The sequence below is a fragment of the Papaver somniferum genome, chromosome 3, assembly GCF_003573695.1.
Source record: "Papaver somniferum cultivar HN1 chromosome 3, ASM357369v1, whole genome shotgun sequence".
Classification (NCBI taxonomy): Eukaryota; Viridiplantae; Streptophyta; class Magnoliopsida; order Ranunculales; family Papaveraceae; genus Papaver; species Papaver somniferum.
The window spans coordinates 59,119,282-59,191,370 of record NC_039360.1 but is presented as its reverse complement, the minus strand read 5'-3'; the positions used below and the strand labels follow the sequence as shown (position 1 = coordinate 59,191,370).

The following is a 72,089-nucleotide window of genomic DNA, read 5'->3' as shown; positions in this document are numbered from 1 at the left end:
TTTCTCATTGGTGTTTGTGGGAAATTCTCGTAAGAATGAAAACTACTCAAAACTGGTTTGTTCCAACTGTAGAAGCCAGTTTTTACATCCCAGAAATCTTCACAGAGCTGAGTCTTAATGGCCACATGTGAAACAATCTTAAGAGAAATGTCATAATTTCTGTTTCGGAAAAGAAAATTAAGAGGTAGAAGAATAAGGAATGAAGAGAAAAGGTATAAGCTATTCAAATCACATACAGCACCAGCTAAACAAAAATGAGAAAGATAAGGTGGTAAATGACCTTCCAATAGAACCGCAACCAATTTTCGTCCATACTCAAGTTGGAGCGCTCCATTTCATTCCACTCGTGGGACAGCATATGAGCCAAATCAATCTCTCCATATTCTAGTACCATGTATACATATCCATCATCCTTGATTTTCCCATCCTTGATACTCATGGTGCCATTCAATACTTCCTTGAGCAAAATCTTATCTGTCACCTAAGAAAGAAGGTCGATATCAAGAGAAATGCAAATGAAATTATGAAAGCATGGAGAGAAACAGAATAAGAAATTAACATGTTATCCTTGAGTTGGACTTGTCTGTTACTTGTATGAAGTCACAATTTTGATTAGCCATCTAATGATGTACTCAGACATTTGTACAGAAATCTCATTTCATAAATACTTACACAGACAGTAATGAGCATGATGTATCATGTAACCACAGGCAAATGACCCTTCCTACAAACATTAGACAAGCTATTGCTAATTTGCTACAGATCCATCAAACAGTTTACAGTAAAACCTCGATCAGTTAATTAGGTTGGGACTGCAAAATTAACAAGTTATTAATTTGTTGAAATACTAATTCAACTAAGAAAACCTATTCCAGACTGTAAAATAATAATGTTTTAGCTAAGTTATTGATTTAACGCGAATTAGTTTATCAAAGTTTTACTGTAGTGCAGACACCTAGGATTTCTAAGCAAGACAAATCTACTGTGGAGTAGATTGTTTCATTATTTAATACTAACAGTTTTTTAAGGTAATCATTAATAGTTACTTGGGTGGATAATTTCGTTCAAAAAGTGCACTACCTTATTACCACGGTATACTGTAGAGAATTAGAAAACCAAGCAACTAAATAATTTAGAAATACCCCTAAATGGTGCTTACAACTCCATCCCCAAAATATTCAAAAGTCTGAACCATGAAGTTAGTAAATCATATATCTATATTCAACAAAAAAGTTAGTCCCATCCAGAAATTCTCCGCGTATCCAAATACAACACAATGCTATAGTGTTTCAAAAGTCTCACTAGTTGATCCTCTTTATCATAAAACTATTTCAGTATCCAGAAACTTATTCCTTATCTTTGCTATGTATTAATTTACATGAGAATCTATAGATTCTCACTGCTGTTAACTAAGAACACGGAAAAGAAAGAAACCCTCAGATTGCCTAATTTTCTAATTTGACTAAACAAATCTATATCACAATCTGAGCATATCAAGCTACCTCGCCCTAACTTACGATTGGTAGATATTGTGTGCTCCAATTGCCCATTAAGTAAAAGATATATATAGAATTTATGAAACATTGACGGTGGAAAAGCAATAAAACTTGGTATGAGTAAGTCATACATTATATGGGTTTAATTTTTTTTCTACTTTTCCCAAATTTTCCAATACACCAAACACCATGGAAAGAACCACTCACACATAACTATACAACATAAAGAAGTTATAAAAAAAATTTGGTAACAAATGGGTATTACCTCATAATCAATCAGTTGTATAATGTTCTTCCTCCCCTTCAGCTTGTTTAGATATTCGATTTCCTGACAAAACCCAAAAGCAGTAGAGTAATCACGACCTTTTAGCTTAATCTTCTTTAGAGCATAGATGGTACAATCTGATGTAATGACCTTGTGAACCTCACTGCTTCCTCCACTACCAATCTTCCCCAGCTTCTGATACAGTGTCCCATTAACTTTAAAGAACACATCTGGATTATAACCTTTCTTTCGAGGAGCTGATGAACCTTTGTTACTTAAGGATTTAGAAGGCTTATCAGGATTAGATGACTCCAGTCTAGCATCTGAATATGAGCTTTTCGTTTGAGGAGCTTGTGATTGTACATCGGTGATATCAGCAGAAGACACTTTCCCTTTGATGAAACTATCATGGACAATAGAAGAATCCATTGCATGGTCATCAACTCCATCCTTCAAACCATCACTCCCCACAAGCGCACAGCCTTGCTGACCCTTAGAATTATGATGAACTAAAGAAGTTTCCACAGCAGAGATAGATGCTTGGGTTGGCTGGTCAGCTAACACTGCACTGGCAGATTGAGATGTAGAACATGGTGGGTGCACTGAAAATCCAAGATTTTTAGCTTGAGGGTTTGTATCTACATTTTTGATTTCCATATGAGAAGTGTTACCACGGCATTGAGCTTCGTATGTTGTAGAACTAAGCATGGGTGCAGATCTCGAATGGACAGATGTTGTAGTCGCACATGATGACTCGACAACTGAAGATTGAACAATCGGATTCTTCCCAACAAACTCCGCAAATTGGTGTTGCTGATCCTGTACCAGCATGCTCCTCTTGGCTAACAACGAAGAAATCCCACTAGTTGACCTCTCGAGAATTCCTAACTTCTGCGAATGTTGCTCGTTCGTATTGTAATTGTGATCTGCTGACATCTCGACATGACTATTCACATCGTAATCCATTTCTGTGAATGCAACAGAACTCATGTGAGACGACAAGTAGTCCATTTCAGTGGCCATAATACGCTCATCGGCCCCTGGAACAAAAGAAAGAGATGGAAAAACATTATGCAGCCAAAGCTGCTTAACAAACTAATTATTGCAAGTTTCTAATGCAAATAACTTACTCTTTTCATCCAAATAAAACTGAACCTTCTTATTCTGACATTCAAACGTTGAGATGTTCTGCTGTACATTATTGTTAATATCAGCAACATTATCATTAGGATCTGAACTTGTAAATGTCCCCGTAACGGGAGGTGGGTTGGTCGATGATTCATAAGGATTTCGCTGATGAATTAACTCCTCAGCTGCAGTACTAGACTGTCTTAATGATGCCAAGTCTTGTGATTTGTCAGTCTCTTCTGTAAATCCAGCAATAGAATCAATGGGTCTTGATTTTTGCCTCTGTGGAAGAAAAATACGTCTAGGTTGAATACTACTTGACTGCATTGTACCTGAAAATGTCTCATCCAAATGAGATACTGGTAGAAAAACCACTTAACTTGACAAACCATTTATACCTAGTCACCACTCACTAAACAATTTACAACCCTAAAACATTAGACACAGGATTATACCCACCCTAGAAAATTTCACAGTTATTCACACTAACAAAATTCAAAAACCCCCCAAATTCAAATTTAATTAGGTTAAAATTTCCAAAAAAAAAAATGAGAAAAATAACTTATTAAAACCCTAACTAGACAAAAATAACTTACAGAGAGGTCTGTGGCGCTTGAGAGCAGCCTGAACATCCCGTAGATAATCCTGGGAATTATTGGAAGAAGAAGTGATGGAAGAGCGAGAAGTATGAGTATCAGCCAGATTCTTATTATCTTTAGATGGCGAAGAAGAAGTTAGGGCTGTTGGAAGGTTAGCCTCCCTCTCCATGATCAGATCTCAAAGGCATTTCTGAACCCCCTACCTAAAACAAAACTAAAACTGATAAAAACAAGATGTTTTAGCAATCAGAGTTAATTTGTTGTTGAAGTTTTCTCCATCAATCACTGATATTCAGCTGATTGTGGGGTTTTTTTTGTGAAGAAGGGGGGGAATTTTGTAGATTTGGGGAGAGGGCTTGTGAAGGGACTAGGGTGTGTCTCATTTAGGAGAGAGAATTGATAAAATGATTTTTTGAATTGGAGAGAAGGGACTTCTTTTTGCCGCTCAGCGATTCGTCTCGCACTTCGAATATAACGGTGTATGGGTTTTTTCTCCAAATACCGAGAATATCCTTGCTGTCGGATGTTGTCTTTCTGGAATCCTAGGCCTATAGCCAACGGTTAGAGCAGAGCATCTCCACCGGTGGGTATAAAAATTCTCGAAGGAAAGTCTTAACTTTGATCCGGTGTTTGGAAACTACTTATACCGTGTTTGGATACAATTGAAGTAAATTTTGATACACAATTAGAAGCAAAAAAGTTAACTTTTTATGAAGCAAAAATATTTCATTTACGATTTCCGATTTTATATCCAAACATGCTACTAAAAAGTTATTTTTCAACTTCTAAAAGTAAAAAGAATAATTTGGATATATAAAATAAAATAACTTTTAAGATCTACTTACAAATCAATTAGTGCACTTTGAAAAAGGCTAAATATTTTTATCGGGGGAAATAACTCCAAAGGCACGAACCTGTTAGGCTTACAATTCATTTTTTATTTTTATCAGATATCTAAAAAATATCTGCTATACTTGATTCTTTATTTAGGCACAACTTTTATTCTTTATTTATTTAATAACTTGGTTAATAAAAATATCTATACTTAAGAAAGAAAAAAATTATTTAGTGTTTGGGTCGTAGATTTTGGTATGTCTTAGTGTTTGGATTCTAAATTTGTCCAATTTAGGTCCTGTTTGGTATAGTTTTCAAAAACAGTTTTCTGTTTTTAAAAACAGAGAAAACAGAAAACAGGAGAAAACGCGTTTGGTAAGGACATTTTCAGAAAATGTTTTCTATCTGTTTTCTGTTTTTAAAAACAAAAAAAATGAAAACAACAAATTATTGTTTTCTGTGTTTTCTCTTTTTTTCTTTTCTTTATTCTTTTCTTCTTTTCAGAACAAAGTAAGAGATGGGGAATGACTGCAAGTGAGTCATGGCTAATATCACTATCTCTTAGACGAATCTTTACATTTGATCTGATTTAGTTGGTTTTCCTTGTTTTCAAAAACAGTTTACCAAACAATTTTTAGAAAATGAAAATAAGGAAAAAATGATATGTTTTTAAAACAGTGGAAAACTATTTTTCAAAACTGTTTTTCAAACAGGCCCTTAGTATTTGGGTCGTTGACCCATTAGTCAACCATATTTTCTAGTCAAACAGTTAAGATAGTTAGCAGCCGTTAGTCTTATATTTACATTCCATCTGAATGTTCGATGATGAAAATCATTTAGCGAGGGTCAACTACCACGAACAGTGAGCAAGGTCTTAATGCTCAAAACCTTCTCTAAGTTCTCTGATCTTAAAAGAAAATATCATATTAAATTGAATTGAATTCCAAGATGGATTAGAGATGAGTATGGGAAGATACGATGGAATTCCTTTTGAGGTAGGTCTAAAGTAAGTGATAAATATGTAGCTTTGAACTGCTATTCGATCTGGATTTTACGTTGACGCTATGAAGTTTTATTGCTGAAGTTTAATGATTTTTGAGGTTATTGTGGTTTTGGACGAGGATTTGATGAATGTTTGGGTTATTTTAATGGAGTTGGAACTTCAGGTTGGTTTTTCTATTCGTCGGTAGTAATGGGTTGTGTTTACTGATTTAATTCCTAGAAAGGACTAATCTGAGATTAGATCCCATCTTATGTAATGTACACTTCCTTTTATAAATAATAAAAGTCTTTTTATCAAAAAAAAAAAAAAAAAAGTTTACTGATTTAATTGTTTTCTTGTGCACTGGATGCACTAGGAGCAAAAAAGTTTGGTTATTAAAGACGCTGCACCGAGATCTCATTATAACAAACTTTTGTTTTTGATGATCAATTTTTAATAATTCAAATGGTGTAGTTGCAGGAAATCCTACACTACACTCTTCATGTGATTTCATTATTAATCAACTTATTTTAGGTTTATATTCTTAATTTTATTGATTAATCTTTGGATGTTCTTACAAGAAAAGATAAAGAACTCAAGAATGATCTCTGCTCTAAACTTTCTCTCTCCTATTTACTTGTTTCTTACCCAAAAAAGATCTCCCCTCTTTACAATTCGAACGACTATTTATAAGGAGATACATAGTGGATGACAACTAATCTGTCCCTTATTTTCGGGTATGGTTTGCGACATTCTCGCAACCTTACAGATGTTAATTTTGCAAACTCTCTAATTTTCGCAGGGTTATCATATCTTTCTCGTGATCTTAGCTGACGTCATTTATTTCATCATTTCTGAAATTGTTCTGCGACGCTGTTGTATTGTGTCACTGATAATTTCGCTGAAACATTGTCATTGCGAGATTCTGATCCTACATCTTGCCTCTTCTCATATCTTCTATACAAAGTAGAGAATGATGTGAGAAATGCCGCAGTTGTTCATCTTTTCATATTCTACATTTATCACACGTATTCTCTCTTCCATTTATTTCTTGACACGTCTTCTGTAACCGCTGCTTTTCAACCGCTCACGTCTTTTCGTCTTAATGGTGTTTATTTCTTCGAGTAAAAAATCTCCTTTATATACTCTTATTCCCCCCTTTTTCCACTTTTCTTTTTACTTTCTCTTCTATTTTTATTCTCTCATCTCTGAAACTCTGTTATTCTTCTGCAAATTCTGCTGCTGTAATTTTTTCTTCCTTCAATCCTTTTACTTTATATACATTCCCATACTCTATATTCAAACATGGCTCCAAGTGGTCATAGATATGAGAAGAATTTACAAGACGTCCAAAAAGATCTTGCTGATAAAGGTTCCACACTCTCCACCATTCCTGGTGAGAATGCCAAATCAATTCTTTCTGTCAAGCTTTTCTCTGATCAATATTGTGATGATCAATCAATCATAATTTCGCTAGGTCAGATTCTCACAGGTCTCCCTATTCCTCTTTATAACCCCGATCTTCCTTTATTTTATGAAATTCTCGCTCATTCGGGATTTTCGCGAGCCATCTTCCAACTGAGTGGGGACTGCATCCGTCTGATGCTAGAGTTCGCTAATCGTGGTGCTGGTAGAGGATCTCTGTATTCCAAAGAACTTAGGGATCCTAAATTCGCAAACCTAGAGATAGTTGCTGAGAAGTATACAGTAGCGAATTTCTTTGAGAACTATGAACTTATCTCCATGAAGAAAGAGAATACTCGTTGGGATATTCGCTTAAAAAGGAAAGATAATATTGATGAAGCCAAAATTCTTATGCAAGATATTGATTGGCATTCTGGTAAAAACACAACTCCTCGCCAATCCAAAGATGATAAATGGTGTGTTTTTCCTTTAATGCTAAAAGGACCCTACATTGCTGGGTCAAATATTCTTCCTGCGAATCTCGTTGCTTATCAACCTTGGGTTTTCTCTTGGCCTGAGAAGGAGAAAGAGGTATGTTTTTCCCCTTTAACTCATTTTATATTTCTTTATTGATTTTTTCTATTCTGTTCGCTAACTCTTACGACATTTTGCAGATCCAAAAACTGAAAGATAGTTATAACAGGACTGGGAAATCTAGTACTCTGTTAGCTCTTCGCTCATACACAGATGAGGTAAGAAATTTTCTCTTATGATTTTAAATAGTATTGTTACTTCCATGCTTCCATTTCTTATTTCTGTCTGTGTGTGAAGATTATTGCTGAAGTAGAACAAGAAATTGATTATTAGACAATTAGAAATTGATTATTGTGTCACTGATAATAATGAAAATAGACAATTAGAAATTGATTCTTCCTCGTATAAGAACGAAATTTCTAGTCTTCAGCAAGCTAATAATCAGCTTTACGGTATGTTACTTTTCTCTTTTCTCTTTATTCATTCATCCTGTTGTTTTATCTTATTTAAACGATCCTTTTTGCAGACATTTATGGTCTTTCTGATGAAGCTACCCTTCTTCGTTCATTTCCTAATGTCTTGGATAATGATACCCTTCTTGAGCGTCTTAACAATTCCTTAAATAGCTTCTCAAATGATATAATTTCTTCTCTTTCTCTAAATGAGCTTAGATCTAAATTTCGCCTCTTAGAAATTGATCATAGATCTAGTTTAGGCTTAGCCGATCGATTTAAGCGTCTCCTTCTTGATTCTAAAGAGAAAACCAATGAGTTAAGAACCAAAATTAGTGGTCTCGTAGATGATAAGGATCGCATCTCTGATCAAGGTGCTAAGGCTCTGGCGAGGTTCCAAGAGGCTCTTCTTGAAGTTCAACTTGAACGAGATGAAGCTAACCGCAAGAATATCGAACTCTGCGAAAGGGAAAATCAAATTCGTTCTCGTATTCTTATAAGTAGTGAGGATGGATTTGTTTGGGCTGCGAAAATCTTAGATGATGCTAGAAAAGACTTAGGTGTAAATGTTAGTCTTCAAGTTGAGCATACAGCCTTGCTTAGAGATATGATTTCTGACAGAGAAGGTTACTAACTGCTCTTCTTTACTAATTTTTTGTTTCTTATGAATTCTCATCAAGTTAATAATTGATTGTCTTTTGCTCGCAGATTCTGAAAATAGATATCGCGAAAATATTGAGGAACTCGAGGCTGAAAAGGTGGAACTCGCAAAGAATCTTTCTTCTCGCAACGACAAATATTCTAGATTAAAAAATCAAATCAAGATCACTGTTGCGAATTTTCAGAATGATGCTATGCATTTTCGCAATCAAACTATCCAAATGGTTTGTGATGATCATAATATCCCACATTCTGATTATCCTTGTCTTTTGGAAGAAATCCCACAAAATACTCCCAGTTTGATTATCTTTGATAGCGAAGCTAAAGATGAAGAATCTGACAGTGATGGAAGTTCTGATGGTGATGAAGATTCTGACGCAGACGAAGAAGGGAATAAGTCTAATGAAGATAATGAAGGATTAACCAAGAAGTAGTATTTATTTCTTTCTTTGATTCTTTGTAATACTTGTACATTTATTTCTTCCTTCTGTATACTTGTGTTTCTTTCATTTTTACCTGCATTAAAACAATTCTTCTTTGCAATACAGTTAATCAATATAATCATTAATTCTTGAATCCTTGAGTAAATCTATCATATGGAAGCAAATAACATTTTCTAATTTCATACATTCCCATACTTGCCTCTGTTATTTGAATCCAAATGAGAGATTTCATAAAAAAAATTCTTATTGTATAACTTCGCAATCCTGTGCGAAGTAAATTTTGTTTCTTTTCAAAATTTCATTCCTGTGTGGTCTTATTTTGCCTTCCTAATTAAAGGTCTTATTATGCCACCTCTTATCATTGCGACAAAATCGCAGGACGTCCTTGCACTTTCATGCAAAACCCCATTGATCTTGCCTTAACTTTTTCTTTTGTATTATGGCCTCTTCAGGAATGTTGCGACAATATGACAAGCCTAAATGTTCTTGCGAAAATAAAGCCCCATGACATTGCCGTCTTGCGACGAAATCGCAGGATGTCTTCGCACTTTCATGCGAAAACCCATTGATCTCATCTTATCTTTTTCTTTTGTATTATTTCCTCTTCAGGATTGTTGCACAAATATGACAAGCCTTAATATCCTTGCGAATAAAAAGTCTCATGACATTTGCGTCTTAAGACACTTATCAGCTCTCTAATGGAGGGTGCCGCCCTTATCTCCCCCCTGGTTTCCCCTTCAAGGAGGCGTACTTCTACCATACAAGGTTAGCTCCTCCCATCCAGTCTTAACAACAATCAGTTGTTTTCGCAGCCTCTTATCCATTTTACCTATAGGGCTTATGGTTACGAGACTGAACCCTTAGTGGGGTTTTCTTCAGGACGAGTGCAGTATAAGCCAAGACTTGTCAAGAATGGCAAGGTACGCTTCAAACGTCCCTGGCACTCTTGACTCAACCGTGTACCTCGGCGCCTTGATCAGATCTGCACTCCTTGGGAGAGTCCTTATTACCTTAGTCGCCCAACCCAAGTCACATGCTTAAGCTGAGAATCCAAGGTGTCTCTCCCGGATGGGTTTCATTGACCCCAAATCTCCATGACTCAGGTTCAGGTGGTGGTGTAGCCTTTCCCTAAGCCATGCAACAGGTACCCCCTTATATGACGTACTTTAGGTCTTACATTTGCCTCTTGCGAAATTGTATTCACGAACTAGGGTGTACGCCATAAAGGTTCGCCTCTTTCTCTTTTGTCATTCTTCTCTGATTATTTTCTGTAAAATTCATTATCTCTGCGAAAGTCTCGCAAATCATTATATTGTATTTGAATTCGCAATCTTAATTTTGTTGTTCAATCAAATGTATTTTTGAGAATTTTAATTATTGCGAGAGTATCGCAACAACTTAATCATTCATACACTTCTTGTTTTTATTACCTTTGCCATCCTCTGCTTCTTTATTATTTTCTGCTACTGCTTCCTTGGTAGTGGTACGTTCATCATTTTTATTCTGAGCTAGCATTAATTTCGCAACATCTCTTCTCCTTTCCTTTCGATTGTATCCACCATCAACCTCTCACTTCTTTGTACATCTTTGATTTTGTGTCGCCAGTTTTCCTTCTTGTTTGCTCTTCCTTCGCAAGATTCTATCTCAGTTTTGTAACATCTCTTTCCTTCGACCCAATCTCCCTTTATGATTCCTACACCATTAGGGTGAGGGAATTTGATGCACTGGTGGAAAGTTGAAGCTACACCTAGAACCCCATGTAGCCAAGGTCGACCAATTAACGCATTGTAGGGTGATTCTACATCAACTACACAGAATGAGATTTCAGAAGATATTCCCTTCAATGGAATTCGCATAGTAACCTCCCCTTTAAACTTGTTAGCAGTACCATTAAAACCATATATCTTATATGTTGATGGTATAAGATCATCATCTCTTCCACCCATGGTTTTATAAGTATGATAAAATAAGATGTTCGCAGAGCTTCCAGTATCGACTAGAATTCTATTGATTTCCCATGAATCTTCAGCTTCATCATCTTCATCTTCTCTCGGTTTTGGATTAATTTCTAATTTTATTACCAATGGATTGTCATGCACCTCTTCTCCTTCGGGAATTTCTTCTGCAGTAAAAGAAATGATCTGTTTCTGCCATTCCTCTAGTGGCGAGATTTTCGCAATATTCATAATTTCTCTTCCATCATTATCTCTTGCGAACACTCTACTCAAAACATTATCATGAAAATCTTCAATTGTCTTATATGAATGTACGATAGAGTGACAGAATAGATTTTTTGCTTTTGCACCAACTTCTATGAAGAATGTTTCTTTCTTTTTCATCGTATTCACTTTGTGATGTTCTGGTGGTGGTGGTAATGGTTGAGATTGCGGATGCCCTACCAGAAAGTCGTTTAGTTTTCCTTGATCTATCATTCTCAAAATAATTCTTTTTACATTTCTGCAATCATTTGTGGTATGTCCATGAAAATGATGATAAGAACAAAATTCATGACTCCTGTGGTTTGGAGGTGGTTCCGTTCCCATGTTCCACGGTGTTGGTATATTTTCCATCAAGATTATATCTTCCCATATCTTATCCACACTCGTATTTAGAGGTGGCATCTTGATTTCTTCCCATATTACCTTGTGACTTCCTTGTCCTTTATTATAGTTTTGTCTTTGACCTCCATAAGTTTCTTGCGGTTGATCGAGCCTTTGAATCTTGTTATTTCCTCCACGATTGTAGAAATTTATTTCTCTTTCATACTCTTCTTGATCTCGGCTCCCCATAGCTACCAATTTCTGTTGATTGTTACTTGTCACCTTCTCTTGTTGTACTTGCGAAGTATTCACCACTGTGTTTATTAGCTTGGGTAATAAGCTTGCATTCGCTGTTTGTGAACTGTTGTTCGCAACTGGATATGATTCCATTTCATTTTGCCTTTCCTCTAGAGCAATGTATTCTTCTTGAAGTTCTCGCAATTCAGTCATTGTAATCGTATTCTTGACTCTGAAAATTTGGACATACAATAGGTTTGTTGCAAACATAGCATTGATAAATGATAATATGAGATATCTCTCATCTACACGGCCAGCCATTTCGCTACACATAGTTCTCCATCTTTTAGTCAAGTGTTTCAAACTTCCACCAATCTTTTGTTTTAATCCAAACACATCTTCTATACCAGGTCGTGAGGAATTATTACTTATATATGCTCCAAAGAATGTAGTCTGCAAATGATTGAAAGAGGTTATTGTATTCTTTGGTAAACCTTCAAACCATTTTAACGCTTCCCCTGTTAAGCTGGATGCGAAATATTTGCACAATATCGCATCATGATTTTCCCATTGTAACATGCACCTCACATAGGCTTTAATGTGCTGAATTGCACAAGTTGTTCCATCAAAAATGCTGGTTAATTCGGGAAAATTGCATTTCGGTGGTATTCCTCCTAATTGTACTTCCCTTGTAAATGGAGTTTTCACAGCTTCTTCTATTGCTTCATCCAATTGTCTTCTACCTACTTCTGCTCTGTTATTTAGCATTCCTCTCATTTCTTCTAATTCTTTCAAGATTTTTTATTTACACCTGAATCTTGATCCATTGGTCTCTTTAATTTTGCTTCTCTTCTTCTGCGTTCACGTCTATCTTCTCTTGCGAAATTTTGCATATCTTCTTCATTATCCTCATCTCGTCTTCTTTTGTGATTCTCTTCCTCATCTCTATCTTGAATTCGCAAATGATGATGTCTTTCATTTTCCCCTCCATAATTTTGTTCATTTCTCATCAATTCAATTCGCTGTCTTTCAGCCATTCTTTTTACTCTATCATACTCCTCATTGAGATTATCGTTATTTTGGTTTTGTGTACGTCTTCTTTCTCGATTGTCATGATTTTTCTGGCGAATTGTCTCCTAAAGCTCTTGTTCTTCCATTTCCGCTCTCAATCTTTCACGTTCGCAGATTAAACGTGCTTGTTCAGCATAATGTCTTTCAATTTCTTCTTCAATTGTCTGTTGATTTCTTTGAGTTTCTCTCACATGTAAAATTCTTCTTTCTTCCTCTTGATTTCCTTCAATTTGCCCATCATCAAAAGTTTCATTTTGTGGAATGTAACGATCATCAGTTCTTTCTCTATTTTCACGATATTCTTCATTAGAATTTGATATTTCTTCTTGAATGTTGTTTCCAGCATTGATTGTGGGTGAATTTCGCCTCATTACTCTTCTAGTCGATCTTGAATATGATTTTGTAATACTTCTCGATCTTCTATTCTGTAGTCTTATATTCTCCATCCTTAATTCGTGATTTTGCCTTGTTAAATTCGCATGTTCTTCTGCCTCAGCTCTTCTTTATTCATGTATTCTTCGTCTCAATGTTTCTAATGCTCCAATTTCCTCACCTCCATGAATTATTTCTTCATCCGCTTCTTTATTTCTCTCTTCCTGTCTATAATTTCTGTTTTGTTGCTCTTCTTCTATCTCTTCTGCTGAATTTGATCGCCAAGTGTGTATGCTCACCCTGTCATAATCTGCATTCCTCTCTTGAACTAGTGTTTGTTGAATTGGCGGTTGAATTTGATTTTCTCTATTATTTCTTATTCTAGTATATTCTCCCATTTCACTTCTTTCTCTTCCAGCAATTTTTTTGCTTCTTCTAATAGTAGTCGGTTGTTCGGATGTATTTCTTCTTCTAGCCATTTCTTCAATGTTAACAGTATTGCAAGAAATTATGAAAAATTCCTAATCAATCACTTTAAATTTTCACAAATCTCAATATCAATCTTTAGCTTTTTCTAGAATAATCTTCAACTCCTCCCTGTTTCTAGCGCCATTATGTAGTTGCAGGAAATCCTACACTACACTCTTCATGTGATTTCATTATTAATCAACTCATTTTTTAGGTTTATATTCTTAATTTTATTGATTAATCTTTGGATGTTCTTACAAGAAAAGATAAAGAACTCAAGAATGATCTCTGCTCTAAACTTTCTCTCTCCTATTTACTTGTTTCTTACCCAAAAAAGATCCCCCCCCCCCCCCCCGCCTCTTTACAATTCGAACGACTATTTATAAGGAGATACATAGTGGATGACAGCTAATCTGTCCCTTATTTTCGGGTATGGTTTGCGACATTCTCGCAATCTTACAAATGTTAATTTCGCAGACTCTCTAATTTTCGCAGGGTTATCATATCTTTCTCGTGATCTTAGCTGACGTCATTTATTTTATCATTTCTGAAATTGTTCTGCGAAGCTGTTGTATTGTGTCACTGATAATTTCGCTGAAACATTGTCATTGCGAGATTTTGATCCTACAAATGGAACAACATCTGTAGATTTGTTAGCAGTGTACTTTGAGAATTTAGATGTTGGATGTTAGAATGGTCCTCTGGAACTATGGTTGTATATAATTAGGTATCTCATTTTGTACAAATAAAGGAAGAATAATTAGGAAATTTAGATTTATATAATTTTAGAATTTCCCCGAAGTTGTTTGCTGAAATGCCCGAGAACTTTCAAGTTGAATTTAGGTGATGGCAAACAGGTAAATAATAACACTAACAGATGATATAACTCTCCTAACTGTTTGACTAGATAATATGGTTGACTAACGGGTCAACGACCTAAACACTAAGTTGGACAAACTTAAGACCCAAACACTGAGGCATACCAAAATCCACGACCCAAACACTAACAGGGTGTTAGTCCTCAAGGGAGTTGGGGGAGTTGGGTGTAATTGTGTTTTTTCCCGTTAGTCGTGAGGGAGTTCGAGGGAGTCTCTCAAAATCCCCGTTAGTCGTGGGAGAGTTTAGAAGAGTCTCCCAAACTCCCTAAAAAACCCCGTTAGTCGTAGGGGAGTTTGAAAGAAACTCTTAAACTCCCTGTTAGTGGTAAAAATTATAATGATAGGGAGTTTGTTTTTTTTGGGGAGTTCTAGGGAGTTTATAGTGTATTTTTGCCTCACTCCAAATCTCTCAAAAAAGTAGAGATTTTGGGAGAGTCTCTCAAACTCCCTACACTCAACACACCAAACTCTCTCAACTCCCTATACTCTCTTACACTCCCTCAAAATCCCCAAGATTCAAAATACATTAAACTCCCTCCAACTCACTCGTGGACTAATCCCCTGTAAATAACTCAAAAGAAAAAGTTTAAGGGAAAAGCCATTTTTACTAAAGGGAAAGCTGGCTTTGGTCTTACATATTTGGATTTGGATGATAAGCTTTACCCGTCAAATATCAAACCAACAAGTTAACGAGAATGTTCACGTAATCTTAATAAAGAATGTTTCTCTAATTCGAGAAAGTATTATCATTTTTAAAGTTGTTGAATAAGAGAGGACACCCAGTACACCACCAACATTTTCGTTCATGGATCTATATGGACAAACTCCTTAGACGATCTCAAAAATCAATATCCACAAATAACCTAGAATGGCCTCTTTCAAGAACCAAATTCTACAAGGTTGATTAACATACTGCTTTTACTTTAATTATAAAAGAAATAATTATGCGTCAATAAAAATTAAGCAAATACATCGAGATTTTGTTAAAGAGGAAACTACATTCTTGTAGAAAAACTCTGGGACCTAGTCCAGACTGAAGATACACTGGTTTAAGCTATTACACCTCTTGCCTACTATCAGACTTCGGATTAGATGTAGCAGACTCAAAGTTTCTCTGCTTCAGTAGTATTTAGGTATCTGAAAACTCTTCGCAGAACCCCAAATTTCCTTTAGAAGTTTCCCTTGTAAATCTTCTAGCAGAATGCAAGTTCTTTTTAGAAGATATTCCACAGTCCTTCGTGAAGATTAGTGTTATCCTGAATTGATAAAAGTATTGATTTTTTGAATTGAAGAGAAGGGACTTCTTTTTGCCGCTCAGCGATTCATCTCACACTTCGAGTATAACGGTGTATGGGTTTTTTCTTCAAATACCGTGAATATCCTTGTTGTCGGATGTTGTATTTCTAGAATCATAGGCCTCTAGCCAACGGTTAGAGCAGAGCATCTCCACCGGTGGGTATAAAAAATCTCAAAGGAAAATCTAAACTTTCATCCGGTGTTTGGAAACCACTTATAACGTGTTTGGATACCATTTCTGAATGTAAATTTGGATACACAATTTCAGAATAATTTCTAGAAGAAAATAAAAATAACTTTTTATGAAGTAAAAACATTTCGTTTCCGATTTCTGATTTTGTATCCAAACATGCTACTAAAAAGTTATTTTTCAACTTCTAAAAGTAAAAAAATTAATTTGGATATGTAAAATGAAATAAAAATATTTTTTTCCAAAAGATCAATTTATTGATTAATCAAAAGAATATAGCCAAAGTATACAACCAAAGAAATTAGAAAGAACAAAAAATGTCAAATTGGACTACATGTCCCAGGCCTATAAATAAAGAACTATAAATGAAATACATGTCTTCAGCCCATTAGGGAATGTGCACTAGGTATCTAGAATCCCTTTTAATGGAACCTGTAATAGGTTGTACCAGGAAATTATAATATGTACATAGAAGTTGGCCTGTCATTGAAAGTCATTACCTGCCCCTTATTAAGATATCCACTTTTTTTGCAAACAAATCAGCAGAGAAGTTTACTTCTCTGTAAACATGATTAAAGTGGATGTTGTTGATCTTCCTGCAGATGAACTTCCATCTGTTCCAAACACACCAAGGTAGTTTAGTGAATGCAGTTATTGCAGCTCTAGAATCAGAGTTGATAATTACTTTTGTTTTAGCTTTGATGACTGCCCATTCCAAAGAAGCAATAACCCCCGTCACTTCTGCAATGAAATTTGTGGTAATACCAAGACCTCCACTTTCAGCTGTGACATAGTTCCCTGCACTGTCTCTTTCCACAAAACCATAACCAACGTATTCAGGATTACCTTTAAAAGCTCCATCACAGCATAGGAGTATAGTATCAGGTTCAGGCAGAAAGAATGAACATTCAATGGCTCTGGGAGCTCTTTCTTTTCTGCAACCAATATGAAAAAAATTTAGAATTTGCAGATCATAGGAAGTATTATTCATGACTCCTTTAAGCCTTATTTCACAATCACAGATCATTCTAGAGATTCTTTGGATGGCTTTTTGGCTGTCAGGATTTATATTCTCAAAACATCACTTATTTCTTGTGAACCAGATATCCACCATAATGTTGAAAGTAGCAATGTACCATATTTCTTGAACTACTGGGATTTTCCTTCTGCAAAAATTAATCACATCATCAAAGGATTTGGGATTTTTAAAGGCAAAAACACCTCCAATCCACTTTCATAATATTTTTCCATAGTCACAATCCCATAATATATGATGAGTAGAATCTTGATTATTAGAACACAAGTAACATCTTGAAGCCAGCTGCATACCTCTCTTATTCATCTTTTCATCATTGTTGCAGGCACCTCTAATGATTTTCCATACATTACTGGCAGTGGAGGGATGTACACAAGATTTCCATATTTTCTTATACCAATTCAGTCATGGCTGCTTTTTGCTTACTATGTTGATTGCACTATGTACTGAGAAAATGTCATCCTGAGTTGCAGTCCATACTAATTTGTCTTGATTATATGAAAGAATAGGCAAGTCTTCAATAGAAAAAAAAAAGATAATAACGCTTCTGGAATAGCCCAAGAATTATCAACAATTAAGTCTTCAACCTTCATGTGAATGTGTTGTTGTATAAATTCATTTTCAGGGAAGTTTTTGATGATGCTCGACTCAAGAATACAAGTGTCATGCCAGAGGGATATATTACTTCCATTTCCAACTAACCATCTGGTATTCTCCTCAAAATCCTGAATTACCCATGTAATCCCAGGCCAAATGGATGATTGTTTATAGTATGTAATCCATCTGCCATGTTTATCTTTATATTTTGCTAAGAAAAAGTTTGCCCAATCTTCATTTGCTGTAAGAATTCTCCATAGCAATTTCATCAGTAATGCCTTATTAATATCTTCAAATCTTCTAATTCTCAATCCTCCTTCTTCAAGAGGAGAACAAACTTTGTCCCAAGAAATAGTTATGAATTTTCTTTCTTATGCATTACCACTCCATAAGAAGTTTCTAACATTTCTTTCACAAGCTTCATTTACTTTCTTTGGCCATTTATATATGGACATATTGTAAATAGGGATATTACTTAAAACAAATTTACTTAGAGTAATCCTAGATTGAAAATTTAAAAATCTTCCTATCCAAGAGGCTAATCTTTTTTGTAGCATTTCAACAAAAGACCCAAGCGTTCAGCTTTAATTTTTCTTTGGACAAGCATGACTCCTAAGTACTTATCAGGGAAACATGATAGATTCATATTCATGGATTCAGCAATCTGTAATTGTCTAGTATAGGAAGTACCATCAACAAAGCATTTGCTCTTAGCACCACTAACAAGTTGGCCTGAAGCAGCTTGATATTCAAGTAGTAGATTCTTAAGATGATATAAGGACTTTTTACCACCATTGCAAAAAATAAAGATATCATCTGCAAAGAATAAGTGGGAAGGAAAGATACCTTTTCTGATTACTAAAGGCTGAATTTTTTGTTCTTGGATAAATTGAAGTATTCTTTTACTAAGTACATCAGCATCTATAATATACAAGATGGGTGAAAGTGGACCACCTTGCTTGACACCCCTCCCAACTCCAAAGTATCCAAAATGACCTCCATTCAACATAATTGATATTTTTGTGGTTTTTAGAAGAACCCAAATCCAATTACAAAACCTTCCAGAGAATCCATATTTCTTTAAGGCAGCTAATAAAAAATCTCAGCTGAGAGTGTCATAGGCCTGTGAAATGTCCAATTTTAATCCCACATTTCCTCCTCTTTTTTTGATTACTCATTTCATTTACTAATTCAGATGCCAATAATACATGTTCATGAATGTTCCTCCCTTTTATGAAGGCACATTGTTGAGGAGAAATTAGCTTATGAATAACTTCATTCATTCTTGTAGTGAGGATCTTTGTGATAATCTTGAAACAAAAATTACTAAGACCAATAGGTCTGAATTGATTTACCTTCTTTGCACCTTTAATCTTAGGAAGTAGAGTCAAGAAATTTGAATTTAAAACTGCAAGGATCTCTTGATTGAACCAATAATATTGAATAACAGCTGTTAGATCTTTTCAAATAATTTCCCAAGCCACTCTGTAAAAAACTCCTGTGAATCCATCTGGACCAGGCGCACCATCTTGGTTCAGATCAAATACAACTTTTTTGATTTCTTCAGCTGTAGGAATTAGTTCCAAAAATCTATTATCTTCATTAGTTATTAAAGGAACTGCCTCGCGAAAATCTTCAGATATTTGGACTGGTTGAGCTGTGAATTTTGACTGAAAGTAATTGATAAGAAAAGTAGCAATGCCTGATTGATTAGTAATAATATTACCTGCATCATCTTCAACTTCAGTTATGGAATTTTTTGCTTGCCTAATCTTGATAGTAGCATGAAAAAAATTTGGTATTAGCATCACCATACTGGATCCAGTTGATTCTTGCCTTTTGACTTAAAAAAGTCAAAATGCAATTAGTGCACTTTGAAAAAGGCTAAATATTTTTACCGGGGGAAATAACTCCAAAGGCACACTTAAAATTCATTTTTATTTTTATCAGATATCTTAAAAAAAAAAAGTTTAAGGGAAAAGCCACTTTTACTAAAGAGAAAGCTGACTTTGGTCTAACATATTTGGGTGATAAGCTTTCCTCGTCAAATATCAATCCAACAAGTTAATGAGAATGAACACGTAATCTTATTAGAGAATGTTTCTCTAATTCGAGATAGTATTATCATTTTTTAAGTTGCTGAACAAAAGAGGATACCCAGTACACCACCAACATTTTCGTTCATGGATCTATATGGACAAACTCTTTAGACGATCTCAAAAATCAATATCCACAGATAACCTAGAATGGCTTCTTTCAAGAACCAAATTCTGCTTTTACTTTAATTATAAAAAAAAAATAATGTGGCAATAAAAATTAAGCAAATATACCGGGAACCAAAGCTGACTTTGGCAATAAAAAATTAATTTGTTAAAGAGGAAACTACATTCTTGTAGAAAAACTCCGGGACCTAGTCCAGACTGAAGACAAACTGGTTTAAGCTATTACACCTCTTGCCTACTATCAGACTTCGGATTAGATATAGCAGAGACAAAGTATACCCTCAAAGTTTCTCTGCTTCAGTAATATTTAAGTATCTGAAAACTCTTTGCAGAACCCCAAATTACCTTTAGAAGTTTCCCTTCTAAATATTCTAGCAGAATGCAAGTTCTTTTTAGAAGATGTTCCACGGTCCTTCATGAAGATTAGTGTTATCCTGCCTCCAACAACACAACTGCTTAATTTCCTTCACGTGTGTTTCAATCAAGGTAATGGAAATCTTTGCTTCGAGGGTGTTAGAGAACTGCTCGGTTGAACCCGCCAAGCGTTGGTATGTCAAGGTTGGTTGTCATATTTTAGTATCAAAACTCATAAGTCGCTTGATTAGATCACTAGAGCCAACTTCGTTAGGTTAGACTAGGAAGTCTAAAGATGTGAAGAATATAAGTATTACTCTGAAGACCTAAAGAATCCGAAGATGTATCGACAATAACGATAACATCATCCTTCCAATTGAGGTTATTGATACATGACATGACTTGTTTCCATTTCTATATTGTTGCTTTTAAGTCGTTTGTGATTAAAAACATAACATGTGAAGTTATATATATATAAATATAATATTAGAGATATTGACCTTCTTATTATGATCAAAGTGTCAAGGAACAATATATCAATAGTTATGAATTCTTTTTATTTGTATATTGAATTACGAAGTATAACGCTTTTGAACTTCGTAATTACGACATCGACATAATCTTTGTAACTTATTACTAGATTGTGTAGTGAACATATGTTTGATTTCATGCCTAGAAAAATTTAATTACATGCGTTTAAGGAAGTAGACGTACGAACTTGTTTCATAGTTGAAAAGAAATCAATAGGATTGAAGGTCCGGGTTTCATTGAAGATCTTAAGGTTGAACCGATCCTAGTATATATAGGAAATCAAGGTAGAATCGATCCTAACTTATGTTGTGAGTCAAGGTAGAACCAATATTTGCCTATATTTGGATTCAAGGTAGATCTGATCCTAACTTATGTTAGGAGTCAAGGTATAACCGGTCCCAATAGGAAAAACTTATTTCCATGGTCATGTACACTGAAGGGGTTGTATGATTTTGGAAATTGGGTTTGCAAAATAGGAAAGTTCAAGATGTGACATAATGTAATGACCCGACCCTCCACCGATATTGTCCCCACTTAGCCACTGCGGTTATCCGGCAGTGTGGGGTTTTCACGGGCATCACTGCGATCATCCAGCAACAACTTCCCAGGAGGTCACACATCCCTGGATTACTCCCGCCCAAGCACGCTTAAGGAGTTTAATTGATTTTAAACATAAGAGTGTTGGTCGTACTCAACATATATCTCTGATTGACTTCTTGAGATTGAAAGATCGGTTACCAAAAAGATTAGTCTTTTACTGTTTGGAAGACAATCCAAAGGAGTTGAGTGCTTGAAGTCTTCACAAGAGTGAAGCAACTTAAGATAGTGGACTCTATCTTAGGATTCACATGCGCTTTCCAGATTGGTCGTAGGTGCAGATACTGAGGAAACTAGGTAACTAGGGGTAGTTTACTTGGTCTCAACTATACGAAGTTGGTAGTGGTTTTTTTATAACGGCATGATCATGAGAGTATTCAAAAATGGACTAGGTCCCGTTTTTTTTTTGCATTTGCGGTTTCCTCGTTAACAATTTTTTTGTGTGTCTTTACTTTTACGTTCCGCAATTAAAATTATTGTTTAGCTATAATTAAAAGTAAATACACTATGTGTTAATCCCAAACACTTGGGTTGATCCCTATAGTTTTAAGGTTCAGTTCAGACTTGTACCATATATCAATTGTATACCTTGTGATTGATGTCTTCTTGATAGTCTCTGTCTATATCATATCACGCAAGGTATCAGACTTATAGGTTGACATCGAAAAGATTGTGGTGTACTTGGTACCCTCGTCATTTCAGAGGGAACTCTAAAGGAAAAAGAGTTATCATATCAATTTTCCACTATTAAGGTTTAATATATTTAAAACTTATAAAGATACCTAACTGATTCTACATTACAAAATCTATCTAGGAAAATCATAGATCGTAATCTTGTGAAACTAAAAGGTCAGAGACGAAGAGTTTTTTGTAATTTCTATCAATGTTATTGTTAGATCACTGCTCGGTCGAACTCGCAAGCGTTGCTATCTCAAGATTGTTTGTCAAGTTTAGGTGACCAAAACTATAAGTCTTGATTTCTAGTCTACTTATAGCTATGTCTCGGATTAGGATAAAATATGTAGTTGAGATTTAGACTTCACGACGTTCATCGATTGAATATTAAGATTTACTGAGGAGAGCTTAGAGGAACTTCGTCAACAAAAGGTACGTGGAGACTAAAACTTATCTATCACTCAGAAGTCTATTTTATTTTATCTCATAATAAGACTAAGTCGTATAGCTATATAGACTTTTACATTATACACATTTAATATTTCGAGTCGAGTTTAACTCGCTTAAATATTTCTCGAAATATGTGTTGGAAGCTATTTCTTTAGCTACGTTCATCATTATTCTTGATGAGTTTAGTTGGAAACAATTTATTTGTTGGAAACTAAATAATAAGTCAAAAGATGATCATGTGAAAATTTCCTTGAAACATCTTACATGATTTGTGTGAGACAGTCATTTGATGTCGACTCGGAATGTTTCATACTGATCATTCGATCACTTGAAAATTATTTATAAGCTAAGAGTTTGTGTGAGACAGATATTGTCATCTTCTAAGGATGTTTCAATGACTGAAATGGGAGTTTAGAACAATTAACCTTTGTCTGGATATAACACTGTATGCATACCAGTATGCAAACTGTTGTGGTATGATTCAGGTCCGGAAACCAAATTTGTATACCAGTATGTGATTAAAGATTTTTCGTGGTTGTAGTAGTGAAGGTTCAAACTCTCGGATTTGTGAAGGATAATTTTTTTTTAGACTTAATAAAAATAAATAAATAATTTTATATGCACAATATTAACAAAATATGGGAGAGAATTTTTACCGGGGATCAGGATTCCACCATTCACCAAAATTTATGTGATTCAATAACAATTCTTATCATGCAATTCTAGACAATATAACTCCAATCAAAGGAAATTATGATTCTAATCATTGCCTAAATTAGATTTTGAAAACATCCACTGTTAATCGCGAGCATGAAGTATCAAAAGCAATTTACTAAGCATACTCCATCAAGAGAAAACACAATTGATTAATAAAAATCATTTACTCCATTTTTATTCGGTGCAATTAATCATAAAAGAGTTGCATAAATAAATTTAAATAAATTTTACCACATAACTTTTGGAAGAATGGCTTCCTCCGTAACCCCTGGGATTGGGTTTAGCTACTCATGATGAAAAACCTCTCAAATTGATTCATTGATACTCAAAAGTTGTTTACAATCAAGAGAAAATGGAGAAAAACGGTTTACAACAGTGTTTGCGACACATATAGAGCGTTCAAAAAGAACGATACAACAGAGGTGTTGTTGTTCCGAAGTCGGGGAAAGGAATTGAGTATTGTCGCAATTAAACGACACTAATCAACGACTGTCCCTGAGGGTATTATGTTCTTCGTGTTCTTCCTTGCACCAGCAGCAAGCTTTTCTCCTGCGTGACTTTCTTTCGATTCTTCTCGGCTACTAAACTCTCCCAAAGACTCTCCAACTCTTCTAAACTCTTTAGCCTTGTATTTATAGTGTTTTAGAACAAAAATATCCGACCATAACACCGTATAATCTCCCATTAATCCCGTCATTGCTCGCTGCCCATATTTAACAATAATTTCCATTTTTGGCTTCTACACACGTAAACTTTGATCCTGCATGCTCTAGTTAACCTTCCCCACGCCTCCGAAGTCATCGAACTCCTCCAAAACACTCCATGCATGGCAAACACAAAATCAAACTCGTGTTACAGGACACGTAGCTTTGTTTTGAGCTCGTGACTCAAACCAGGATTTCCAGCCAATTCCGATCGAATCCGATGCCCACAATGTCTTCCCTATCTCATATCACAACTTCCCACCAAATTTCAGCGATTGAATCGCACTAAAACACCTTCATTTTCTCGATCACAAATCTGCCAGTTTTGAATATATTTTTCCCGCCAAAAAGCTGTTTTTGAATTTAAAGAGAAGATGGATGCCCCTTAACCAGAGCTTGGGTGCGAATATGAATTGGGTGGAAATAATAATTTTTGGGTGGAAATAGTAATTTTTATGGGTTCCTCCGGGACATTTCTGGGATGCTTCCGGTGCATTTCTGGGGTGCCTACGATACATTTCTCCGGGGTGTAAAACACTGCTTTTTGAGCCCATTTCGCCGCAAGGGCTTATTTCTCTAAAAATTCCTACAAAGACATAAAAGAACACAATAAATACAAAATTGAGCACTAACAATACATACAATAGAGACACATTAGACACATAAATGCGTCTATCAACACCCCCAAACTTATTATTTGCTAGTCCTCGAGCAAATTTATTATAGAAAGGAAAATCATTTGAACCCCTAGGTGGCCCTAGTGGCGGAGTGATGTCTCCGGAGGATTTACCAGAGGTGTACCCACAAAACCTTTACTCCATACCCTAGCTATCTACGCAAAACCTTGGAAAGCACTAAAGAAGCTCCTTGGTTGGCATACAATTATTGACTCTAAGAGGAAGAACCCTGATGCGAAATTCCAACTGTTGTACACGAGTTTGCACTCAAGCATACTAAAATTCATATAAGTGACAGAGCTCTACTAAGATAGTTTCACGATGGACATCATACTCGAAGTCTGACTAATCACATGAAAAGATTAAGAAGATGGAAAAAGAAAAATGTAGATGGTTGAAAAGCGAACGGTGTTTCCCATATCTGTCTGAAGGCCTCTGCCAAGATGAACCTAACCTAAATGACTGAGATACCGGTCTGACTAATATTAACACACTGGCATATACAAGGGAACCAGTGGTTAATAATCCTAACTCGAGGTCAACACAACTGGCATATACAAGGGTACCAGTGGTCGACTTTATTAAACACACATTTATTTAAGAACTAACAACATGATTGGACCTTGTGGACCGAAGCGCATGTTTCTTGTCAGCAGATTACATGGTGATTCCCATGGATCCTGCATTCCACGCTTTTTTAGGTGACGGAGACAGGGAGAACACACATATTGCTATCCAAGTGTTAGTATTTATTCCGATTGGTCTACTGGTCTGGTCTAATTTTTTTTTTCTTTTTTTTGAAAAGGTAACTCAGTCACTCTATTTCACCCTAGCAAAGGTAACAACTTGAATCGTGTGCCCCACCAAATCACTTGAAATAAAAGAAAACTAAAAATAGAAAGTGAAAAGGACTCGACGAGATATGGCGAAACTATCATGTTAATTCTAACGCCTGAGCTCTGTGCTTTTATGAATAGACTCTATAGATGTTTCCATCTAGTCAGATTGGTTCCTCAACTCCTAAAACAAAAATGTTTCCATCCACTTAGATTGGTTAGTGTTATCCTTAATAGGCGTAAATTTCTAGGCTCTGGAGTTTATTTATTGCAACTAAAAAGTTTCTCCCATACCCCCAAACTTAAAATTAACATTGTCCTCAATGTTCTAAAGATGAAATTAAAAGCATGAACAAGGAGAGACAGTTACTATTTGAAGCAAAAGAGTGAAGGAAGGATATTACCGGGTTGCATGAGATTGGGTTACCTCCCAAGAAGTGCTAAGTTTATAGTCTTCAGCCAGACTAAGAAAGGTTTAATCACCTCGAATCATATAGCAATAGCCGAAATAATTGTGGGTTATCGAAACCAAATAGAGCTATCACAAGTAAAAGGAATCTGCAACAAGCCAAGAAAATGAACATGTACTGCATACCCTTATCTAGTTTCCTGATTAAGATACCTATGTCCCATTGTGTTTCAGGTTCAGGTTATATGAAAGGATCTTGATAGAATATTTTCATTGGATGCACTTCCTCATAGCTAAGATCCAACAGTTCAGGTTTAAAAGTCTGGAAAAACTCAATTAAAAATAATAACAACCTGAATAACTGGGGATCCTTAAAGTCAATCAGATTTGACTTACACAGCTGACCACAAAGATAGTGGTGGTCTTCCTTAAACAGATGTGTCGACCCTAATCTCCTAAAGTAATTAGGTTTAGTCTCAAAACTTAATAATTGACACATCTGAAATTTATATGTTCCCACAATTGGTAGAAATTTTTTGGTGGGAAAACAAAGTCAATCTTGGTATTATTGCCTGGGCTAACCTCATCAACCAGAGGATGGGTTTCTAACAATTGAGACTCGTGTTGAATATTATTAAATTCGAGAAAACGAGTACGAAGATAGTCTTGTAAGATGGTTGAGGCATTGATGTCAAGTCCCACGTGAGGGATTTTTGTAAGAGTTAAAGAACATAGAGAATGATAATCACCCCCAAACTTAGAGTTTTCGGCGTCTCTAGGTAGACTGGTCATAATCTCCCTAATTTCTAGGTCAAAGTGGGCGATTGATTTTTCTAAGTCAGGTTCATCCCCGCTAATCTCTACGAGTTCATCTAAGACTATTGTTTCTAAATCGTTTGACTCGAAAACAGTACTCTCAAGATAAACTGGTTCCTCTAAACCATCATTGGTTTCGTAATCATCGTCTAAAACGGGGGTATTTCTAGTCAAATCCTCGTCCTTTTGAATAGGTAAATAATTATTAAAATTATTTGGATTTGAACTAGAAATATCATTATAATCATCATCACCATCCTCCTCCTCATCATCATCACAATATAATTTTTGATATTCACGAATTCTCAAGCTTTGTTCCCAACTACATGGTCTATGTTTATAATATTTCTCATAGATCGTTAGAGGTGATTCCTCAATAACAGTTGGAGTATCCATATATCGCTGCCCACGCATATATTCACCAAGAGTCATTTCCGAAGACGTCTCTTGATAACGAGAATTTCTAGACATATATTCTCGTAACGTCATCTCAGGTGGCGTCTCCTGAAAAGAATTCATCACCGAGGAAACACAAACTACAGAGGAATTCTACACAATCACAAACAAGGCTGACTCGACCAAATCAAACCTATAAATTCTAGCAAACAAAAAGCATGATGGCTCCACTTAGATTGTTTCTAGACCAGCTTCTATCTTTCGAAAGGGAATTCGTTGCAATTTGAGCAAACCCCTCTGGAATCAATCCGAGTCAAAGTAAGTTGAATAGAGACGAGGGAAGCTTAGTAGATCTTTGATACCCAAGGCCTCACCGCATTAGAAGGCGGCGCAGTCACATTCAACTCACAGAAACCATCATGAACTTTGAAGTGTGCTTAAAGAGCAACCAATATTTTTCGAACGAGTTTCTTATTAAGCTCGTTACCCTATAGGTCTCGTTCTAGTCAAAATTTTAGGCTTAGGATCGCGTTTGGTTTCGTTTTCCTAAGGCAGGCAAGAAGAGAACGGTGATGAAATTCGAACCCTTATCTTGTATTGGCCAGGCCTTGCCCTTTACTAGGAATTTAAAACAGCCGTATTCAAGTCCTCAGCATATATTCACCTTAAGGCAAACAGTAAACCCGCTTGCAGGAGATTCACGGGTGTTTAGAAGTTTACCTCCCGTACCAGACGGGCGAAGAACCGTTGTAATCGACTCGGGCCACTGACTCCGGTGTCAGTATGCGAACCCGAGGGGCCGAGACGATATAGTAATCGTCGTCCTTCCCTGCAAACAGTTTGTATTTAATTTAATTTTTTATTTTTTTTGTCTAGAATTGCATGATAAGAATTGTTATTGAATCACATAAATTTTGGTGAATGGGGGAATCCTGATCCCCGTTAAAAATTCTCTCCCATATTTTGTTAATATTGTGCATATAAAATTATTTATTTATTTTTATTAAGTCTAAAAAAAAATATCCTTCACAAATCCGAGAGTTTGAACCTTCACTACTACAACCACGAAAAATCTTTAATCATTTTGGCGCCGCTGCCGGGGAAAGGAATTGAGTATTGTCGCAATTAAGCGACACTAATCAACGACTGTCCCTGAGGGTATTATGTTCTTCGTGTTCTTCCTTGCACCAGCAGCAAGCTTTTCTCCTGCGTGACTTTCTTTCGATTCTTCTCGGCTCCTAAACTCTCTTAAAGACTCTCCAACTCTTCTAAACTCTTTAGCCTTGTATTTATAGTGTTTTAGAACAAAAATATCCGACCATAACACCGTATAATCTCCCATTAATCCCGTCATTGCTCGCTGCCCATATTTAACAATAATTTCCATTTTTGGCTTCTACTCACGTAAACTTTGATCCTGCACGCTCTAGTTAACCTTCCCCACGCCTCCGAAGTCATCGAACTCCTACAAAAAACTCCATGCATGGCAAACACACAATCAAACTCGTGTTACAGGACACGTTGCTTTGTTTTGAGCTCGTGACTCAAACCAGGATTTCCAACCAATTCCGATCGAATCCGATGCCCACAATGTGTTCCCTATCTCATATCACAACTTCCCACCAAATTCAGCGATTGAATCGCACTAAAACACCTTCATTTTCTCGATCACAAATCTGCCAGTTTTGAATATATTTTTCCAGCCAAAAATCTGTTTTTGAATTTAAAGAGAAGATGGATGCCCCTTAACCAGATCTTGGGTGCGAATAGCAATTGGGTGGAAATAGTAATTTTTGGGTGGAAATAGTAATTTTTATGGATTCCTCCGGGACATTTCTGGGATGCTTCCGGTGCATTTCTGGGGTGCCTACGATACATTTCTCGGGGGTGTAAAACACTGCTTTTTGAGCCCATTTCGCCGCAAGGGCTTATTTCTCTAAAAATTCCTACAAAGACATAAAAGAACACAATAAATACAAAATTGAGCATTAACAATACATACAATAGAGACATATTAGACACATAAATGCGTCTATCAACACCCCCAAACTTATTATTTGCTAGTCCTCGAGCAAATTTATTATAGAAAGGAAAATCATTTGAACCCCTAGGTGGCCCTAGTGGCGGAGTGATGTCTCCGGAGGGTTTACCATAGGTGTACCCACAAAACCTTTACTCCATACCCTAGCTATCTACGCAAAACCTTGGAAAGCACTAAAGAACCTCCTTGGTTGGCATACAATTATTGACTCTAAGAGGAAGAACCCTGATGCGAAATTCCAACTGCTGTACACGAGTTTGCACTCAAGCATACTAAAATTCATATAAGTGACAAAGCTCTACTAAGATAGTTTCACGATGGACATCATACTCGAAGTCAGACTAATCACATGAAAAGATTAAGAAGATGGAAAAAGAAAAATGTAGATGGTTGAAAAGCGAACGGTGTTTCCCATATCTGTCTGAAGGCCTCTTCCAAGATGAACCTAACCTAAATGACTGAGATACCGGTCTGACTAATATTAACACACTGGCATATACAAGGGAACCAGTGGTTAATAATCCTAACTCGAGGTCAACACAACTGACATATACAAGGGTACCAGTGGTCGACTTTATTAAACACACATTTATTTAAGAACTAACAACATGATTGGACCTTGTGGACCGAAGCGCATGTTTCTTGTCAGCAGATTACATGGTGATTCCCATGGATCCTGCATTCCACGCTTGTTTAGGCGACGGAGACAGGGAGAACACACACATATTGCTATCCAAGTGTTAGTATTTTTCCGATTGGTCTACTGGTCTGGTCTTTTTTTTTTTTTTTTGAAAATGTAACTCAGTCACTCCGATTTTGTTTCAATTGTGTCTATTATACTTCTATGAGATATAAACAATTGAACAACTTTATGAGTAACACAATTAGATTCATTTGATTATCTTTCATGTTTGATTGATCATCATATTTGATCTAGAAGTGTTAGATGAATGTGGTTAATACAAAAGTGTTCATATGGCTAACTTCGGTTAACTATTGTTGAGCCGACTCTATATACACGTTTAGGTACGGTTACCCATATCTAAATGAAAGTATATTTCATTTATGTGTAACAAGCTAAGAACATCTAACGGTGGAGAGATATTACTTTGATTTTAAGCAAACTTAGCTTGAATCTTAAATCAGGTTTTCATCTAATTAACGGTGAATATTGAATACTTTGTTACTAAGCTATCTTAGCTTTGATTGAAAGCAAACCCTGATTTGAAAGACTATATAAGGAAGAACTCTAGCAATTGGAAAACCTAATCCCGACACTTTCATGTGTCCTAGTTGCGAATAGAATCGATTCTCCTTTAACCTAGATTTTCTAAAACCATTACAGGTTAACGACTTGAAGAATTTCATTTGGGATTAGTGAAGCCAGACCCAACTATTTTCTCCATAATTACGTGTTCTGATCTTACTTGTTCTATCGTATTGAGTACTATCTTCTCTAAGATTGTTCGAGATTTATCTCCGATATGTAAGATATAAAAAGTAATCAAGCTCTTCGTCTCATTCTTTGTGATTCCACAATAACTTCTTGTACTACCATATAGTTAAGTTATTGTGAGGTGATTGATATTTCTAGGTTGTTCTTCGGGAATATAAGACCGGATTATTAATCGGTTCCTGTTCACCTTGATTTATCAAAAGACGGAACAAAAACTTCATAAGTACTTATGTGGGAGACAAATTTATCTATCAGAATAGACTTATCTGTGGGAGAAAGATTTGTTTATAAGTCTCCGACTTTGGGTCGTAGCAACTCTTAGTTGTGGGTGAGATCAGCTAAAGGAATCAAGTGCGTAGAGTCCTGATGGGATTCAGAAACGTAAGGAACGCGACTGTACCTTAATTGTGTGAGACTTGTTAGGGCTCAATTACATTCCAGTTCGAAGTTAAATTGTAGTAGGCTAGTGTCTGTAGCATATTAATACAGTGTGGTGTTGAAAACTGGACTAGGTCCCGGGGTTTTTCTACATTTGCGATTTCCTCGTTAACAAATTGTTAAATATCACAGGTTGCGATTTTCTACATCTGTGTTATTTCTTTTCCGCATTATATTTGTTTATATAATTGAAATATCACAGGTTGTGCGTGGTTCAATAAATTGTTAAATCCAACTTTTGGTTGTTGATATAAGTTGATTGACACTTGGGCATTGGTCTTTGCTACCGTCCAAGTTATTTCTCATATCAATCAAGCTCACATATTTTTATCTGTTCGATTGCAGATTCTATTGAGAAATTGAGATATAAATCTTGGATATTTTTCCTTGATTGAGTCTTACTGTCTAGTTGATTCTCTTGGAATTATATTAGAGTTAGTCCATACAGATTGTCGAACAAAATATTGGGTGTGGTTGTTAGATCCCCGTTTTTTCAGTTATTCCCTAATAAGTTTATCCGAATGGATATGTAGCAGAAGAGACAGACTGTCACGTACCTAAGTACAATGACAAGGTTGGGAAGATAATTTGAGGATAAACCTCTCTTGATTCTCACGAATCAAGCCTCTCTGGTTCACGAAGAACACAAACTAAAAACAAATTTACAATGTTGATTAATAATTTATTATGTTTCCATTACAAACTCATTTTGTTTATAAAGCTAGAGACAATCTAACCCAGCATCTAACTGCTGCTACTATCACAGATGGCTAAATCTAATCCCTCCTTACAATTCATAAAGGCCACCCCTCACAAGCTAAATACTATTAACATCTAACTACACCCTATAATATGATAGGGGCACTCCAATACAATACCGGGTACATGACATTTCGTTCCCCTTGAAAATATCTTTCTCCTCAAGGATGAGAGCAAAAAGAACCAACATAAGGAGAGTTGTCGCTTGAAACAGTTTCAGGAGTATTATAGGACCAAAGTAAGGGTTATGAGTAGCAAAAGGACCATCAGTGTTGTAGTTTGCTCCAACTCCAACAGTGACCAATGTGAATCCCTTCAAAACTTTAACATGAAGCCTGACAATCAAATATCTATTTCCCTTATCATGATAACTCACGGCTTGAGAAGCACCAATATAAACACCACTAGGAGCGCCAGTCATGGTTGTTGAGGCAGGAGCATGAATCTCTATGTCTGCATCTGGAAAATTGATCCTTGAATTCCAGTTTGAGCAAAATACAATACTGAAGTAGACCCGTTGGAGTGCCCTTGACAATTTTCTCATTCTGTAAACTAGTTGGAAGTAATTTGAACTTCCACCTCAAGTAAACTACCCATATCAACATAGAGAATTTGAATTACCTTGAGCATGAGTGGAGTTTTCAGAATCCACATGAGAATTGAAATGGTCCAACTCACACTATCAGCACTCCTGAGATCTGTAGAGTATAATTTGTATTTCCATTTCAAAAGGGCCACCCGTAGCAGCATATATGGAGCTTGGTATGCAGTCAAAACAACACTCCTTGAAGCAGCATTACTAGTCATGCATCCAGCATAATCAGGGATATGTACAATTGTACAAACATAGAATTTGGATGCCATTCACATATCCACTCATTTTTTTCATCAAAATTAGAGAAAGTGTCTTGTAGTTGTACAAATGTGCAGTAAGGATCCACACAAAAAGGCACGCCAGTCCACGAGAAAGCTGAGCATTAGCATTTGATGTCAAGTCCCACCTCAAGAAAATCTAGGTGCATTTCCACATCAAGATCGTCACAACTAAGTCGAGTGTAAAATGTATTCGAACAATAAACTCCAACTGTGGATATCCTTCCATTGGTTGATACACCATATACCACCATTGAGAGTAAAAAAAAACACTCAAGTTGAACAACATAGTGCAAGAAAGTTATAATAGTGTTGTATGACTTTTGTGAAGTATTATGTAAACCAAGTGGAAACTGCAAGAGAATAGCAGCATTACCATAATTGCGTCTCGACATTATACTCCCAATTAATTTATCAAGGAAGATAAGTTCAAACCGCTCAAGCCTTTCCACCAATACACAAATGAGCATGGCAACACAATTTTCAACAATCTGATTACGAATCCATATTTTAGAGAACCTATTGCTCCACCACCCAGTTGAAATCAACTTATATTTCCACCATAAGAACTCAATCCTCAATAACACATTTAAAATTTGGACCACAAAGAGTAAGACCTGAGGTTTCAACCTTCTTACAAAATATCTGGTACATGTATCATCTTCTCTAGATTGATGTACTAAACCCTACCCATAATTGCAGCAGAGAAGGAAATAGCGAGTGGAACCAAATTTTCCAGAAATATATCAGTTTGGCATACCAATTTGTCATTAAAATTGTCTTGCGAAATGATATATTGACACTGTCTACAATCAGGAGCAAGTAAAGGTGCAAGAAGAACCGAATACAGATAAAAAGATGTAACACTAGTGTGAATTGATAACCTAAGCACATAAAGAATTTGAAATATCTACAGAAAAGTCTGGAGCACATCACTATATCTATCAACTATAACCATGAGTAATTTCACATGAAAACCCTTTGCAGAAATAAACAAGAGTATATTGTCTTTCCCACCATTGAAACTCCACCATTGGGGTACAAACATAAGGTTCATTTTGAGCATAATGCAAAAAAAAACAGTCCACTCCAAGCCGAGTTTAAAAAAATTCATTAATCCAATCATAAAAGGAAATACCATCATCGGTAAAACTCCTCAAAACATTATCAGGCTGTGTACCCAAGAATTCTGGTGCCCTTCCAGTTTTAAATATCTAAATCCACATGCGTATCAAAATTGCATTTCTTTTAGTCATATCAACAAACACTTCTTGTTCCTCCCCGTGTTTAACCATCCATGCCAAAACAAGGGTAAAATTTTTATTCCTATATGGCATTTTAACAAATAGCTGCCTCTCATCATAAGCTTCAGCATCACTAGCACAGAAAAAATAAATTGATTGTATAGATGAAAAATTTGATGTATACTCAAAGCTAGAAAGCAATCGAAGAACCAATTTATCAGCACATTTACCTCGATCGGATAACAAACGAGAATCATCAAGTTTGAAGTGCATACAAGCCATACCTAGAATTTTGTTGTGGAGAAAGAACAGTTTGTTCAAACGTTCAACATTTCCTGGTTTTCTGGAAAAACAATTGCTGCAATTTCTCACCAGTAGTTCATTCACACCGTTGTTTGTGAACTGATTCACTTTCCAGATTTTGAATATCCAAAAAATTGTCGCAATTTCTCACCAGTAGTTGAGTTGCCTCTCATCTTAGATTATCCTAGAATTACGATGATCAAGATAAGATTTTAGATATCAATAACTATGATATAGAAGATATTCTGACCATGATTCACGAATCCCTTTATGTAAATTCCAAAAAGTCGAGAAAATCTGGGTCTTTAGAGGACGATTCTAGCTACAACTAGGAAACAATGTATCGAGATTGAAAATCTAGGTTGTATGAGCAAGGCTAGGTTTCTTAGAATCAAAGCAAGTTCGTGAACTAGTGTCTTTGTTTACGAATTACTTCCATATTAAGCAAACTAAAATTTCTCAATATAGACTGGTTCAAAAGAATAGAAAAATCATGTAAGCGTGTGAGAAATTTGCCACGAATTACAACGAAGAATGTGCACAAACAAAGTTTTAGATTTATAATAACGCACAAAGTAAGCCCACAATATTTAGTTCATTAGACTAGTGAACCGTCAACCAATATTGAAGCTCAGGAACACCCGAAAACATGCTAGTTCGGGAACCAAAAAATTAATTCGTGTACATTGTATGTTTTAAAGTGTCACAAATATATTCAAAAGTGCCTAGTTCGCAAACTCATAAATCAGTCTGTGTTCAATAGCTAAATCTAAAAAAGTTCTAAGATCACATCCCAAAAGTGCATCATTCGCGGACTCATAAGTCAGTTCTTGAACACATGAGTAAATTTGTTAAGTGTACAGTAACATATTAAAATTGCATAGTTCGCGAACCCATAAATTGGTTTGTGATCTCTTGCACACTTTGGAGTTCGGGAACATCAAATTTTTGCTTAGTTCGCGAACTCATAAGTTCGTATGTCAACAATAATTTCACCTTGATGTTTTTAGGCTTATATATTTTCCGTCATGGTTATTTGAATGATAAATTTTTCTGAACCTCAAAAGCGTACTAAACCTATAACTATCCTTTGCTTGAGATAATTTCCGAGATTAATCAAGTACAAGATTGAACTTGAAATTTACTTTTTGCAATTCACAAATTATACTAAACTTGTACGTCGATGTCTCAATAGATAGAAAGGTAAAAGTAGTGAGTAAATAAGATAATTATTTTTCACATACCCTTGATGATAAAGTTCTCGCACATGTATTAGTTATTATTCAATCTGCAAGGGTTCCTCGATGAATTATGATACTCAACTAGCATGCTCAAATCCTTGTCTGAGTCTGACTATATTAGACTATAAATTAAGATACAGTTTTGTGCAACTAACATTGAAAACAAGATTGACATACCAAATTTTGTTAGTTTTACTGAGCGATGCTCTAAGATTATGGTTATTTATACGAAGCTTTTTACAAGTTTCACTGGTGTCTCTTACCAAAGTCTCACGAAGACGAATAATCGATTGAAATATGTAGTTGATATTACAACTACGGTACATTCGAAACCTCTATTTGATCATTAATAATTGGTTCTTCATTATATTTATTTTGTTGTTAAGAGTTAGAAGGAAAGTTGTTTCCTAAGTATTTGTATAAATATCCAAAAGGTTGTTTGTGTATCTGAAATGGTTTGTTTACTTTGGTTTAAGATTATGATCTATGGATTTTTATGGGTTGCTTGTTGTTTTTTTTTCATAAGGATGATTGTGGGATACCCATCTTCATGTTCTACGGTTTTATCCTCAGATGTGATTAGGTCTTGTCGTTTATGTATATTATCTTTAATTTGGTAGTTCAGAATGTGCTTGTATGAATTCAAACAAAAGAATTGTAGGAATTGATTGGTTAAGTTGAGTTTACTTTACAGTTATACAATAATATTTATTAGGTAAGAGTGGACAAAGAATTAAGACTGAATAATATTAGTTGCATCAAACTTATGTTTGCATTGGAACAAGTATGCTTTAGATAATATAATTAATAGAGGAAAGTTTTTTTTTTCTTTTTTAAGTATGCCCAAAGTTAAATATGAACAATAAATTTTATTTTATGAAAAGAATATCATTGTAATCAGGTTTGGAGTTGTTAAAAAGAGTAAAATTCAAACATGTGCATCGCACATGTGATTTTACTAGTCATCATTAAAGAAAGAATCACTTATATTTCTTCGAACCTTCCTCCTCGACTCTCTGCTCTCTAGGTATACATCATATCTTCAAACCTTCCTCGCCTGTACTCTCTAGGGTATACATTATCAAAGGAAGAATCACTTATATTTCTTCAAACCTTCCTCGCCGATTCTCTACTCTCTAGGTTGAAGCTTTCGTCAGATTCCCGCTAGGTAAGAGTTCTTTTTTCAAGGTTTCATATTAGTTTTCGACTTAAGGTTTTAAAAAACTGTCGATTGTTTCTCATTTGTATAGATCTGTATTTGTTTAAAGGGTTTCTGTGATAGTAGAAGTACCATGTGATGCTTGAAATGTATTTGATTTGATAGATTTGAAAGGATGTATTCTTATTGTGTTTGTACGTCGTATTTTTTGGTTGCAGTTATGATGTCCCGAAAATAACTATCCAAGTTCTTAATGTGGCTGAAAAGGATTCTGTGGCAAAAATGATAGTGAAGGTCTTGTCCGGTAACAAATCCATTGAAAGAAAAGATGGTGTGTTGAATATTTATGAGTTTCAATATATATATATTAACTGCATAAAAAAACTAAATTAATGACAGAAATAACATTTCAAAGTCTTCATAGATTAAAGGTAAAGAGTACCAAACACACATTTGCAAAAGTAAAACTAAAAAAATCTTCAATAACCCCATCATGGTTAAACAGTTCACCCACTGTTAGCCTCATTTTTCTTATTATAAATATATATTTCACCATAATGGATACTTGTCCAACTGCTTAAGACCTTATAAACTAAGTCATGCCTAGTATCAAACATGTATAGACTCTTCCACAACTTCCGCTACTCAGTAGCTTCATCGTAACGAATGCGATCTGCGGTGATCGCATTCCACAGTGCAAGATCCTCAAACCGCTTTGGATTATCACGAAGATCAGGATACTTCTTCAACTCTTTCTCCTTTGCAGCGTGAATCTTTCTCAATTGACGATACACTGACCTCTCCCTAAGAATCTTCTCAGAAAGACATTCTTCTCTCATTTCAACAATTTTAATTCTCTCTAAACGCTTCAATTCAGCAAAGTTCGCCTCCTAGGCATTCTTTGCAACCTCCTCAGCCTTCTTTGCATCCTTCTCAGCCTTTTTTGTAAAAAAGAGGGAGTTGTTCCGCCTCTCTCTCCTTCAACAGATACTTCTCTGCTTTTAATTCCACCTCCGATTTTGGCAAGGGGGGATGAATTTGGAGCCGAAGCTCCTTTCATATCCTAAAATCTTCACACTTCTGGAAAGATACATCTTGAAGAATCGTTTTTGTAGAGTGTAGCGGAAAAAAATTTGCTATGAACTCTAAATCTGCTTCAAAGAAACAACCTCTATCTTATCTTTTCATTTCCTATGAGTTTCAATATCATGAAGGGTCTGAGATGTATAACATGGTGATAATGCCCACTGGAGGACATATCAAAGGATTAGATTTCAGAAATATTTACAATCGATGGTGGTCATGTGACCCCAAATAACTGTTCAGGGTTCCAGTAAATAGGTATATTCTTACCGGTAAAGAAAGTGTAGTTGGTACATCGAGAAAAGAATAAGTTAAATGCGATACACTTTGTAATTAATAGAGGAAAGTTTTTTTTTTTTTTAAGTCTGCCCAAGGTGAAATATGTTACGTCAAAGTCAACTTTTTCTATAGTAAAAGTGGTTTTCCCCAAAATAAGTAATAACAAAAAAACTCTCCCTATCTCGCTCTCTTGTCTAAAAGTTATTGTTACTCTGTTTGTCAATGTTTTTATAATAAAATATAATAATAAAAATAACATCATGTTTAGGTACATAATATAAAACAATCCCCTCTTTTATTTTCATTCGTTAAACAAAAAATCCAAACTTTTTCATCGTTTTTAATTCTTTATTTGCCCGTATTTGACTTGGTTTTCAGGTCTTTCGGGTAAATCAAGGTTGTTTTTCCTAGTTTTATAATTTCCAATAAAATATATTTTTGTTTCGAAAACTTTTAGTTTCTTTTTTAATGTTTTTTCTTACCAGTTCAATGGTATTTTTACGCTATTTAGACTTGTATCAGAATAGCTCTAATAAGTTGTTGTTTTAGTGTTGAATTGTCACCAAGCACTTTGGAAACAACGATCTGCATCGAAAAATATGACCGACATTGAGAGTGATTACGTCAATGCGCATTTTTTATAGCGATTAATAATGTTAAAGCCTCACAAGCATCTTTTTCTCTTGATTAGGATGGTGACAACCTATCTTTTTCTCTTGAGCAATATGTGAAGCCCTGTAGGTTTCATAAACATAACTTTCACAAAAGTATGTAATGAGTGATACTTCAAAGATGTTGGTGAAGTTGATAATTTTCACTTTATAACAGTTGGAGATGGACGTTACAAGCGACATGTTATTGTTAAGTTTGCAACAAAAGTAGTGCAGAAGGGACATGTTGGTGAAGTTGTTAATTTTCACTTTGCAACATATGGAGATGGACGTTAAAAGGGACATGTTATTGTTAAGTTTGCAACAGAAGTAGTGCATAAGGTAAGGTTGGTTTCTTATATGGTGGGTTACAGTTTTTCTCTAGCAATCTCGTATTAATAATAATGGTGTAAACATTGCAGTTTGTGTAAGTATTTTAGTTTCTTACCTGAAAAGTATTCATCTTTCCATTAGTTGAGGTTTTTGAAAGTACCTTACATGATATGGATGAGTTGAAGCAAAGAAGTAAAGAAAGACACAACCTAACAACTGTCTTCAGCATCTCATGAGCATAAAACTCTAAGAGAGATAAACTTGCTTGAAATTTCAAAACAATGTGAGAAAGGCTTGTGACACTCGTTATTCCCTGACTACATAGAGAGACCCACCTCTACATAGAAGAAAGATTGGGAGGTCCTCCTACATAATTGTTTGTTGAGAGGGCAAAATGCCTTCAGGACGTAGATGACACTCACTGTTCCATGACTATGTAGAGAGACCGTGTATAGATTCAGGTGGCTCTCCATACATAATTGTTGAGAGGGATAAACGCCTTCAGGACGTCGGCAACACTCGATGTTCCCTAACTATGCACCTTTCAGAACGGGTATGACGGTTTAATTGTCTAATATCCCTTCTACAATAGATTAATTCTAACGCGACATTCACCACTGAATTCCTAGAAGATAATCTATTTTATCTCATTATTCCGATTCCATGGTCGAATCCACGGTCGATCCCATGGAATGGTAATATATAATTATTTTATCTCATTATTCCGGTTTCATGATCGAATCCACGGCTGATCTCATTGAATGGTAATAGATAATTTTATTGCTCCGATTCTATGGTCGAATCTACGATCCCATGGGATGGTAGTGTAACCACTCATTTTATTACTCCGATTCTATGGTCGAATCCACAATCCCATAGAATGGTAATACTCATTTTATTATTCCGAATCCATGGTCGAATCCACGGCTGATCCTATGGATTGATAATAAATAACTACTCACCTTTATTACTCAGTTTCATGAACCATTCTCCACTGAATTTCATAAATTAGTAATAAATACTCAATAACCGGGCATCTGGACCATCACTGAGTAAGCCCCAAGAAAATGGTGCACGTGTACTCGACAATGATGCACGAACGAGCACCCAAATGCACACACGAGCATTCAAAAGTATGGACAAACGAGGAATTCGACACAAAATAGGAGAGAGAAAATAATAATATTAAAATAATAAAGAAGCGCCCAGGGACCGGGTCCACCGGCCGACCGACCATGCCCTAGCCGTGGCCGGTCCCATGCCTCTTCCATTATTTTCCCTTATTTTATTATCTTCATAAACTCATGAAAACTCCTTGATTCAGTCAACTTTCCTGGTTTGACCAAAACTCATGGTTTCTCCATATTTTCACGGTTTCATGAAAAATAATAAAAAATAGGGAAAGGTGTCGCGGGACCGGGTTACTTGGCCGTCCGGCCATGCCCTAGCCGTGGCCGGTCCCACACCTTGCAATCCCTTATTTTCACAAATATTATTTTCCTCGTTTCATGAAATTCCTCCGTTTGAGCAAAAAACCCTGGTTTCTTCATATTTTCTCAAATATTGCTCAAACCATGAAAAGACCAAAAAGTCAAATGGTCACATGACCGACTAGGCTATTCACGAAAAACATTAAAATACTATTATTATTTTAATATTCCTAAACTATTGATCGAATGAGCAAAGTTCTACTTGCTCATTCGAGCAAAATCGAGAATTTAAGTCAAAGATCAAACTCTTCTGAAAATCCAAAATATTGCTTGAACGCACATCAGAAAATACCGAAACTCTCAGGACTGAGACACGGAAATTATGGTGACACAGGATTGCTTCCTTAACCGACCAAGGCCGGCCCTAAGGCTTGCAAAGATCCGGTCCTACACATTCTTATGATTTTGACCTAATTTGCTCAATTGCTCACATTGGGTCCAAACTCTTTCCAACCAACTTGGAATTTGCTCAATCGACCATCAGCTGGTCCCACACCATCAAGGGACGTTTCTATGCCCCTTTGGTCGGTCCCTCACTTCTCCATAAATTAGGTTTTATCACCTAATGCTCAGACGAGCACTACTTCAATAAATGATGAAACCGGCATTTAATCATCATTCTTTCACCAACTGACTAACTAAGGACCTTGGTGCACCCTCACTTGAGCACTTGGGAGCCATATGGACGTACATCATTCCATGTGGTCGTTCCCTCCCTCACTGATGACCTATTTTCAGCAATTCATCAATTGACGAACAATTGATCAAAAATTAGGGTTTCGAATAAACGCTCCACAAATCACCATTCTGAGCGAGTTCAAACACTAATAATTTTATCTTGATTCGGCAATCAACATATGGATTAATCGTATAATGTTTGGTAGTCTACCATTATTTTAATTAATATTTTATTGGGTCACGTTACCAATAAATAATCCGTCGAATTGAGCAATACTTGCTCAGTTGCTCGAATATTGATCCAACTATCAATATTCAGTGATTTGTCGAATTGAGCAATACTTTCTCAGTTGCTCGAATGTTGATCCAACTATCAATATTCAGTAATTTGTCAAATCGAACAATACTTGCTCAGTTGCTCGAATATTGATCAAACTATCAATATTCAGTAATTCGCCGAATCGAGCAATACTTGCTCAGTTGCTCGAATTTACGGTATTTTCTCAGACGAGAAATATCAACATAAGAACTGCACGTATGTTCAATCCATAAATCACTTAGTATTCGTCACTCATGCTCAATTCAACAAAACTTAGACTCATTGTCTAATCAAGTCAACGACTGACTAATCAAATACACATCTGCTTTGCAGACTCCACATTCGTGATACATCAATCACGTCACATGGGGGGATATTACTTAGGATTTTGGTCTGGCAGCCTACGACACGTGGATTCATCCACGATGAGAAATGTGAGTAAGTCTTGCAAACGGTTAAAGGAGTTAGCAAAGTAGTGGGTGGATGGTTAACCAAGTCTCCGCACGACCTGGAACTGTTTTCACCACAATCTCCCACTTTCCCACTCTTTCACTCAAGAAACCGTCACACTTACATGGATCAACGTGTTTATTCTGACAATATAAATAAGTCTATGGATCCATGATTGAAAAAAAAGGACAATTTTTCGAGTCATCACTCTCAGAAATTCCATCAATTGACCAGAACTTACTTTGAACTCAACACTTCACAAAAAACTTGCAGAAACCTTCAACACATTTACAGTCCTTGATCATCATTGATCCCACACAATTCTCAGCTTCCCTCCTACAGATCAACCCATCTCCCTCTTTATGACCGAATTGACTTTGGAATGGCCATTGACTTGGTTTAGGACGGAGTCTTACAAATTGATCTCTCGAATCTAAGCACTCCCTTTGCAGTGCATCTGTGTGAGGTTGAGCAGTTTGCTCGGTTGAAGAGTCTCGACAACACGTCCGTCTCTTCAATTTCCTAAAAAACCAGCAAATCATTTTTCCCCATCTACACCTGCTATTGTATGCATTACTATTCCACGTTTAGTATGTTGGTAACTTTCATCACCTATTGGCACAATAGCTGCAACCTGGGAAGCACTTGGAAGAGTGTACTGCAACTGATCTTTAGGTTGCTCTTTAATAATCAACTGGCAATTCAAAAGATCCTCTCGTTCTGCACCTTGACAAAAAACATGGACAAAACTATTGTTTTTATTCAAGATTTCCCTTAACAGCTTCAACACATCTATATCCAACCAAGGTAGTCAATATCGGTTGTGCAAGCCGATATTACAGGTTTTTATCGGATATCGGAAAATACCTATACGATATCGAAAATATCGGCGATACAAAGACGAAATGATATTATCGCTTGTACAAGCCGGTACAGACCGATATATCGGTTTTACTTGTACACCGATAATATCGGTTTCGTGAGTAAGTTTTTCATCAACATGCATCTAGTCTTTACAGACAAGTACATTGTCAATTGGAGAAGGTAAAAATACCTAATATATTTGGAATATAAAATCAATGACTATATGGTAGGATATAAAATGAAAACCATATTTCGATTGCAAGACAGAGAAATATAAAAGATAAATATGAAGGATAATAAAAAAGATTTACCAGCATAATGGGACAACAGTCATAACGTTGGCTAATAAACCACCTTGTATTTTGGAAATTTGAGATATGTGTATGATTCTTATTATTTTTTACTATGGTTTTATAATTATTTGAAATTCTATATTAAATGATGTATCGCCTGTAAAAACAGATATTATTATTTGTGTAGGTGTATAGGACCCGACCGATACGCGATATTAACTACCTTGTATCCAACACATCGTTACCTTTCTTCATCCTCAACTTAATCTCCTGATGTGTGTCATAGAAATATGTTTGTAGATATCACAGTCGAGGTGCTTTATCTGGAGGTAAAAGACTACCTATCTGGAGGTGCTTTATCTATGTTAAAGCTAGCCTTGAATACGAAAAGTATAAACCCCTTCTGTACCATCGGCGAGATCCTTATCAAAGTAAACCCCCATCTAAGTAAGCGAAAAACAACGATTATAAGATCTGATATGATGTTGATCCTAAACTATTTCCCTCTTGCACTCTGATCATCAAATATCTCCAAAAGTTCTACTTCGTTTTGTCCCGAAGCTGTAATAAAGAAGGTGCGCCCGTCACCCTGGAGTTTAGTAGGGGGCTGCTTTTAAGAGCATCTCCAATAGCAGGTGTTAAAAATTCTACGTGGATTTTTTTTTAAGATCCTTATTTAGGAGAATTTGCACATACTGTAAATATAGGACCGCATGACTAATAAACCATCTCCAATAGTATAGAGGTTTGAGCCTTAGAAAATCTTATCTGATGAAATCTTAACCGTTTAATTGTAGTTTAATTAATTACATATTAAAAATAAAAAATATCACATGAAGGTCATTCCGGATGTCAAGATAAGACTTTCTTCAAAACCTTCAAAATTAGTATTTCATCCCTCTTATTTTATAGGACCTACTGTTGGAGATGAATTTAGTTAAAATGAAGGTCTAAAATCATATGTGTCACTAAAAAATAAATCTTCCACCTTTTATTGGAGATGTTCTAATAGAGCCCCGGTAAACCTAGCATTTCTTTTTTTTGCTAAAAAAAGAAAAAAAGGAACACTAGATAAGCTCAGCCGCTGGCGGGCCAGGTTACTAAGTCGGCAACACAATGAACAGTCGTCTAGAAAATACACAAAACAAAACAAAAATGAAAAGGAAATGTCGAAAAAGCTAGTAATAAGAACTCATTGGTCTATAACAGTGTTTTAGTATTTCTTCTCTCTTTATTCTTGACTCAGAAGATGCATTCCGAGTTCTTAACTACTCTTCCACCTAAATCATCACCAATTTCTCTAATTCCTCTTCGGAAATTCACTTTCTCTTCCAGAAACAGTTCCAGAAAAAAGTCCCGTCGTCTCAATCTCGTTGCTCAGTCTTTTGGGAACAACTGGAAACTAAATGAAATCGACACCAGTAAGTTTCTTCATCTCATTTCAATACCACTCAAATTCTTGCTGATAACTTGTTAATTCATTGTTAAAATCCCTAAAATAAGTTTATCTCTTTTGTTTCTTTTTTCTTTGGGCTTAAAATCATAGGCGGGGTTCAAGAAAAATGGAATTTGTGGCTTGGAAACACCCAGAACTTTTTGACTGAGGTTACTGCTCCACTTCTAAAGCGGGGGGAGACAAATGACAAGACTGTTATTGAGAAAGCCTCCTTAGATACTAAGGCAATTGAGGAGGTTTTTGTTGCTGAACAGACCATTAACTCTACAACTCCAAATGGGAATCTATCTTCTGTCGCTATTTTTTCCATTGAACAATTCAGCAGGTATATATTTCTTTTGTGAATGTTATAATAGATGTAGAACCCCAGGAGTTGTTTTTTATTACCTGAGAAACCGTATTTGGTGCTAACTTTTGAGCGGTAAAGGTCACTTCATGAGTTTTCATTTTCATTCTTATGCAATTTGATGTTTTAAGAATGTTGTACTGTAACATGCAGGATGAACGGGTCGACAGGAAAGAAAATGCAGAAAATCTACGAAGCCCTTGTTCCGGAATCCTTGCGTTATGATGCTCGTTGTTTAGTGGAATATTGCTGCTTTAGATTCTTGTCGAGGGATAATTCCGATTTCCATCCTTCCCTGAAGGTTTGTGAATTTATCAAATTACAGTGCATTTGTTCCATTATTAATCTTAATTGTTGTTCATTTTCGATCGAGTTGTTATTGTGCAACACCTATGTGTAGTAAACACCTATGAGGGAGTACAATTGCCTTTAATGTTACTAAGAATGTATAACTCTGTCAGTAGTATGATGAGTATAATGTAGACGAACATAGGACCTGTTAGTTTTAATTAACAGGGGTTGTCTCCTTTCAGATATATTTAGGGCCCTAGGGGGGTAACCTTTGTGTTTTCACTCTTTTGTATATTCCTATTTCATTTGTTCCTAGTTTGTTGCTAAAAAAGGTGAATATGGTGAAGAATGAATGTTATAGTATAACTTCAAGTGTGAAGAATGAATGTTTCTTTCATGGCATGAAACCCATATGGTAACCTTCAGAAACCTCTCCACTACCATTACTGTGAAATTCCCGTATAACATTAAGAAATACACGCAGATTTCTGAAGATTTGACAAAAGACCACCATGACACCCCTTGTATTGATACCCAAAAACTAAGAGAAAACAATAAAGGATTTTCTTAAATTTAGCCCTTGCTCTCTTACTAAAAAGTATTAGCATAAATACTCTTACAGCACCCAAATTGCTGTAGACTGCATCCCAGCTTATGTAGTAATAACTGGTGGTACTGTAATTTGGTATATGACCATTAAAATTAAAGCATTTTGGGACTTGTTACTTCTTCAACAAATCTAAACGTCTATTGCTAGAGAACAATTAAACATAGCTACATAGGACACACTTTTTTTCTTGTTATCTCTTGTTACCTTCAGTCTAGCCCGTCTCCTAATCCATTAAGTTTGGTTTGTCACAGGAACATGCATTCCGGAGGCTTATTTTTATAACTATGCTTGCATGGGAGTATCCCTACGGTGCTTCTGAAGATTCCTTTGCTGATATTTCGGAGACCTATTTGAAGGTATGTCTCTGTTGTTTCTGTAATCTGTATTACATGAATTTTCTGTGGAGTTATGATGCTAGCTAGAAGTCTGACCCCCAAACATCATTTGTTTCATGACCTTCAGATACTTTTATAAACTACTAGTAGAGAACAGAGAACTGTTTTTATATAATCTCCTGTGAAAACCGAATTATCAGCTTCTAGTTAAGTTTTTAAATTAGTATACTAAATCCTAGGGAAGGCCGAATCTAGTTAAGTTTTTAAACTAGTATACTAAATCTTAGGAAAGGCCTAATGGCAATAGTAGTAGAAATTACACTGTAAAGGACCTAAAGTCGATGATTGAAAACTAAAAATGATGTGATAGGGATGTTGGGGAATGCATGGATACTGGGGGGGAAGTGCAAGATAGCAGTGGAATATTGTGCGATTGAATGAAATACTGAAAAAATTTGTGACAGGGTTACTGGAACTGATATGATATGATAAGCATGGATCATACTCACAAGCACAACCATTGTATTGTAGAATTTAGTGTCCATTCTGTTTCTCTTCGTATTGAATTAGCCAAGGGTCTATGTTGACGAAAGATGCACACAAGGACAACCATTATATAGGAAGCTCTTAATTACATTAAATCTAAAAGTTCAGACCTATAACTGGACCACTGACTACTTGCCGAAATGCCTTAAACTTCTTCAATGGAAGGTGACCCAGCAAAAGATTTCTTTATAAGTTTATCCTTGTTGTCACTTCTGTGCATCCAGTGTTTCAAAAAACTTTTTGAAGCACGTATTGAAGCGCCCTTTTTAGCGCTTCAATATAAAAATGCTTCAAAATGTCCGCTTTAATACTAAGTCAAGTATTTTAAGGAAAAAAGGGTTTTAAAGCCCAAAAACAAGTCCCTAAGTTTCCATTTTTTGTTTTAATATAAACAAACCCTGAAAACTATTATCAACTCTCAACATGTCAACTATTCAGAGACTCCAAACTTTTCACCTTCTAATCTACATCTTCTTCTTCGGTTATATCACACAATTCTATTCTTCTGATCTGCAATGGCTAGCCAGCCTGCCCAAGCTAAGAAATTTACACTTCTATTCTTCTGATCTTACATATGTATATTTTTTGAAGCTGCGCTTTACGCTTTACTAGGATAGCGTATCGCTTTAAGCTTTCGCTTTTTGAAACCTTGTGTGCATCATTTACGTACTTCAATGGTTTAGTTAAAGTTATAATACAGGAATATCATAAAGTAAACACTAGAAGTTAAGCAGTCAGTAGTATCCTTCTAATAATTATTACACATTTTTGCGGCGAAGTCTTAAGAAACCCCAGAGAACTAACAAGATCTACGACTTGGGTAAATGCTCTTTTCACAAAATCCGATTCGAGATTCCTTAACTATATGATTTCGATTTTGTGAGCTGGAAAGTTCAGGAAGACAGACAGCCACAAAAGGAACAGTTTTTGCAAGATCACATAAGCAACTATTGGAAACATAAACCACAACCATAAAATTCATCTAGCTTCTTGTTTAGACTAATTAGATTGTATTCTGATTCATATGTAATATTGGAAACATAAAATAAAATCATAAAACTCAGCTAGCCTCTCGTTCAGAGCATATTACTCATATATTTCACTGCTTGGTTCATACAAGTTAAGGAAACCCAATGTACCACTGGTATTTCATTCATAGTAACTGTGGTTTTGGGACCACCTAGGACGGGGACTACCTTGTATAATCTTGTGGGTACTGTATATCTATGTATTAAGATCTGCAACCAACCCCTTTAAACTCTTAATATTTTGTCCATGTCAGGGTATCACATTTTTGGTGTTCGTTTTAATAACTTGACAAGTGAACATCTACACAATTCAGCATGAATTATTACTTACCTTATTGACAGAAGTATTCTGTTTCTTTCTATTATGCTTGCCTAAGTGTATGTAAACTTTTAAATGTTACATACGTCTCTTGAAGTAATGGACTCTTTGTATGCTGAATCTGTTTGGGAAATTCTGATTTCTCTCCAGAGAGATATTATTTTTGGACATACTTCTGAACTAGATTGGTTTTTTTATTTGCGATGTAGGGAAAGCTTGTCGGGGAAAAGGCTTTTTGTCGTCTGGCTCCTTCTGTTTCTGGTGTTGCTGATAGGCCAACAGCCCATAATCTTTTCAAGGTTCTAGTTGGAGATGGAAATGGGATGTCTTTCAGCTTATGGATGCAATACATCGAGCAACTTACAAAGTAAGACCTGTTTCAATGTTGCTCATGTTCAATCTTACATTGTTTATGCAGCGCAGTGGACTTTGATAAACTCTAAACCTGGGGACAATAAGAATTACGAGTGTCCGACTAGCATGTAATCTTGCCTACTGTTTACGAGCCCGTATATATAATCGGATCTTTATAGTTTTAATCAAGTTTTCCTGTTGTCTAGATATGACTTCCGAAAGCATTCATGCTCTCTCATTTGAAAAAGGCTTGCTTTGACCAACTCCTTAAGTGGCAAGTGAATCACTTCTTGTTAAAACACAAAATTTAGTTAGTTTTTTTTTTGTGGTTAATTTAGTAAAACTGGGCCTGCAGATCCTGGCATTTCTGGTTTCATGCTTTCCTGACAACCCAATTTCTTCACCAACTCTGAGCAGATTAATTTAAATCTTCTTGTGTTATCTAGGATTAAAATAAAATATCTTTACTTGTTCCTTTAGCTGCAATGGATTGCTATCTAGGAGCTAGTTAACTTCCTTTATTTCATAAGCATCCAATATTTAGTTCTCTTGTAAGTTGTAACTGCATTATTGCTATTCATTTTGGAGTCTTCTCTATTTATTCACTCTAGTTAACAGCGTAACTTCGGCTGATCTCGCAACTGTATGGTTTTATCGCTCCCCCAATTCCACTTCATCTTGTCGTTCATCCTCTTCTTGGGTTTCTTCATCATCGTTGCCTTTTGCATAGACAACCACTCTTATGAGGCCTGAAATTTAATGCGTTAAGCATTTAATAGGAGGTGTTTGCCTAGAAAGAAAAAAAGTCAAGCAAACTGCGATCTGTTTGGTATTGCTATCACGTTTGAAAATCACTTTTCTGCTGTGCGGTGAAAATAAAGTGGTTCCACGTCTGGTAAGCTTTAGTGAAAAGGTTATATGCCAGAAAAACATGAAATTTGTATTTGGTAATGATTTTCAGTTATTACAAAGCTAGGACAAAATGGAAGACCAAAAGTTAGTTACATTTTATATGAAAATAAGTTATCCAAACGGTCCGTACTCTGACCACAAATTATCCATCATGTTAAATATTGCTGATGCTTCATGTATTGAAGTTATTTTTTTCTTCTTCTGGTCTTTCGATTTTAAAGTTGGTTCTATAGGGTGTTGTGGATTAGTTTCTATCAGTGCTTATTGTTGTACTACACCAATATTTCTGTTCTGCAAATTGTTTATACAATAATTTTTTAGCTGGTAGGTCATTTTCCTGGGTGCTCACTTTGCTGTGATGCACATATTCTATTTTCTGTAGGGTGCATGAAGGGCGAAAATCACACCAGAGTCGAGACCCTGATGAGTTCCCTACTGAGCAAATCTTATGCATTGGATATAGCAGAAAGCGACCCGTATTGAAATGGGAAGATAATGCAGCATGGCCTGGAAAAGTTACATTAACTACTGAGGCAATCTATTTCGAGGTATACTTTCTTTTGAGATTTTGAGTAATTGCATGTGACATTTGGTCTCCTGGCAACGCCTTCTGGGTAACACGATGTCTTCTCTTTTACTGATGATTCAATGTACTCGAGTATTGTAGGAGATCATAATTCTTCTATCCCTCATTAGTTATTAAAACTTAGTGCAGTATGGTATTCGGTTTGGATGCATCAGTTTTACCCCTAGCTTAAATAATATCTGGCTGCGATCCTGATCTGAGATTCCTAGCTTGCTGTTGGTATTTGGTACTTTAATACATTTTTTTTTAATACGTAGTTGTTGGTAATTAGTCTTAGACTTTTAGTAGCTTATATTTGTTCAAATACGACTGTATTATCTTTCATTTTTATTATGTTAAACTTCTAGTGATGCTAGGTTGTCATGAGACTTATAATGTATTGTCACGTGGCTCCCATGATGATTCGAGTTTCTGTACTTTTTGGGCAACTGGTCTAGTAGTACTTGGAGTGCTCCATCTTCTTTCACTCATTTGGCCATTCTTATCATACCAGTTTTACTATGTTAACCTTCTAGTATTTCTTGGTTGTCATGTATTAGAGCTTCTATGCTTTTTGAGGTTGCATGTTTAGTAGTAGTTGGACTGTGTTCATCGTCTTTCACTCATTGTAGTTTCTAAATGTTCGTTTAACTACTGTAGGCAATTGGTTTGAAAGTTCAGAAGGAATCTATAAGATTGGATCTTACTAGGCATGGATCACAAGTGGTGAAAGCAAAAGTTGGACCTTTCGGCTCTGCACTTTTTGACTCAGCTGTCTCCGTTACATCTGCTCCCGGGTTAGTAAGCTTTCTGCGCTGTATACATATGGCCCTCAGTATGCACTTTCAATTCATTATAACTTAGCGGTGGAGCCAAATTAGTACAGTAATGCTACATTGTTGATTTTATAATTTCATTCTTTACCTATTAAATTGGAGAGGTCATTGGCACACATGAGTGATGTTTGACAAGGTCACGTGCTTCAGAACTTTGTTACTTCATGCGTTATACAGAATTCTAAAGAAAGCACCATTTTGTTTGACCATAAGTCAGCTTTGCCCCAAGATATTTTGGTTCTCCCTGTATGACTATATCAATAATCTTTCATTGGTAGTTTATCTCATGTGGAAACTATTGGATCACCCATGCTATAAAGCATTGGGCTTGGGTTATCCAATCATCTCATTATTCACTGTAGAGGTTTAGTATCATATTATCTGCGGTTGATGAACAGTCTCTTTAGTTTACTAATTAAACAGAGGTGGTTTAAATGCACATTTTGACCAAAGTTGCGGTCAGTTTGAAGATTGAGGCATTTGTATTGAACCAATATAATAGAAATCTGGTTTTTATACATAGTATTTCAAAGACTCTCGTGCTGTTGTTCTTAGTTTTATTTACAGAGAATATAAATATCATATGCATAAGTTTTTCCAACATTGAAAAACATTCGCTTCAGGGCCTAGGGGAGCTAATGCACATCCTGAGAATGGGAACCATTTAAGAGATACTGACATGTGAACTTCCAATAGAAACTAGTTTATATTCAATCTCTTTGGTGTATGCACATAAATTGCTCGATTAATTTTCGTATCCTGAGAAAGGGAATCATTAAGAGATACTGACATGTGAACTTCCAATAGAAATTAGTTTATATTCAATCTCTTCGGTGTGTAACTATATTCCATCATGGCTTCAACATTTCTCTTCTGAACAGGTCAAAACCTTTGGTCCTCGAATTTGTTGATTTTGGTGGTGAAATGAGACGAGATGTCTGGCATGCTTTTATTAGTGAAGTTATTGCTTTACACGAGTTTATACGAGAATACGGACCTGCTGATGGTGATGAATCATTGTCTCATGTGTATGGTTCTCATAGAGGAAAGATGAGAGCTATTACAAGTGCGATTAATTGTATCACCAGACTGCAGACTCTTCAATTTATTAAAAAATTGTCAGAAGATCCAATCAAACTTGGCCAGTTCTCATATTTACGAAATGCACCTCACGGAGATGTAGTTTTCCAGACTTTAGCCGTAAGTTTCTGGGGCGGATCGTTGGTTTCAAAGTTTTCGGGGTCAGATCATCTTTTAGGTATACAGTCGGATAATATTTCTGGAAGTAGCTCTCATGTGTTTGATATGGATGGAAGTGTGTACCTGAAGAAGTGGATGAGATCTCCATCTTGGGCATCAAGCACGTCGGTTACCTTTTGGAAGAACGTTTCTGCAAGGTCGGGGTTAGTTTTAAGTAAACATCTTGTTGTTGCTGACAAGGCTCTTGTGGAGAGGGCAGCAAAACTCTGTAAAGAGAAAAGCCAAGTGGTCGAAAAAACACAGGCCACAATAAATGCTGCAACTCTGAAAGGGATCCCCAGTAACATTGACCTTTTCAAGGCAGGTCTCTCTCTCTCTTTCTCTCATCATTTACTTTAGCAGTTGAGTAAATTACTCTGTGAAATATATGCAAAGAAAGTTTCACGATCTTCTAATTCAACCAACAACTGGTTAAACCCTTTTTATTTTTTACAATATTACTATAGTTGAAGTGAAATATGGCAACAGGGTATATATGTTAGACTTTTAGAGATGGAATTTGAAAGGAAGGGTGTGGCCTGCATATCATGAGGTTTTAAGTAGTTCTATTTACATGTAGGCTTGATATTGATGATATTCTCCTTAGTTTGAGCCCTATATATGATCGGCTTGTATAAGATGGATTGCGGCTTTCAGTTTATGATTTTGTGACACTACCTATCATCACTTCCTTGAACAGATTAAAGCTTTACCCTGTTGTGAGTTAATCTTGTTGATCATGCTTGTCAGTTTGCCCACATGCTATGTAATAGTGTCATGAGCTGAACAAGTTAAGCAAGACTAAAGTTTTGTAGAACGTTTTAGCTAAATTTTGTTGTTTGAACTTTCACCACAAAGTGCAGGTTATCAAACTAAGAATAAGAACGGGTTACGTTGCTGGTTACATAATGTAGTAACAGCATTGAATTATGATGGTCTTGTAGTATTATACTGTGTGTTTTCTATATCATTTCTGGTTAATTAATATCTTCATTTCTTGTCAACCAGGAACTTATACTTCCTCTGACGGCCGTTGCAAAGCTTTTTGATGAACTTAGATGTTGGAAAGAGCCACATTTGACTGTCTCTTTTCTTGCGTTTGCATATACTCTTATCTTTAGGTAATTCTAATGCCTCAATTCATTTGTTTCATTACTTTTTGAGATGCCAATTCAGCTAATCTAATAATAATATCCGTCTCACCTTCCCGGTTATGGTTATTAATATTTCTGATGTTGAAATTGTCTTTTGTCAGAAACATGTTGTCATATATCTTCCCTATGACATTGATGGTTGCAGCAGTTACAATGCTTCTATTGAAAGGGCTTAAAGAGCAAGGTCGTCTGGGTAGATCCTTTGGGAAAGTCACAATACACGATCAGCCATCCTCAAACACAATCCAAAAAATAATAGCAGTTAAAGAAGCTATGCTTGACCTGGAAAATTATCTCCAGAGTCTAAATGTCACACTCCTCAAAATCCGTACGATTGTTCTATCAGGTCAACCACAGGTACTCCAAGATGGCTTTAAGATACAACTTCTTTTTTATCTTCATTACACTTATCATGAAGAGATTTTTAAGCTCATATAGATGAGTGGCCAGTAAAAAGTTCTTCAAATCTTCTTGGTTTGGTATTAGTATAGTCTGGAACTCGGTGAGTCCTGGAGCAACTATTATACACCCAGCTTGAAGTGGCTGTATTTCCGTGTCTCTTAAAGTTCAAATTTTGCATAGAACTTATCAAGTAAGGTTTATGAAAAACTTACCGTTACTCATCTGATTCTCGTGTGTAAACATTTTTGCAGATAACAACTGAGATTGGTCTGGTACTGCTAACTGCTGCAATCACTCTTCTCCTCGTCCCTTTCAGATACATCCTTGCATTTTTTCTTATGGACCTATTTACACGAGAGCTAGAGTTCCGTCGAGAAATGGTCAAGAGATTCAGGAGCTTTATAAAGGAACGATGGGATACAATCCCTGCTGCACCAGTAGTTGTTTTACCATATGAGAATGGTGCTGAAACGTTGTCACCAAATCCAACCAAGGAAACTGACAAAAAGGGGAGTCAGAAATGATTTAATAGCAAAAATTTGGTGTGCGATCAACGATGATCTTTGTGCCGTGCACTCTCCCAGGGTTGTCCAGAAATAAGCATATTTGAGACTTGTTGGTGCTTGCCACAAATATGACCCTGCTGTACATATACATCCTTATCCTACTGTATCTGGAAAATAAAGAGCATAAATAGATAGGCTTATGTCCCAGTCAGTGTAAATGCCCTTCATTCTGGAATCTGGGTTACAGGTAAAGTTTTTGCTTTTTCATCCCTTAGTTCTAGGTGTAAATTGATTATTTTGGACAGGATAAAAAGGATTGTATACATGGAAATCGTGAAAGATAGATAGGTTTTTTTTTTTTTTTTGATCAGAAGATAGTTAGGGTTGTATTTAACTGATACTGTAATAAGCATATAGAAGATGGTTGTATTTATTCCCGGACTCCCATCATCAAAAAAGAAAAAAAGTCCCGGACGCCCAGTTGTATTAATCAAAACCAAAGGTGTACTTCACTGCCTTTTCCTTTTACCTGGAGTGAGTGAAACATTCCGTGATATCTTCAGAGCTTATGTAGCAGAAGAACCTGCTTTTCAAAGCAACAGTCACGATAGTCTCGGTAGAGTTCACCGAAACCCTTTTAATACTTATGAAGTACTAGGACCATTTGTCATTATTGAAAATTTGTCGTCGGATGATGATATGCCGCTAGCATCATCATCAGTTTTAGGAAAAAGAACCTTTCCATTCAATTACCCTGAGAAATATACCTTTACCACCTTCCGAGTTCTGGCTGAGTCTGCGCTGGAATCGGTTATCCAACTTGAATCTGGCTTGTTGCAGGATATCCCTAACCTGGTTCAGATTTCTAGTTCTCCTGCTAGGCCAATTAGTGGCAATTTATCATTGGTGAATAGAAGGCTGTCTTTTTCTGCACCAGAAAATGAAAGAGATTCCTTCGAATTCCTAATTTCTCCAACTTTGCCTGAGGAGTCGATGAATCTTTCTTCCCAAATTCATGATACCAGCATATGCAGCCAAAATCTGTTTTTAAAATTACAGTTTCGGATTTTCTATCTTTTTCATCTTCTGAACAACTTTGTTCTATTCTCTTTCAAGATGGAAAGTTTTTCAAAATTGATCAATATGGGTCAAACATTAAGCTTAGTTAAGCACTTATCAACCAATTCCTTTCCCTGAACTTATCCCTTCAAAGCAACAGGACGAGACACAAGTACTTTTCTAATAACCTTTCTAAATTTTTTATTCATTTTGATATAATTAGCATTTACCTTTTAAATTTCTCTAGTTCTTGATTGTGTGTAAATCAATCTATGTGAAAATAGACTTGGCAAATTGGTAGACTAAGTAATCCCTGTCAGTAGTGATAATCCTCATTCATTGTGTGTAGATCAATTTTGTGAAACTGATTTCTCACTGCTTTCTCTAGATTTAAATAGCCTTATTTGTTACCTAATATGAAAATCTTAGGTAAACCCCTTAACACACAGCCACTAGACAAACCTCCTTAACAAAGAAAAACCTAAAATTCTATTTCTACCTGAAACCAAAAACCAAAGACCCTTAGTTAAAAAATTGGTTTCCTATTTTCCTTATTATCATATAGTAGACCCAGTAGGTTTAGCAGGAGCATGGATTGATGGGTTCTACTTTGAAATTGTTAAATGAAACATAAACACGATAAACATTATTGTTAACACCTCTTTTGATACCAAACAGTGGGTCTTAACTTGTTTCAATGGTAGCCCTTACCCTACTAATAGGAATGTGACTTGAGATTTCTTAGAAGAAATTAGCCAACAAGTGTCCCAGAGACTTATGCCATGGATAGTTATAGGTGATTTCAACATGGTCTTTAACCAATCACAAAAATTAGGAGGTTTACCTTTCAACAAAACCAACAGTGAATCTTATGCAAAAATTCTAGAAAGACCAGGCTTATATGACTTAGGCTATGTAGGTAATATTATACTTGGGACAATCATAGAGAAGGAAAACACAATATTCAGGAAAGACTAGATAGAGCAGTGATAAATGCAGAGTGGCACATACAATTTCCAAATGCTTCTCTTTCTTATTTAGTTGCAGTAGGCTCAGACCGTTGTCCAATTCTACTAACTTTAGATGCTCAACTATCTAAATCTGAATGGATTTTTAAATTCTATGACACTTGGTTGAAGGACCTCTCTTGTATTCAAGTAATTCAAGGTTCCTGGAATTCCCCCTCTAAGGTGGAAGCATCAACTAGTCTAGTCCAAAATCTTAAACAGGTCGGAGTAAATTTATCTGACTGGAAAAAAAAAATCCTTGGACTTCCAGTTAAAAAAATCAATAAACTTCTTAAGGAAATAGAAAGATTACAATCTCAAAGAATAACTTTACATCAACAGAGCAAAATAAAGGAAAAGTTAAAAGAACTAGAAACCCTTTGTGATATTCAAGAAACTATAGTTAAACAACAATCAAGAGACAACATAATAAACCTAGGAAAAAGGAATACAAAATACTTCCACAGTATTACCTTGAGAAGAAGAAAATGGAACACAATACAAAGTATAACCAATGAACAAAACCTTGTAACTAAGGATATAAAGGAAATTCATAATATCTTAACATCTTACTTTAAATCTCTTTTTTTCTTCTGAAAACTCTTTGAAACTGTCTTATCTAATCCCATTTTTAATGGCATTCCTTCTATCAGTTATGATTCTGGTAACGCTAGAATCCTAGCAATCCCCTCTGTTGATGAAATCCTTTTGGTTTAAAAGAATATGAAACCTAATAAATCTCCGTGACCAGATGGTTTCCCAGTTAGTTTTTTCATACACAACTGGAGCTTAGTGGGAACTCAAGTAACTGATACAATCCAAAATTTCTTTAAATAAAAAAATTATAAACCCAGACCTAAACTTAACACACCATTTCCTAATTCCTAAGCTAAAACACTCAAAAATCCTAGTCACTTCAGACCCATAGGACTTTGTAATACAGTTTACAAAGTCATTGCAAAATTTTTAGCAAACAAAATTAAACCAACCTCAGAAAAACTCATATCTCCCTTCCAATCAACTTTTTTATCTTCTAGACAAATTTCTGATAACATTATTGTAGCTCATGAGATAATTCACTCTTTTAAGAAGAAAAAAGTTAGAACAGGAGGTTTAGGAATCAAAATAGATATGTCCAAAGCCTTTTATAGAGTTAATTGGAGTTTTCTTTTAAATGCCTTAAAAACTTTTGGTTTCAATGATGATGTCTGCAAACTTATAGAACAATGTATTTCAACAACATCCATAGTTGTTTTACTAAATGGAAAACCGGGAGAAATCTTTAAATCTACTAGAGGATTACGTCAAGGTGACCCTCTTTATCCTTATCTGTTTATCATCTGTATGGAAATCTTCTCCAGGCTACTTCTAAAGCAAGAGCAGAATAAAACCCTTCATGGAGTTAAGATAACTCCTAAAAGTGAACCAATTTCCCATCTATTTTTTGCTGATGATTGCTTGTTTTTGGTGAAGCCTGATCTTTTGGAATGTAAAAATCTTTTAGACATAATAGAAATCTTTAGCAAGGCTTCTGGGGAACTAATAAACTTTGAAAAATCATGTGTTTTTTTAGTAAAAATGTTGAACCAAAACATCAAAGAATGATGTCCAAATTACTAAAGATTAAACATATAAATCTTAAAGACCCTTACTTAGGAGCACCCCTGTTTATGGAGAGATAAAAAATAAAGACCTTCACACCTTTAAGAATCAAAACTTCTGTGAAGTACATTGTTCAAAATATTTTAGAAACAAATCACCTTTAAGAAACTTCTGTGAAGTACATTGATCAAAATATTTTAAAACCCTCTGTTTATGGAGAGATAAAATATTTTGAATCCTAAAGCTTAACCCTTACTTAGGAGCACCTCTGTTAAAGGAAAAAAACGCTCTATGGGTCAAAACAATGAGTTCTAAATATTTTAGAAACAAATCACCTTTAAGAACCAAAACTTCTGTGAAGGGCTCCAGGACTTGGAAGTACATACAACAGGGACTAGAATAATGCAAAAATATAGTACATGCGAAGTAGGAAATGGTCAGGATATTAACATTTGTGAAAAAAGCGGGGGTACAATAACCTCACCCAATATTTCGATTAGCAATCTGTATGGACAAACTCCAGTATACTTTTAAGAGAATCAACTAGACTCAATCTTAATAAAGTATATCAAAGAGTTATATCTCTCTTTCTTGATTCAATTCTTTCTCAAGAAAATAGAAATTTGCGAGTCTAATTGAATACAAGAGAAAACACTTGAACGGTTGATAAGTGCATATTTCACATATATTTGGTGCCAATTCCATGCTTGTAATTGTTGATCTTCTTGCAAATTATTGTATATTACGCTTGTTTTCTCTTATTTGTGTTTTATTAGGTGAATCATCAAAAAGAAGTGGAAATAACTACAAAAGTAAAGTCACAAGTGAAGAAGGGTCAAAGACAAATTGGAACTCGTTCAAATTGAGGATTTCTAGTCATCATTTTGTAGACGACGAGAAGACGAAGTCAATGGTGAAAGAACGAAGTCACTTTGAGCTCGTATGAAGAAATTATGAGTAAAATAAGAACTTGGAAGACTAAAAGGGCAAAGTGGTCATTTTCCCAGGACAAGTGCTATTGGAACCCCGCTGTACGTTAAGGGGCAGTCATTCTGATAAGGGTGGCCTGTTTCTAAGGAACTGCTAAAAGGCAGTCGATTCATTTACTGGGGGAAGCCATAATTCAAATGCTATTAAAGGCGCCCGGCCTACTCACTCAGGGCCATCGTCTTTTACCGTAAACTCAACAGAACTCGGTCGAGTTTCATGACCGGTTCCGACCATTCTGGTGTTGCTGCAATACAACTAATTTCGATGCAAGGAAGAACACGTCTTTTGTGAAACGAGATTGATAGGGTTTTGGATATTGTTTGGGCACGAAAAAACCAAGAGAGAAAGTGGTTGTGGATGTTGGTTGATCGGTGATGATCACCATTAATGGCTGCTTACGTTCAATATCAGTAGTAACGATATAAGTGTTGTTGCTCATGGGCTAGTGATGGCATTCAACTGAGAAGAACTCGAGTATTGACAGTCGGGATTGATGGAGAATGGGTTGCTGCCATTGTCGGCAGTAGATGATGGATAGTGATGAAGCGAGCATGAACATAATGATGGAACTGATGAAGTCGATAACAACAATGAAGGAGGGGATCGAGCAGAAAAACAGAGAAGAAGTTCAGGGAGATGCTGCTACCATTGGAGATCGAGTAAGACAATTGTGATGAGTTCAGAGGAATTGAAATGTATGATGGTTGCTGCCATTATCGATGGTTGAGAAGAGATTGGGTGACAGAACATGGACGATATGGAGAAGATGGACTTACTACCATGGAAGAGTTGATCAACAGAGGAGATTGAAAAGATTTTGGACTCTCAAACTTGGTCGAGAACTCAGTTGGGATAGGTATGCTCGCCAGCGATAGAGAGAGTTTAAGAAGAACAGGGAACATCGAGAGAGGTTCTCTATCAGAGAAATTTGTCTTACGCAGTGAACAGTGAGGATTCGCTGTATTGCCGTACAACGAGTTGGGTGCAACTAGATTAGTCTATCTATCATTCTATTACTAGTAGAAGTTGTGAGATAAGTAATCGTCGATTAACTCTCTATACAAGTAGAAATCGCGAGACCTTACAAAGGGATTTTGTGGAGCAATTGCGAGTGAAGACAACATCAGCAAGTGGACCTTGATCTAAGAGTTCGACTATTGGGATCAACCTAAATTCACAAAGCTTAAAGCGTTCGATTAGATTACACCTTGAGTGATCTACTACTTGGTGGTTCGTTGAATAGAATATGGTAATCGAGAACTTCCGTATCCAGTGATAGAAGGAGTTTTGAGGATATCACTGATCTAGCTGTTATTTTACGGTTGGTGATGAATGATTCTAACGAAAGATAAGTAAGTATAGTAACTCAGTTATCGCTTGGTAACGACGAAGGATTCTTTGATCATCTCTTTCCTTTCTTATTTGTTTCTTTTTATTTATTTCATTCCATAATCCAACCCCCCATCGTCTTTTACTTTATTTTGCTTACTCAAATAACATATCAATTACACAGCTCTCTGCGGGAACGATCCTTACCAGTTAATTAGTGGGAAATATATTGATTAATTTGTTGTGGTTAAGACACGCATCAAATTTTGGCGCCGCCGCCGGGGAGCAGTTGTTAATTGATTTGTTATTTGTTTAGCTTGTTTTTGTTTTTAGATCTTTTGTTTTGCTCTTGTAAGTCGTCATGTTTCCTTACGGACATAACATGTACGGAGCACAAGACCAATCATCGTATTATAGTGGAGATCAATATGGTTTTCAATATCATTCAAATGACAACTACCAACCATCCTATGGGTATAATCAAAACCAATCTTTTGGCTATGATCAATATCCCACAGAACCTTATGGATATTCTCATACATGTCAACAACCTTATGACGGACATGTAGGGGAACAATCACGAGGATGGGGGGATAGTTATGTTTCTGATAAATTGTTTTCTAGTAATGTGCAGATGACAGAGAGTTTGGAACTAAAAACTTATGATACCGAATCAAGATATACTCCTCTTCATCGTGTTTTTCCTTCACTTAAAGAAGAGATATTGTCTAGAAACTCTACTGAGCATAATGGTGGCAAACATGTTAACGTCAGAAAATTTTTTAAGCAACACGAGCAGCTAAAAAACGTTGATGCGTCACAAAAGACTCTTGATGAAATTAACAAGGTCATAGATTTGGAACTTGAACGCCGCTTCGATATGAAAGATTATGAGGCAGATTCTGATGATGAAGAACCTTTTCAAAGTCCTAGTAACTATGATATGATTATTCCATCTCCCGATCATAATAACGATCACTTGCCTATTCAAAAGGAGGAGAATGGATATGACATAACCGTTGTTATCAATGGTGTAACGTACACAAGTGAAGATTTTAGGATTTGCACCGATGAACTAGACTTTTTGGGAGAGGATTTCGATCCCGATGACGAGGTTGTTGAAGAGATAGAGATTGAGACAGAAACCAAATTGATTGAAGTCGTGGAAGACCTAGTTGAACTTACCAAGGATTATAATGATGCTGAGATTTCGGTTGAAGCAGAAATTAAGAGTTCGATAGAGGACCACGATATACTTGGGGTAAATAATTCACTAGAGATAAAATATGAGGATCTCGAACAAGGTTTGTCTACACCTTTACATAATTCTATATTTGTTGATCCTTTCCATCCAATTGAAGTAGCTTCTCAAAGAGTTGTTAACCCAGCTTTTAGGAAAATACCTCACTTAGGATTGGAGTTATGTGCTTCCAAAGTTTTAACGGATTATTTTGCTTCTAAGTATCTACCAGTTGATGTGATTGATTCTAGAATTGTGCAGATTTACCAAGCTGAAGAACCTTTTGAAGTTTCCTAATTTTATGTTCTTTATCCACTTCCGAGTGTAGAAAGGACTAAGTGTGAGGGAAACTTCAATAAAGTGATAACTTCAATATTTATATCTTGTGCTAATGTTTTTATGAAGTTGTTACTAGAATTGCAGATTGTTTTCTGGGCGGACTACCAGATTTTCAGATTGTTGGTGTATGGATGATAACCAGCGGGTCAGGATGAGGACGTTAAACTAAGCGTTGCATGGGAGGAAACCCATAGGTTTTGTATTTTCTATCCTTTTTGTTTTTAGTTTTCTTCTTTTGCATATCATATTAGGATTTTCCACCTTGACTTTACTTAGGACGAGTCAATTACATTGAGGACAATGTAAAGTTTAAGTGTGGGGGAGTGTTTGGATATTTTGCATATAAAGTTTTTAGCCCTTTTGAGTCAAAATTTTCAATTTTTTTGTATATATTTGAATAAAACCTCCAACTTGTAGAGATTTTAGAGTCGCTAGCGTACTTCTAGGTATGTTTACATAGAGAATTCTGACCGACATAACTGAACTTGGAAGTGTTAGGGGACTACGTTGGATTTCTTGCTTGTTAGAGTGTTAAATAATGGATTTAATCATGCCGGTGATGCAAATGAGGTGCAGATGGAAATGCATTATTAGAGTTGTTGATCAATCATTAGTGGAGACTACCTATTTTGAAATCAACAGACGCACCAGACCAAACTTTTTTTGTAGCTGACTGAAGAGCTTTCTTTTGAGTGTGTGTCACCGTACGTTAATTCCGGGTAGAATGATGAGCTACCCAACTTCACACCATTTTCAACACTATTTTTGATCTCTTGAGTGCTAATTTTGTCAATCATGAGGGACGTCTATAGACGAAAACCATCTTCTTGTAGTTTGATTTGCAGTTACAACAAGCGGCGCGACATCAAAGTCAACAAGAAAAGTTGAAGACGTTTGAGGTTTACAAGCAACAATTCAACAAGCGGCTTGACATCAAAAAGCGGCGCGACATCAACAAGCGGCGCGACATCAAAATCTACAAGAAAAGTTGAAGACGTTTGAGGTTTACAAGCAACAATTCAAGGAAGAGTGAAATTTCATATCCGAGTTGTAGTTGCAGGAAATCCTACAATACACCCCTCATATGATTTCATTATTAATCAACTCATTTTTAGGTTTACACTCTTAATTTTATTGATTGATCTTTGAATGTTCTTACAAGAAAATATAAAGAAATCAAGAATGATCTCTGCTCTAAACTTTCTCTCTCCTATTTATTTGTTTCTTCCTCAAAAAAGATCTCTCTTTTCTTTACAACTCGAACGACTAATTATAAGGAAATACATAGTGGATGACAGCTAATCTGTCCTTTATTTTTCGGGTATGGTATGCGACATTCTCGCAACCTTACAAATGTTAATTTCGCAAACTCTCTAATTTTCGCAGGACTATCATATCTTTCTCGTGATCTTAGCTGACGTCATTTATTTTATCATTTCTGAAATTGTTCTGCGACGCTGTTGTGCTGTGTCATTGATAATTTCGCCTAAACATTGTCATTGCGAGATTCTGATTCTACATCTTGCCTCTTCTCATATCTTCTCTGCAAAGTAGAGAATGATGTGAGAAATGCCGCAACTGCTCATCTTTTCATATTCTGCATTTATCACACGTATTCTTTCATCCATTTGTTTCTTGACACGTCTTCTGTAACCGCTACTTTTCAACCGCTCACGTCTCTTCGTCTTAATGGTGTTTATTTCTTCGAGTAAAAAAATCTCCTTTATATACTCTTCTTACTCTTCTTTCTATTTTTCTTTTTACTTTCTCTTCTATTTTTATTCTCTCATCTCTGCAATTCTGTTATTCTTCTGCAAGTTCTGCTGCTGTAACTTTTTCCTCCTTCAATCCTCTTATTTTTTATTCATTCCCATACTCTATATTCAAACACGGCTCCAAGTGGTCATAGATATGAAAAGAATTTACAAGATGTCCAAAAAGATCTTGTTGATAAAGGTTTCACACTCTCCACCATTCCTGGTGAAAATGCCAAATCAATTCTTTCTGTCAAACTTTTCTCTGGTCAATATTGTGATGATCAATCAATCATAATTTCGCTAGGTCAGATTCTCGCAGGTCTCCCTATTCCTGTTTATAACCCAAATCTTCCTTTATTTTATGAAATTCTCGCTCACTCGGGATTTTCGCGAGCTATCTTCCAACTCAGTGGGGACTGTATCTGTCTGATGCTAGAGTTCGCTAATCGTGGTGCTGGTAGAGGATCTATTTACTCCAAAGAATTTAGGGATCCTAAATTCGCAAACCTAGAGATAGTTGCTGAGAAATACACAATAGCGAATTTCTTTGAGAACTATGAACTTATCTCAATGAAGAAAGAGAATACTCGCTGGGGTATTCGCTTAAAAAAGAAAGATAACATTGATGAAGCCAAAGTTCTCATGCAAGATATTGACTGGCATTCTGGTAAAAACACAACTCCTCGCCAATCTAAAGATGATAAATGGTGTGTTTTTCCTTTAATGCTAAAAGGACCCTACATTGCTGGGTCAAATGTTCTTCCTGCGAATCTCGCTGCTTATCAACCTTGGGTTTTCTCTTGGACCGAAAAGGAGAAAGAGGTATGTTTCTTCTCATTTAACTCACTTTATATTTCTTTATTTATTTTTATTATTCTGTTTGCTAACTTTTGCGGCATTCCGCAGATCCAAAAACTGAAAGATAGTTATAACAAGACTGGGAAATCTAGTACTTTGTTAGCTCTTCGCTCCTACACGGATGAGGTAAGAAATTTTCTCTTATGATTTTAAATTTTCTTCAATTTTCTCTTATGATTTTAAAAAGTATATTGTTACTTCCATGCTTCTATATCTTATTTCTGTCTGTGTGTGAAGATTATTGCTGAAGTAGAAGAATCTGCCGATGTTGCGAAGATTGGTGATAAAGGTAAAGGTGCTCTTCGCAGGGAAAAATCAACTGGTCCTCCTCCAAAGAAAAGGAAAGTTCGTTCTTCTTGTCCTTCAAATATTCCTCCTAACGAAAATTCCGAAAGTGACAAGGGTGATGAGGACAACAATGATATTGCTGCAAGTGAAGATTCTCCACCTGAATCTTCTATGGCTAAGCTTTCTGGCCTCTTTTCTGATTCTCTACAAGGAATGGGAGATAGACAATTCGAAAATACCTGCAAAGCTCTCGCTACCCTTTGCGATGTCCCTTTACTAGATGGTGATAGCTCTCTTCGTGGAGTTTCTAGATCAGTGACTCCCGACTTCTTGCATTCTCTCAATAGTCTGGTATACTTTTATCCTTTTACTTCTTCATTGTTACAACTCAAAATTTCTTTCTATATTAATATTTTTTATATCTTTTCGCAGGCTGGAAAAGCTTCTTTTGCTGTTGCCTCAGATCTAGAGAGAAGACGCGAAAATCTTGAAAAGAAGAATCTTCAATTTCGCAAAAAGAATGAAGAATTGGAAACTGAAGTTAAAGGTCTTCGCGAGAAAAATAGACAATTAGAAATTGATTCTTCTTCGTATAAGAACAAAATCTCTAGTCTTCAGCAAGCTAATAATCAGCTTTATGGTAAGTTACTTTTCTCTTTTCCCTTTATTCATTCATCTTGTTGTTTTATCTTATTTAAATGATCCTTTTTGCAGACATTTATGGTCTTTTTGATGAAGCTACCCTTCTTCGTTCATTTCCTAATGCCTTGGATAATGATACCCTTCTTGAGCGTCTTAACAATTCCTTAAATAGCTTCTCAAATGATAGAATTTCATCTCTTTCTCTAAATGAGCTTAGATCTAAATTTCGCCTCTTAGAAATTGATCATAGATCTAGTTTAGGCTTAGCCAACCGATTTAAGCGTCTCCTTATTGATTCTAAAGATAAAACCAATGAGTTAAGAACCAAAATTAGCGGTCTCATAGATGATAAGGATCGCATCTCTGATCAAGGTGCCAAGGCTTTGGCGAAATTCCAAGAGGCTCTCCTTGAAGTTCAACTTGAACAAGATGAAGCTAACCGCAAGAATATCAAACTCTGCGAAAGGAAAAATCAAATTCGTTCTCGTCTTCTCATAAGTAGTGAGGATGAATTTGTTTGGGCTGCGAAAATTTTAGATGATGCTAGAAAAGATTTAGATGTAAATGTTAGTCTCCAAGTTGAGCATACAGCCTTGATTAGAGATATGATTTATGACAGAGAAGGTTTCTAACTGCTCTTCTTTACTAATCTTTTGCTTCTTATGAATTCTCATCAAGTTAATAATTGATTGTCTTTTGTTAGCAGATTCTGAAAATAAATATCGTGAAAAGATTGAAGAACTTGAAGCTGAAAAGGAAGAACTCGCAAAGAATCTTTCTTCTCGCAACGACAAGTATTCTACATTAAGAATCAAATCAAGATCACTGTTGCGAATTTTAAGAATGATGCTATGCATTTTCACAATCAAACTATCCAAATGGTTTGTGACGATCATAATATCCCACATTCTGATTATCCTTGTCTCTTAAAAGAAATCCCACAGAATACTCCCAGTTTGATTATCTCTGATAGCGAAGCTGACGATGAAGAATCTGATAGCGATGGAAGTTCTGATAGTGATGAAGATTCTGACGCAGACGAAGAAAGGAACGAATCTGATGAAGATAATGAAGGATTAACTAAGAAGTAGTCTTTATTTCTTTCCTTGATTCTTTGTAATACTTGTACATTTATATATTCTTTCTGTATATTTGTGTTTCTTTCATTTTTACCTGCATTAACAATTCTTCTTTGCAATACAGTTAATCAATATAATCATTAATTCTTAAATCTTTGAGTAAATCTCTCATATGGAGACAAATAACATTTTCTAATTTCATACATTCCCATACTTGCCTATGTTATTTGAATCCAAATGAGAGATTTCATAAAAAATTTCTTATTATATAACTTCGCAATCTTATGCGAAGTGAATCTTGTTTCTTTTCAAAATCTCACTCATGTGTGGTCTTATTTTGCCTTCCTAATTAAAGGTCTTATTATGCAACATCTTGTCATTGCGACAAAATCGCAGGACGTCCTTGCACTTTCATGCAAAACCCATTGATCTTGCCTTAACTTTTTCTTTTGTATTATGGCCTATTCAGGAATGTTGCGACAATATGACATGCCTAAATATTCTTGCGAAAATGAATCCCCATGACATTGCCGTCTTGCGACGAAACCGCAGGACGTCTTCGCACTTTCATGCGAAAACCCATTGATCTCGTCTTATCCTTTTCTTTTGTATTATTGCCTCTTCAGGATTGTTGCACAAATATGACAAGCCTTAATATCCTTGCGAATAAAAAGCCTCATGACATTTGCGTCTTAAGACACTTATCATCTCCTTAATGGAGGGTGCGACCCTTATTTCCCCCTGGTTTCCCCTTCAAGGAGGCGTACTTCTACCATACAAGGTTAGCTCCTCCCATCCAGTCTTAACAACAACCAGTTGTTTTCGCAGCCTCTTATCTCTTTTACCTATAGGGCTTATGGTTACGAGACCGCACCCTAAGTGGGGTTTTCTTCGGGCCGAGTGCAGTATAAGCCAAGACTTGTCAAGAATGGCAAGGTACGCTTCAAACGCCCCTGGCACTCTTGACTCAACCGTGTACCTCGGCGTCTTGATCAGATTCTGCACTCCTTGGGAGAGTCCTTATTACCTTAGTCTCCCAACCTAAATCATATTCTTAAGATGAGAATCCAAGGTGCCTCTCCCGGATGGGCTTTATTGACCCCAAATCTCCATGACTCAGGTTCCGGTGGCGGTGTAGCCTTTCCCTGATCCATGCAACAGGTACCCCCTTATATGACGTACTTTAGGTCTTACATTTGCCTCTTGCGAAATTGTATTCGCGAACTAGGGTGTACGCCATAAAGGTTCACTATAAAGCCTCATGAACTAGGTGGTTCCGTTCCCATGTTCCAGGGTGTTGGTATATTCTCCATCAAGATTATAGATTCCCATATCTTCTCCACACTTGCATTTAGAGGTGGCATCTTGATTTCTTCCCATACTACCTTGTGACCTCCTTTTCCTCTATTATAGTTTTGTCTTTGACCTCCATAAGTTTCTTGCGGTTGATCGAGTCTTTGAATCTTGTTATTTCCTCCACGATTGTAGAAATTTCTTTCTCTTTCATACTCTTCTTGATCTCGGCTTCCCGTAGCTACCATTTTCTGTTGATTGTTACTTGTCACCTTCTCTTGTTGTACTTGCGAAGTATTCGCCACTGTGTTTATTAACTTGGGTAATAAGATTGCATTCGCTGTTTGTGAGCTGGTGTTTGCAACTAGATATGATTTCATTTCATTTTGCCTTTCCTCTAGAGCAATGTATTCTTCTTGAAGTTCTCGCAATTCAGTCATTGTAATCGTATTCTTGACTCTGAAAATTTGGACATACAATAGTTTTGTTGCTAACATAGCATTGATAAATGATAATATAAGATATCTCTCATCTACACGGCCAGCCATTTAGCTACACATAGTTCTCCATCTTTTAGTCAGGTGTTTCAAACTTTCGCCAATCCTTTGTTTTAATCCAAACACATCTTCTATATCAGGTCGCGAGGAATTATTACTTATATATGCCCCCAAGAATGTAGTCTGACAATGATTGAAGGAGGTTATTGTGTTCTTTGGTAGACCTTCAAACCATTTTAACACCTCTCCTGTTAAGCTGGATGCAAAATATTTTCACAATACGGCTTCACGATTTTCCCATTGTAACATGAACCTCACATAGGCTTTAATGTGTTGAATTGCACAAGTTGTTCCATCAAAAATTCTGGTTAATGCGGGCAAATTGCAGTTCGGTGGTATTCCTCCTAATTGTACTTCCCTTGTAAATGGAGTTTTCACAGCTTCTTCTATTGCTTCATCCAATTGTCTTCTACCTACTTCTCTATTATTTAGCATTCCTCTCATTTCTTCTAATTCTTTGAAGATTTGTTTATTTACACCTGAATCTTGATCCATTGGTCTCTTTAATTTCGCCTCTCTTCTTCTGCGTTCATGTCTATCTTCTCTCGCGAAATTTTGCATTTCTTCTTCATTATCCTCATCTCGTCTTCTTATGCGATTCTCTTCCTCATCTCTATCTTGAATTCGCATATGATGATGCCTTTCATTTTCCCCTCCATGATTTTGTTCATTTCTTATCAATTCAATTCGCTGTCTTTCAGCCATCCTCTTTATTCTATCATACTCTTCATTGAGATTACCATTATTCCGGTTTTGTGTACGTCTTCTTTCTCGATTGTCATGATTGTTTTGGCGAATTGTCTCCTGAAGCTCTTGTTCTTCCATTTCCGCTCTCAGTCTTTCACGTTCGCAGATTAAACGTGCTTGTTCAGCATAATGTCTTTCAATTTCTTCTTCAATTGTCTGTTGACTTCTTTGAGTTTCTCTCACATGTAAAATTCTTCTTCCTTCCTCTCGATTTCCTTCGCCATCTTGGTCATTTCGTCCCTGATGTTGTCCGTTCTCTTGATCTCCACCATTTTGCCCATCATCAAAAGTTTCATTTTGTGGAACGTAACGATCATCATCTCTTTCTCTATTTTTGCGATATTCTTCATTAGGATTTGATATTTCTTCTTGAATATTGTTTCCAGCATTGATTGTGGGTGAATTTCGCATCATTTCTCTTCTAATCGATCTTGAATATGATTTTGTAATACTTCTCGATCTTCTATTCTGTAGTCTTATATTCTCCATCCTTAATTCATGATTTTGCCTTGTTAAATTTGCACGTTCTTCTGCCTCAGCTCTTTTTTCTTCGTGTATTCTTCGTCTCAACGTTTCTAACGCTCCAATTTCCTCATCTCCATGAATTATTCCTTCATCTGCTTCTTGATTTCTCTCTTCCTGTCTATAATTTCTGTTTTGTTGCTCTTCTTCTACTTCTTCTGCCGAATTTGATTGCCAAGTGTGTATGCTCACCCTATCATAATCTGTATTCCTCCCTTGAATTAGTGTTTGTTGAATTGGTGGTTGAATTTGATTTTCTCTATTACTTCTCATTCTAGTAGATTCTCCCATTTCACTTCTTTCTCTTCCAGCAATTCTTTTGCTTCTTCTAACAGTAGTCGGTTGTTCGGATGTATTTCTTCTTCTAGCCATTTCTTCAATGTTAACAATATTGCAAGAAATTATGGAAAATTCTTAATCAATCACTCTAAATTTTCACAAATATCAATATCAATCTTCAGCTTTTTCTAAAATAATCTTCAACACCTCCCTGTTTCTAACGCCATTATGTAGTTGCAGGAAATCCTACAATACACCCCTCATATGATTTCATTATTAATCAACTCATTTTTAGGTTTACACTCTTAATTTTATTGATTAATCTTTGAATGTTCTTACAAGAAAAGATAAAGAAATCAAGAATGATCTCTGCTCTAGAATTTATCTCTCCTATTTATTTGTTTCTTCCTCAAAAAAGATCTCTCTTTTCTTTACAACTCGAACGACTATTTATAAGGAAATACATAGTGGATGACATCTAATCTGTCCTTTATTTTCGGGTATGGTCTGCGACATTATCGCAACCTTACAAATGTTAATTTCGCAAACTCTCTAATTTTCACAGGACTATCATATCTTTCTCGTGATCTTAGCTGACGTCATTTATTTTATCATTTCTGAAATTGTTCTGCGACGCTGTTGTGCTGTGTCATTGATAATTTCGCTGAAACATTGTCATTGCGAGATTCTGATCCTACACGAGTAAAGCAACATACAATGAGCAGATTTTTATATACATGTTTAAGACTTACAAATAAGGAGTGGAATTCTATATCTAAGTATAAAGACTTATTACAAGTGCGAAGAAAATCAAAAGATGAGAGTTATTGAAGTTTATTCTACGAGACAATACAAGTTGTGAAGAATCAAGCGGTAAAGTACTTCACCATAGCCATTTTCATTGTTACTTTTGTATTATTTTTCTTGTCTCACCAAAAAACAAATATTAAAAAAAAAGAAAAATGAGACAAGAAAAAGTTTTTGTTATATTGTTTTTATTTATTTAATAAGGCCATGGGGAAGAAAAATATATAAAGAAGTTTCAAGCAACAAGGAAATTGAACAGAAAAGAGTTACAATTGTCAAAGTTTTATGAAGATCAAGAGATTATCATCAACAGTTGAAGACCGATGACCAAGAAGATGAAGAAGACGAGCTGAAGGAAGACGTTTCTATTGGATGATGTGAGAGTGGTGCTACCATTACTACCGATCAGATGTGAAGGTGGTAAGTACTCCCATCCTTGCTATAGTGGTTGATTTCCTTTCTCAGAGATCATCAGAGAAAGATTTTTATTTCCCACGATCTTGTGGGGTCTCCAGAAATAATTCGGAAGGTTTCCTTCCCACACGTGTGTAGGATTTATCTCTTCATTCCTACCTGCACACATGTGAGACCCATAAAAAAGCCGTCTTATTGAGTGCAATCATAAAACCCTTATTGGTGAGGCAGAAGTCGAGGCGAAATGCTTATTGATCGCTCTCAAACACGCGTTCTCTCATTATGGTGTGGTTATTTCTCACTCAACATTTAATAATTATAATATGTTCTTTGGTATTTCTAACTTCTTATTACTAGCATGCAGAAACTTTATGTCCTCATAGCTCTTTGCATGCTTGAGACGCTGGAACGCTTTGAAGTTGGAGTAGGTTTTGTGGGTATATCTCTAGTAAACCCTCACAAGACTATAACTCGTCCACTAGGGACACCCATGGGTTTAAAGGCATGTTGCACATGCTAATTGCAACTGTATCCTCAATGGCATGGAGTTGTTGTATTTTAGTTTAGATAGTTTGGTCGAGGACTAGCAAAAGCCAAGTGTGGGGGAATTTGATAAGTGCATATTTCACATATATTTGGTGCCAATTCCATGCTAGTAATTGTTGATCTTCTTGCAAATTATTGTATATTACACTTGTTTTCTCTTATTTGTGTTTTATTAGGTGAATCATCCAAAAGAAGTGAAAATAACTACAAAAGTGAAGTCACAAGTGAAGAAGGGTTAAAGACCAATTGGAAATCGTTCAAATTGAGGAATTCTGGTCATCATTTTGTAGACGACGAGAAGACGAAGTCAATGCTGAAAGAACGAAGTCACTCTGAGTTCGTATGAAGAAATTATGAGCAAAATAAGAACTTGGAAGACTAAAAGGGCAAAATGGTCATTTTTCCAGGACAAGTGCTATTGGAACCCCGCTTTACGTTAAGGGACAGTCATTCTGATAAGGGGTGGCCTGTTTCTAAGGAACTGCTAAAAAGCAGTCGATTCATTTACTGGGGGAAGCCATAATTCAAATGCTATTAAAGGCGCCCGACCTATTCACTCAGGGCCATCGTCTCCTACCGTAAACTTAAAAGAACTCGGACGAGTTTCATGACCGGTTCCGACCATTCTGGTGTTGCTGCATTACAACTAATTTTGACGCAAGGAAGAACACGTCTTTTGTGAAATGAGAGAGAAAGTGGTTGTGGCTGTTGGTTGATCGGTGATGATCACCATTAATGGCTGCTTACGTTCAATATCAGTAGTAACGATATAGGTGTTGTTGCTCGTGGGCTAGTGATGGCATTCAACTGAGAAGAACTCGAGTATTGGCAGTCGGGATTGATGGAGAATGGGTTGCTGCCATTGTCGGCAGTAGATGATGGATAGTGATGAAGCCAACACGAACAAAATGATGGAACTGATGAAGTCGATAACAACAATGAAGGAGGGGATCGAGCAGCAAAACATAGAAGAAGTTTAGGGAGATGCTGCTATTATTGGAGCTCGAGTAAGACAA

The 72,089-nt window shown here is 36.0% G+C and overlaps 2 protein-coding genes across 3 annotated transcripts in view; one reads left to right on the top strand and one right to left on the bottom strand.

The window, feature by feature from the left end:
- Window positions 1-3,921, bottom strand: part of LOC113356253 (probable serine/threonine-protein kinase mps1) — a 5,798-nt gene extending 1,877 nt beyond the window's left edge. Inside the window, exons 1-4 of one of the 2 annotated variants that reach the window (XM_026599338.1) lie at window positions 3,486-3,921; window positions 2,892-3,221; window positions 1,762-2,801; window positions 281-481 (exon numbers count right to left, since the gene is read on the bottom strand). In XM_026599338.1, coding sequence (XP_026455123.1) covers window positions 281-481; window positions 1,762-2,801; window positions 2,892-3,221; window positions 3,486-3,657 — 1,743 coding nt within the window. In that variant the 5' untranslated portion in view covers window positions 3,658-3,921. The remainder of the gene's footprint in view (window positions 1-280; window positions 482-1,761; window positions 2,802-2,891; window positions 3,222-3,485) is intronic. The other variant, XM_026599339.1, reaches the window with a different exon arrangement.
- A 40,064-nt stretch (window positions 3,922-43,985) lies between these two features.
- On the top strand, window positions 43,986-54,149 carry LOC113356251. The gene is made up of 11 exons (XM_026599337.1): window positions 43,986-44,240; window positions 44,366-44,600; window positions 44,775-44,922; window positions 45,774-45,878; window positions 47,960-48,117; window positions 49,399-49,564; window positions 50,242-50,378; window positions 51,299-51,977; window positions 52,665-52,777; window positions 52,912-53,167; window positions 53,464-54,149. The coding sequence occupies exons 1-11, from the start codon at window positions 44,069-44,071 to the stop codon at window positions 53,734-53,736; spliced, it is 2,442 nt and encodes an 813-aa protein (XP_026455122.1). The 5' UTR covers window positions 43,986-44,068; the 3' UTR covers window positions 53,737-54,149.
- Window positions 54,150-72,089: the final 17,940 nt, after the last annotated feature.

What these genes read in the sequence shown, in the direction of transcription:
- LOC113356251 (XM_026599337.1), top strand. Translation starts at nt 44,069, where the DNA reads ATGCATTCCGAGTTCTTAACTACTCTTCCACCTAAATCATCACCAATT. An exon ending in CTGAGGCAATCTATTTCGAG is followed by an intron (nt 49,565 to 50,241) that starts GTATACTTTCTT and finishes TAACTACTGTAG; the next exon opens with GCAATTGGTTTGAAAGTTCA. An exon ending in GTAACATTGACCTTTTCAAG is followed by an intron (nt 51,978 to 52,664) that starts GCAGGTCTCTCT and finishes CTTGTCAACCAG; the next exon opens with GAACTTATACTTCCTCTGAC.